General features: G+C 37.0%; 1 protein-coding gene across 2 annotated transcripts; it reads right to left on the bottom strand.

Annotated features, from left to right (window-relative positions):
- Window positions 1-34,698: 34,698 nt before the first annotated feature.
- LOC137757101 (putative P2Y purinoceptor 10) lies at window positions 34,699-59,034 on the bottom strand. 2 transcript variants are annotated; one of them, XM_068533709.1, is made up of 2 exons: window positions 59,014-59,034; window positions 34,699-35,734 (listed from the first exon to the last, which is right to left on the bottom strand). In XM_068533709.1, exon 2 carries the CDS (start codon window positions 35,683-35,685, stop codon window positions 34,699-34,701), a length of 987 nt encoding a protein of 328 aa, XP_068389810.1. In that variant the 5' UTR covers window positions 35,686-35,734; window positions 59,014-59,034. The 2 variants fall into 2 exon arrangements, with proteins under 2 accessions (XP_068389810.1, XP_068389809.1); XM_068533708.1 differs by lacking the exon at window positions 59,014-59,034 and adding an exon at window positions 48,945-48,964.
- Window positions 59,035-72,089: the final 13,055 nt, after the last annotated feature.

Raw genomic sequence — 72,089 nt, 5'->3', positions numbered from 1 at the left:
AGGAACCAGAACCTGTGTCATCAACGTCAGGCATGAGTGAAATTGCAGCTTGCACTCCATCTCCTACTGCTGATGACCCTTCAGCTCTACCATCTCCCACCTCCTCTCCCTCCTCCAGTCAGTAACCCTTCTTGCCTGTTCACTTGATGCCAGCCCCTGTATGCCAGCTGTTGTACTGTACTACTGTACTATCAAGGTACTGTACTGTAAGATTAAAAGTGTTTTTATGTGTGTTTATTTGTTTTTTATGTATTATTTGTGGGAAAAGTATTACAGTACAGTACTATATAGCCAACTGTGTTTGTTGGGTACCCAGGCTAAGTTTGTTGGACTTACGAACAAATTGTACTTACAAGCACGCTCTCGGAACAGAACTCGTTCATATGTAGGGGACTTATTGTACTACCCAAGGCAATCTACAGATTCAATGCAAACCTGATCAAATTACCAATGACATTTTTCACAGAATTAGAACAAAAAATCTTACAAGCTGTTTTGGAACACAAAAGACCATGAATAACCAAAGCAATCTTGAGAAAGAAAAACGGAGCTGGAGGAATCAGGCTCCCTGACTTCGGACTATAATACAAAGTGACAGTCATCAAAATAGTATGGTACTGGCACAAAAACAGAAATATAGATCAATGGAACAGAATAGAAACTCCAGAGATAAACCCATGCACCTGTGGTCACCTAATCTATGACAAAAGAGGCAAGAATACACAATGGAAAAAAGAAAGTCTCTTCAATAAGTGGTGCTTGGAAAACAGGACAGCTACATGTAAACAAATGAAAGTAGAACACCCCCAACACCATGCACAAAAATAAACTCCAAATGGATTAAAGACCTAAATGTAAGGCCAGATACTATAAAAACAGTAGAGGAAAACATAGGCTGAGCATTCTTTGACATAAATTGCAGCAAGATATTTTTTGATGCAACTCTTAGAGTAATAAAAATAAAAATAAATAAATGGGACCTAATTAAACTTAAAAGCTTTTGCACAGCAAATAAAACCATAAAGAAAACAAAATGACAATCCTCAGAATGGGAGAAAGTATTTGCAAAAGAAGCAACCAACAAGGGATTAGTCTCCAAAATATATAGACAGCTCATGCAGCTCAATATCAAAAAAACCCAAACAACCCAATCGAAAAAATGACAGACAGATGGCCTAAAAGCACATGAAAATATACTCAACCTCACTAATTATTAGAGAAATGCAAATCAAAACTACAATGAGTTATCACCTCACCAGTCAGAATGGTCATCATCAAAAAGTCTACAAACAATAAATGCTGGAGAGGGTGTGGAGAGAAGGGGACCCTCCTACACTGTTTGTGGGAATGTAATTGGTACAGCCACTACGGAGAACAGTATGGAGGTTCCTTAAAAATCTAAAAATAGAGCTACCATATGATGCAGCAATCCCACTCCTGGGCATATATCCAGAGAAAGCCATAATTCAAAAGAGTACATGCACCCCAATGTTCATTGCAGCACTATCTACAATAGCCAGGACATGGAAGCAACCTAAATGTCCTTCAACAGATGAATGGATAAAGGAGATGTTCTACACATATGCAATGGAATATTACTCAGACATAGAAGAGAACAAAATAATGCCATTTGCAGCAACATGGATGGACCTAGAGATTGTCATACTGAGTAAACTAAGTCAGACAGAGAAAGACAAATATCATATGATAACGCTTATATGTGGAATTTAAAGAAAGTGTAAAAATGAAATTATCTGCGAAATAGAAATAGAGTTATAGATGTAGAAAACAAACTTATGTTTACCGGGGTAATGGGGGGAGGGATAAACTGGAAGATTGGGATTGACATATACACACTACTATATACAAAAAAGATAACTAATAAGCACCTACTGTATAGCACAGGGAACTCTACTCAGTACTCTGTAATGGCCTATATGGGTAAAGAATCTTAAAAACAGTTGATATATGTATGTACATAACTGATTCACTTTAGCACAACATTGTAAATCAACTACACTCCAATAAAATTTATTTTTAGAAAAGAGTACTAGTATTAGCAAGAGGTGAATTCAAAGTAAAAGAATAATATTATTGACCATCTCATACATAAAGCAGTATCAATTCCAAGATTTCATGGACTCAGAGAATAGATAGTAAGCTTAATAAGAAACAAAGTAGATCTGAAATTCTGTTATGGTAATAGGAAAGAAAAGATGGTTTTTGGCAATTTTTAGACAAAAAATAAATAAAAGGAAGGTTTTAGCAACATAACAAATGAAATCAAGTAAATAATTGCTGTAGTTCAACATAGTTTAGCACAGTTAATCTTGCATATTTATAATATAGTTTATGTAAATCTAAAAAGCTATATAAATTGTGGAAGGAAACAGCAAGTTGGTTTTATTCTCATCTATATTTAGTTGCTTTCTTCAGGAAAATAAAGTCATGAGAAAAACATTTTTGAAAACTTAGATGAAATGTACCAATTTCTTAAAAATTACAAATGACCAAACTCAGTCAAGAGAAAATATATAATCTGAATATTACCATAGCTATTAGAGAACTTGACATTATAAAGTTAAAAACTTACAAAAAATAAATTTTCACACCTAGATGTATTCACAGATGAATTCTACCAAACATTAAATGAAGAAATAATAACAATTCTATAAATCTGTTCCAGAAACAGAGGAAGAGAGAATATATTCCAACTCATTTGATAAGGTGAACATTTCCCTGATAATAAAACCAGACAAAGATACTACAAAAACCATAAAATACAGGTCAATATCCCTGATGAACATAGATGAAAAAAATCCTCAAAAAATATTAGCAAGCCAAATTCAGATATACATTGAAAGGATTATATACAATGATCAACTGGGATTTATCCCAAGGATGCAAGGATGGTTCAATACCCACAAATCAATCAACATGATACACCACATTAATAAAATGAAGGACAAAAGTAATATGATTACATCAAAAGATGCAGAAAAAGCTTTTTTCAAAATTTAACATGTATTTATGATAAAAAAAATCTCAACAAAGTGAGTACAGAGAAAAGATACCTCAGCACAATAAAGGTCATGTATGAGAAACTCACAGCTAGCATCATACTCAGTGGTGAAAAGCTGAAAGCTTTTCCTCTAAAATCAGGAAGAAGACAGGATGCCCACTCTTGCAACTTTTATTGAACATAATATTTGAATTTCTAGCCATAGCAATCAGACAAGAAAAATAAATAAGACCATCCAAATTGGAAAGAAAGAAATAAAACTTCACTCTTTGCAGATGACAAAACCTATAAACCCCAACAAAACATTTATTAGTACTAATAACGTAATTCAGTAGAGTTGCAGGATACAAAGTTATATACAGATCTATAGAACTTGTATGCACTAATAACAGTCTATCAGAAAGAGAAAAGAAGAAAACAATCACATTTACAATTGCATAAAAATAATAGAGGGAGGGGGGCAAGATGGCGGAAGAGTAAGACGCTGAGATCACCTTCCTTCCCACAGATACATTAGAAATACATCTACACGTGGAACTGCTCCTACAGAACACCCACTGAACGCTGGCAGAAGACGTCAGACCTCCCAAAAGGCAAGAAACTCCCCACGTACTTGGGCAGGGCCAAAGAAAAAAGAAATAACAGAGACAAAAGAATAGGGACGGGACCTGCACCAGTGGGAGGGAGCTGTGAAGGAGGAAAGGTTTCCACACACTAGGAAGCCCCTTCGCAGGCGGACACTGCGGGTGGCGGAGGAGGGAAGCTCCAGTGCCATGGAGGAGAGCGCAGCAACAAGGGTGCAGAGGGCAAAGCGGAGAGATTCCCGCACAGAGGATCAGTGCCGACCAGCACTCACCAGCCCGAGAGGCTTGTCTGCTCCCCCGCAGGGGCGGGCAGGGGCTGGGAGCTGAGGCTCGGGCTTCGGTCGGATCCCAGGAAGAGGACTGGGGTTGGCGACGTGAACACAGCCTGAAGGGGTTAGCACACCACAGCTAGTCGGGAGGGAGTCTGGGAAAAAGTCTGCAGTTGCCGAAGGGGCAAGAGACTTTTTCTTGCCTCTTTGTTTCGTGGCGTGCAAGGAGAGGGGATTCAGAGCGCCGCCTAAACGAGCTCCAGAGACGGGCACGAGCCGCGGCTATCAGCGCAGACCCCAGAGACGAGCATGAGACGCTAAGGCTGCTGCTGCCGCCACCAAGAAGCCTGTGTGCGATCACAGGTCACTATCCACACCTCCTCTCCTGGGAGCCGGTGCAGCCCACCACTGCCAGGCTCCCGTGATCCAGGGACAGCTTCCCCGGGAGAACGCACGGCGCGCCTCAGGCTGCTGCAACGTCACGCCGGCCTCTGCCGTCACAGGCTCGCCCCGCATCTGTACACTTCACTCGCCCCCGCCTGAGTGAACCAGAGCCCCCGAAGCACCTGCTGCTTTAACCCCGTTCTGTCTGGGAGGGGAACAGATGCCCTCAGGCGACCTACATGCAGAGGCGTGTCCAAATCCAAGGCTGAAACCCGGGAGCTGTGCGAACAAAGAAGAGAAAAGGAAATGTCTCCCAGCAGCCTCAGAAGCAGCGGATTAAAGCTCCACAATCAATTGGATGTACCCTGCATCTGTTGAATACCTGAAAAGACAACGAGTAATCCCAAATTCAGGAGGTGGACATTGGGAGCAGGATATATTATTTTTTCCCCTTTTTTTTTTTTGTGAGCGTATATGTATATGATTCTGGGTGAGAATTTGTCTGTATAACTTTGCTTCCACCATTTGTCCTAGGGTTCGGTCCGTCCATTATTTTGTTGTTTTTTTTTTTTTTTACTTAAAAAATTTTTTTCTTAATAAATTTTTTTTAATAATTTTTACCTTATTTTTTATTTACAAAATTTTTTTTATTTTAAAAAATCAAAATTTTTTTTCTTAAATTTTTTCTTAATAATTGTTTTCTTATTTTTATTATAAAAAATTAATAAATTTATTTTAAAAAATTAAAACAAAAATTCTTTCTTAATAAATGTTTTCTTAATAATTTTTTTCTTATTTTTTATTATAATAGCTTTATTTAATTTTATTTTATCCTCTTGCTTTCTTTCTTTCTATTTTTTCTCCCTTTTATTCTGAGCTGAGTGGATGAAAGGCTCTTGGTGCACCAGCCAGGCATCACGGCTGTGCTTCTGAGGTGGGAGAGCCAACTTCAGGACACTGGTCCACAAGAGACCTCCCAGCTCCACGTAATACCAAATGGCAAAAATCTCTCAGAGATCTCCATCTCAACATCAAGACCCAGCTTCACTCAACGAACAGCAAGCTACAGTGCCAGACACCCTATGCCAAACAACTAGCAAGACAGGAACACAGCCACATCCATTAGCAGAGAGGCTGCCTAAAATCATAATAAGGACACAGACACCCCAAAACACACCACCAGACGTGGGCGTGCCCACCAGAAAGACAAGATCCAAACTCATCCACCAGAACACAGGCACTAGTCCCCTCCACCAGGAAGCCTACACAACCCACTGAACCAACCTTAGCCACTGGGGACAGATACCAAAAACAACGGGAACTACGAACCTGCAGCCTGTGAAAAGGAGACCCCAAACACAGTAAGATAAGCAAAATGAGAAGACAAAAAACCACACAGCACGTGAAGGAGCAGGGTCAAAACACACCAGACCTAACAAATGAAGAGGTAATAGGCAGTCTACCTGAAAAAGAATTAAGAAAAATGATAGTAAAGATGATCCAAAACCTTGGAAGTAGAATAGACAAAATGCAAGAAACATTTAACAGGGACGTAGAAGAACTAAAGAGGAACCAAGCAATGATGAAAAACACAATAAATGAAATTAAAAATACTCTAGACGGGATCAATAGCTGAATAACTGAGTCAGAAGAAAAGATAAGTGACCTGGAAGATAAAATAGTGGAAATAACTACTGCAGAGCAGAATAAAGAAAAAGAATGAAAAGAACTGAGGACAGTCTCAGAGACCTCTGGGACAGCATTAAACGCACCAACATTCGAATTATAGGGGTCCCAGAAGAAGAAGAGAAAAAGAAAGGGACTGAGAAAATATTTGAAGAGATTATAGTTGAAAACTTCCCTAATATGGGAAAGGAAATACTTAATCAAGTCCTGGAAGCACAGAGAGTCCCATACAGGATAAATCCAAGGAGAAACACGCCAAGACACATATTAATCAAACTATCAAAAATTAACTATAAAGAAAACATATTAAAAGCAGCAAGGGAAAAACAACAAATAACACACAAGTGAATCCCCATAAGGTTAACAGCTGATCTTTCAGCAGAAACTCTGCAAGCCAGAAGGGAATGGAAGGACATATGTAAAATGATGAAGGACAGAAACCTACAACCAAGATTACTCTACCCAGCCAGGATCTCACTAAGATTTGATGGAGAAATTAAAACCTTTACAGACAAGCAAAAGCTGAGAGAGTTCAGCACCACCAAACCAGCTTTACAACAAATGCTAAAGGAACTTCTCTAGGCAAGAAAAACAAGAGAAGGGAAACTCCTACAATAACAAACTCAAAACATTTAACAAAATGGGAATAGGAAAATACATATCGATAATTACCTTAAATGTAAATGGATTAAATGCTTGCACCAAAAGACACAGACTGGCTGAATGGATACAAAAAGAAGACCCATATATATGCTGTCTACAAGAGACCCACTTCAGACCTAGGGACACATACAGACTGAAAGTGAGGGGATGGGAAAAGATATTCCATGCAAATGGAAATCAAAAGAAAGCAGGAGTAGGAATTCTCATATCAGACAAAATAGACTTTAAAATAAAGACTATTACAAGAGACAAAGAAGGACACTACATAATGATCAATGGATCGATCCAAGAAGAAGGTATAACAATTGTAAATATTTATGCACCCAACATAGGAGCAGCTCAATACATATGGCAAATACTAACAGCCATAAAAGGGGAAATAAACAGTAACACAATCATAGTAGGGGACTTTAACACCCCACTTTCACCAATGGACAGATCATCCAAAATGAAAATAAATAAGGAAACACAAGCTTTAAATGATACATTAAACAAAATGGACTTAATTGATATTTATAGGACATTCCATCCAAAAACAACAGAATATACTTTCTTCTCAAGTGCTCATGGAACATTCTCCAGGATAGATCATATCTTGCGTCACAAATCAAGCCTTGGTAAATTTAAGAAAATTGAAATCGTATCAATTATCTTTTCTGCCCACAACGCTATCAGACTAGATATCAATTACAGGAAAAGATCTGTAAAAAATACAAACACATGGAGGCTACACAATACACTACTTAATAACGAAGTGATCACTGAAGAAATCAAAGGGGAAATCAAAAAATACCTAGAAACAAATGACAATGGAGACACGACGGCCCAAAACCTATGGGATGCAGCAAAAGCAGTTTTAAGAGGGAAGTTTATAGCAATACAAGCCTACCTCAAGAAACAGGAAACATCTCAAATAAACAACCTAATCTTGCACCTAAAGCAATTAGAGAAAGAAGAACAAAAATACCCCAAAGCTAGCAGAAGGAAAGAAATCATAAAGATCAGATCAGAAATAAATGAAAAAGAAATGAAGGAGACAAAACAAAGATCAATAAAACTAAAAGTTTGTTCTTTGAGAAGATAAACAAAATTGATAAACCATTAGCCAGACTCATCAAGAGAAAAAGGGAGAAGACTCAAACTAATAGAATTACAAATGAAAAAGGAGAAGGAATAACTGACACTGCAGAAATAAAAAGGATCATGAGAGATTACTACAAGCAACACTATGCCAATAAAATGGACAACCTGGAAGAAATGGACAGATTCTTAGAAATGCACAAACTGCCGAGACTGAACCAGGAAGAAATAGAAAATATGAACAGACCAAACACAAGCACTGAAATTGAAACTGTGATTAAAAATCTTCCAACAAACAAAATCCCAGGACCAGATGGCTTCACAGGCGAATTCTATCAAACATTTAGAGAAGAGCTAACACCTATCTTTCTCAAACTCTTCCAAAATATTGCAGAGGGAGGAACAGTCCCCAACTCATTCTATGAGGCCACCATCACCCTGATACCAAAACCTGACAAAGATGTCACAAAGAAAGAAAACTACAGGCCAATATCACTGATGAACATAGATGCAAAAATCCTCAACAAAATACTAGCAAATAGAATCCAACAGCACATTAAAAGGATCATACACCATGATCAAGTGGGGTTTATTCCAGGAATGCAAGGATTCTTCAATATACGCAAATCAACCAACGTGATACATCATATTAACAAATTGAAGAAGAAAAACCAAATGATCATCTCAATAGATGCAGAAAAATTTTTCGATAAATTCAACACCCATTTATGATCAAAGCCCTGCAGAAAGTAAGCATAGAGGGAACTTTCCTCAACATAATAAAGGCCATATATGACAAACCCACAGCCAACATTGTCCTCAATTGTGAAAAACTGAAACCATTTCCACTAAGATCAGGAACAAGACAAGGTTGCCCACTCTCACCACTATTATTCAACATAGTTTTGGAAGTGTTAGCCACAGCAATCAGAGAAGAAAAGGAAATAACAGGAATCCATATTGGAAAAGAAGAAGTAAAGCTGTCACTCTTTGCAGATGACATGATACTATACATAGAGAATCCTAAGGATGCTACTAGAAAACTACTAGAGCTAATCAATGAATTTGGTAAAGTAGCAGGATACAAAATTAATGCACAGAAATCTCTTGCATTCCTATACACTAATGATGAAAAATCTGAAAGTGAAATTAAGAAAACACTCCCGTTTACCATTGCAACAAAAAGAATAAAATATCTAGGAATAAACCTACCTAAGGAGACAAAAGACCTGTATGCAGAAAATTATAGGACACTGATGAAAGAAATTAAAGATGATACAAATAGATCGAGAGATATACCATGTTCTTGGATTGGAAGAATCAACATTGTGAAAATGACTATACTACCGAAAGCAATCTACAGATTCAATGCAATCCCTATCAGACTACCAATGGCATTTTTCACAGAACTAGAACAAAAAAATTCACAATTTCTATGGAAACACAAAAGACCTCGAATAGCCAAAGCAATCTTGAGAACGAAAAATGGAGCTGGAGGAATCCGGCTCCCTGACTTCAGACTATATTACAAAGCTACAGTAATCAAGACAGTTTGGTACTGACACAAAAACAGAAACATAGATCAATGGAACAGGATAGAAAGCCCCGAGATAAACCCACGAACATATGGTCACCTTATCTTTGATAAAGGATGCAAGCATATACAGTGGAGAAAAGACAGCCTCTTCAATAACTGATCCTGGGAAAACTGCACAGTTACATGTAAAAGTATGAAATTAGAACACTCCCGGACACCATACACAAAAATAAACTCAAAATGGATTAAAGACCTAAATGTAAGGCCAGACACTATCAAACTCTTAGAGGAAAACATAGGCAGAACACTCTATGACATAAATCACAGCAAGATCCTTTTTGACCCAACTCCTAGAGAAATGGAAATAAAACCAAAAACAAACAAATGGGACCTAATGAAACTTAAAAGCTTTTGCACAGCAAAGGAAACCATAAACAAGACCAAAAGACAACCCTCAGAATGGGAGAAAATATTTGCAAATGAAGCAACTGACAAAGGATTAATCTCCAAGATTTACAAACAGCTCATGCAGCTCAATAACAAAAAAACAAACAACCCAATCCAAAAATGGGCAGAAGACCTAAATAGACATTTCTCCAAAGAAGATATACAGAGTGCCAACAGACACATGAAAGAATGCTCAACATCATTAATCATTAGAGAAATGCAAATCAAAACTACAATGAGATATCATCTCACACCGGTCAGAATGGCCATCATCAAAAAATCTAGAAACAATAAATGTTGGAGAGGGTGTGGAGAAAAGGGAACACTCTTGCACTGTTGGTGGGAATATAAATTGATACAGCCACTATGGAGAACTGTATGGAGGTTCCTTAAAAAACTACAAATAGAACTACCATACGACCCAGCAATCCCACTACTGGGCATATACCCTGAGAAAACCATAATTCAAGAAGAGTCATGTACCACAATGTTCATTGCAACAATGTTTACAATATCCAGGACATGGAAGCAACCTAAGTGTCCATCAACAGATGAATGGATAAAGAAGATGTGGCACATATATAAACGGAATATTACTCAGCCATAAAAAGAAACGAAATGGAGGTATTTGTAGTGAGGTGGATGGAGTTAGAGTCTGTCATACAGAGTGAAGTAAGTCAGAAAGAGAAAAACAAATACAGTATGCTAATACATATATATGGAATCTAAGGGTAAAAAAAAGGTCATGAAGAACCTAGTGGTAAGAAGGGAATAAAGACACAGACTTACTAGAGAATGGACTTGAGGATATGGGGAGGGGGAGGGGTAAGACGTGACATGGTAAGAGAGTGGCATGGACATGTATATACTACCAAATGTAAAATAGATAGCTAGAGGGAAGCAGCCGCATAGCACAGGGAGATCAGCTCGGTGCTTTGTGACCATCTAGATGGGTGGGATAGGGAGGGTAGGACGGAGGGAGACGCAAGAGGGAAGAGATATGAGAACATATATATATGTATAAATGATTCACTTTGTTATAAAGCAGAAACTAACACACCATTGTTAACCAGTTATACTCCAATAAAGATGTTAAAAAAAAATATTAGAATACCTAGGATAAAATTTAACCAAGGAAGTGGAAGACCTGTACTCTGAGAACTATAAGTCATTAATGAAGGAAACTGAGGACACAAATAAATGGAATGATATCACATGCTCATTGATTAGGAGAATTACTTTTGTTAAATTATCCATACTACCCAAGGCAATCTACAGATTCAATGCAATCCCTATCAAAACACCAATGGCATTTTTCAAATAACTAGAACAAATTATCTTAAAATTTGTATGGAACCACAGAAGACCCTGAATAGGCAAAGAAATCTTGAGAAAGAAGAACAGAAGCGGAGGTTTCATGTTCCTGTTTTCAAACTATACTACAAAGCTATAGTAATCAAAACAGTATCATACTGGCAGAAAATCAGAAAGATAGATCAATGGAACAGAATAAAAAGCCACAAAGTAAGCCCATTCTTATGTGCTCAATTAATTTTCAATAAAGGAGGTAAGAATATTCAATGGGAAAAACAGCCTCTTTAATAAATGGTGCTGGGAAACTAGACAGCTACATGTAAAAGAATGTAACTGGACCATTTTCTTACACCATATACAAAAATAAACTCAAAATGAATTAAAGACTTAAATGTAAGACCAGAAGCCATAAAACCCCTAGAAGAAAACATGGGAAGTATGATATTTTTTATTAGTCTTAATAATATTTCTTTGGATCTGTCTTCTTAGGCAAGGGCAACAAAACTAAATTATTTTTTTTTAACTGGAACTGTACCAAACTAAAAAAAACTTTTGCACAGCAAAGGAAACCATCAACAAAATAAAAAAGCAACCTATTAAATGGGGGAATATATTTGCAAATTATATATCTCATGGGGGGTTAATATCCAAAATATATAAAGAAATCATATAACACAACATCAAAAAATGCAATCTAATTAAAAAATGAGCAGAGGACCTGAATAGATATTTTTCTAAAGAAGGCATACCAATGGCCAACAGACACTTGAAAAGATGCTCAACATCACTAACCATCAGGGAAATGCAAATCAAAACCGCAATGAGATACGACCTAACACCTGTCAGAATGGCTATCATCAAAAAGACAACAATTAAGAAGTGTTGGTGAGGATGTGGAGAAAAGAGAACCCTAGTGCAGTATTGGTGGGAATATAAGTTGGTGCAGTCACTATGGAAAAAAGTATAGGATCCTCAAAATATTAAAAATAGACCTACCAAACAATCCAGCAATTCCCCTTCTGGGTACTTACCTTAAGAAAACAAGAACACTTGTTCAAAAAGATATATATGCACCCCTGGACTTCCCTGGTATTGTGGTGGTTACTAATCCTCCTGCTAATGCAGGGGACACGGGTTCGAGCCCTGGTCCGGGAAGATCCCACATGCCACGGAGCAGCTAATACCGTGTGCCACAACTACTGAGCCTGCACTCTAGAGCCCAAGAGCCACAGCTACTGAGCCTGCATGCTGCAACCACTGAAGCCCACATGCCTAGAGGCCATGCTCCGCAACAAGAGATGCCACTGCAATGAGAAGCCTGCCCACCACAACAGAGTAGCCCCCACGCACTGCAACTATAGAAAGCCCACATGCAGCAACGAAGACCCAGTGCACCCAAAAATAAATAAATGAATAACTTTTTAAAAAGATATAGGTACCCCTATGTTCACTGCAGCATTATTTACAATTGCCAAGATATGGAAGCATCCTAAATGTCCATCAAGATATGAATAAATTGTGGAGATTTAAGAGAAATACAAATATCGTATGCTAACACATACATATGGAATCTAAAATAAAAATGGTTCTGAATAACCTAGGGGCAGGACAGGAATAAAGACGCAGATGTAGAGAATGGACTTGAGGACACGGGGAAGGGGAAGGGGAAGCTGGGACGAAGTGAGAGAGTGGCATGGACATATATACACTACCAAATGTAAAATAGATAGCTAGTGGGAAACAGCCACATAGCACAGGGAGATCAGCTCGGTGCTTTGTGTCCACCTAGAGGGGTGGTATAGGGAGGGTGGGAAGGAGATGCAAGAGGGAGGAGATATGGGGATATAGGTTTACGTATAGCTGATTCACTTTGTTATAGAGCAGAAACTAACAAACCATTGTAAAGCAATTATACTCCAATAAAGATGTTAAAATAAAAAATATATGAATAGGTAAGTAAGATTTGATATATATATATCACATATTACTCAGCCATAAAAAAGAATGAAATCTTCCATATGTGACGCCTGGATCATCCTAGAGCATATTATGCTAAATGAAATAAGTCAGACAGAGAAAAACAAGTGCTATATGATATCACCTATATATGGATTCTAAAAAACAAAACAAATGAACAAACACAACAAAACAGAAACAGACATATAGATACAGAGAAAAATTGGTGGTTGCCAGAAAGGAGGGGATGTGGGGTTGGGCAAAATAGGCATTAAGGGGTACAAACTTCCTGTTATAAAATAAGTCACAGGGATATAATATATAGCATAATAAATATAGTCAATAATACTTTAATAATTCTGTATGGTTATAGATGGTTACTAGTTATTGTGGTGATCATTTTGTAATGTATTTGATTACCAAATCACTATGTTGTATACATGAAACTAACATAATATTGTATGTCAATTATACTTCAATTTAAAAACAAGAAAAATTGACAAAGGACATGAATAGCCAATATCCTGAAAAGCACATGAAAAGATATTCAACATCACTAGTCATTAGAAAAATGTGATTTAGAACCCCAATGAGATATCATGATAGACCTATTAGAATGTATAAAATAAAAAGTGCTGACAATAGCAAGTACTGACTAGGATTAAGAACTGGATCTCAAATGTGCTGCTGTTAGAAATGGTAAATGGTACAACTAACTGGAAAACATTTTGACAGTTTTTTGCAAAACTAAGCATGCACTTACTAGATAACCTAGAAATTCCACTCTGGTATTTAAGTAAATATTGAAGAGAAATCAAGACATGTCCACAAGAAAAGGAAACTCTCCTACACTGTTGGTGGGGATATAAATTGATACAGCCACTATGGAGAACAGTATGGAGGTTCCTTAAAAAACTAAAAATAGAACTACCATATGACCCAGCAATCCCACTACTGGGTATATACCCTGAGAAAACCATAATTCAAAAAGATGCATGTACCACAATGTTCATTGCAGCATTATTTACAATATCCAGGACATGGAAGCAACCTAAATGTCCATCAACAGATGAATGGATAAAGAAGATGTGCCACATATATATACAATGGAATATTACTCAGCCATAAAAAGGAATGAAACTGAGTTATTTGTAATGAGGTAGATGGACCTTGAGTCTGTCATACAGAGTGAAGTAAGTCAGAAAGAGAAAAACAAATACCAAATGCTATCGCACATACATGGAATCTAAAAATACAGTACTGGTGAACCTAGTAGCAGCACAGGAATAAAGGTGCAGACATAGAGAATGGACTTGAAGACACAGGGGGGAAAGGGGAAGCTGGGATGAAGTGACAGAGTAGCACTGACATATATACACTACCAAATGTAAAATGTATGGCTAGTGGGAAGCTGCTGTGTAGCACAGGGAGATCAGCTCGATGCTTTGTGCTGACCTAGAGAGGTGGAATAGGGAAGGTGGGAGATAGGCTCAAGAGGGAGGGGATATGGGGATATATGTATACATATAGCTGTTTCACATTGTTGTACAGCAGAAACTAGCACGACATTGTAAAGCAATTATACTCCAATAAAGATATTTTTAAAAAGACATGTCCACACAAAAACTTGTATATGAATTTTCATAGAAGCTTTATTTGTAATATTCTAAAGATGGAAACAACCCAAATACCCTTCAGTGGATGAATGGATAAGCTTCCTGTGGTAGTATTCATTCTAATAGTAGTATACATTCTAATAGTATTTAGCAATAAAAATGAAGCAACTAATGATACATACAATAACTTGCATAGGTCTCAAGGACTGTTTCCTAAGTGAAAAAAGCCAGTCTGAAATGGTTACATTTGTATAACATCCTCAAAATGATAGAATTATAGAGATGGAGAAATATCAGTAGTTGCCAGAGTGTTAGGGATGGGAGGAATTTGTGTTGTAAAGTTGTAGCACAAATGTATTTTTTGTTGTTGTGGATGATGGAACACTTATGAATCTTGACTGTGGTTGTGGTTACACAAATATACACATATGATAAAATTTTATAGAATTATACATACAAACACATACAAATGAGTACATGTAAAAACTGACAGAATCTAAATAAGGTCTACAGTCTAGTTAATAGTATTATATCAATATCAGTTTCCTGGTTTTGATAATGTACTACAGTTTTTTAAAGATTTTATCATTGTGGAAATCCGGGTGAAGGGTATATGGGGATGCTCTATACTATTTTTTATAACTTCTTGTGGGTCTAAAAATATTTCAAAAAAAAAGTGAGAAAAAAAGCCTTCCTCCTGATATGCATTGAAGCCTAATTGGCTGGCTCCATGAAGAAACCAATCAGAAAGGACTTATCTCAGGTTTTTCATGTATAACACATTTTGGAGGAATCGTGTTATGATCTACCAAATCGTGGCTTCCCATTCTATTATTTGTCATAAATGTTGATCCACAATTATAAAATATGTTTCTGCTTGGTTTTGTTTGACATACAAATCACTATCTGGTTTTGGCAAGTATAATTACAAATCCTTCAGAAGCCTCTCTGGAAAAAAACAAAAACAAAAAACAAAAACAAAATGTGCTCATTCTGAAGCCATTGAATTGAATCTCTCATCAGAGCCAGCTCTCAGGCAAGACAGTCAGGAAATCTTATTGTAAGTTCCTAGCTAGGTATGGAACATGTGCCTTAAACACTTCTGCTTAATAAGTAAGCAGGGTACGTGAAGTCAGTTTCCTTTCCGTTACCCTGCATTACCTCCCTTTTTGCTCCCATTGCCCTCTTTTCAATTACCTAGTACCTTCTGAAGTGCCAACTTTTCTTGTTTCAGAAAATCTAGCAGCTGACTGATAAATCTAGCTCATAAACTCATTCACTTAGACTTCTTACCACTCCCAGGAACATTTATCTTCAAGAAATAAGAATTTAGAGAGACAGTAAGTAACCTCTGAAAATAGATTACTGATAAGGGCATTTCTGGTTGGAGGCAGACACACGGGTAGGGCTAAGAGACACATCAGGTTGGGGGTGCCTTCTCCCAATCTCAAAATAATACTTTTAATTTGTTGCCAATTTGTAAGTCTAATTCTAGTAATATGTCATCATTTAATACCCCCAGAAATTAGGGGCAAGTATTATTTTCCAATCTTAAGCAATAATTTTGACCAAGTGGAAAACTGTCTCTAGTCCTAGTGAATAATTTCTAGTCTTCTAGGACACCCACATTCACAGCTGCAGAAAGCAAGACCTCAGCAGTCAGCCAACAGCAAACCCTCCCTCCCCGTAAGGTTCTACTAAGCACCAGATTTAGGCTAAACTTTGCTATTAAGGATAGAGAGATGATTAATTTCTTCCCCCCACCCCCAGCACCCAGTCTTAGAAGCTGGTTAAACAGCCAGCCTCCTTCTCAGTCAACTTGCTTGATAGGTGGAGGAAAGGAAGAAGATTGGGAAGAAAAAACTCAACCCAGAGCTTTCAAGTCTGCTGAGGAGATATTTTCTTCATAGTCCCACCAAAGCACAATTCCTGGGGAAGATCATTCCAAGGAGCACTGCTGACCTCAGCTCTTTTGGAGGTTCCCAAAGCCCTGCAGCCGCCTAGCCTGCCTGGATTTCATACATTATCCCATGTCTCAGCCACTTTGGAACTGCTTTCATGGAGGAAAACCCCACCTATACTTGTGGTCAGAGAGATTAGGCAGAGCTGTTTTCAATATCCTACTTTATGGTGCCACTTGGCAACCATAATATGCATATGGTGCCATCCTGTGAGTCATGTTTATGTAGCCTACAGCTGTTAGTTACATTTCATTTCTGGAAAATAAAGCTAATAGTACAATAAAGTCTTTATCCTGATATTTCACTGTAAAATCTCCATTAAGCATCTTTTACTAAAAGGGAGTTTAGTATCTCCAACTCTGACCTGGGAGAATTCAGTGTATAAAAAATACACTGATTTGCTCATATCAGAAGGTATCAGTATTACCAGATCTCACGGAGATCTTAGGTGACTTGCACTAACTTCTCTAGGACCTATATAATTTTTACTTATTCTGAATAATCTTGCATACTTAAGAATCAAACTCCATGTGTGAAATTTGCAGACTTTTTAAAGGGCAATGGCTGTTTTATTATTTCAAATAAGGAAAATGGAAGGAATTCCTTCTAACAAAGACAGCACAGCACTTGGAGCCCCTTCCTGAAATATTTCCCATGTTCTCAAATTAAAAATACATCCAAGGAAATGTTCATTGTAAATTGAGAATCAGCCCCTCTGAGATTTGACAGCTGTGATAGCTTCTATGGCTGGATGAAAATCTTTTTGTGCTATTTGAAGTTCTCATTTCAGACCCCAGAAGGCATGCATGAAAAATGTCCTAATCAAAGGAAACTGTCAAATCTCATCTTATGAAAAGATTTAGGCATTTAAATGTATTTACCATTTGAATGCAGCTTAATTTGGTTGACAAAACCCTGGATTTAAAATTTCAAGTTTTTTCCCCCACTGCTCACACTAACAGAAATACATTTAATCAATGACTATTATAATTTTAACACAGATTTGTTAGAAACAGTGTTTAACTCTGGTCTCCTGGTTTATATATCAATGGCATATTGCAGAGAAAGGAGCTTTCTATCTAGACAGCCACATTTCTTTACACAAAGCATGCAGCAGTTTCAGTGAACATGTTAACCACTTAAACTTATAAATAGATATTACCTCACTGGAGTCTCCATTCTTCATAACAATATATCCTTCAGAACTTCAGAAGATATTAGCAGATTCAGGATTACATTTTCAATGGAAGCAGCAGAAATTCACATTTTCGATTTCAATTCACAGAGATATTTAAGTTAGATGTTTTAATGTATGAAAAGAAATCCAAGAATCTCACCCTTTTACCCAGATATCCTGTAGAGAACTGCAGGCTTGTACAGCTACAAAAGGAAGTAACATAGTTTATTCAGTAAAACAGGAAAAAAAACAAAATCGTTTACCTCTAATGGGAGGTAGAACTGTTAGTCATCATCACTCAGTTTAGGAAAACATTCCCCTTAGAGGATACTGTGGGCAAAGAAAATTGAAATTTTGGCTTTGATAAATTCAGAGTTTCCATGATTTGTACACTTCAATCAGGAACAGAGTATCTGACTTTAATTTGCCACGTATTACCATAGTTTTCTCAGTTTATTCTGAAAGTTTAAAGTGCAAAAATCCAGCTTAACTGTTAGAATTTTACTTTGCTGTTAAAAAATAAAGTAAAAATAACTTGTAATATCTTTAAAAAGCTGATCATTTTTTAACAGAGAACATTAAACATTGTTTTTTTACAATAATTCCCCATTGTCTATTCATGTGTTTTGCTCCTTACCAATGACTTCTTCCTGCTTCACAGTCTTGCAAGAAGTCTACTTCTTGGGAGAATTCATTTGTAATACTCTGAATACTATCAGCAGGTTATTCCATAACTTGCTAAACTTACAGAAGATATTATACTTCCAAACATCACTAGATCCCATAGATGCAATGGCTGCTGTGTTTAACTAATGACATAAAGCTCATGTGTCTTTGTTATTGTGCTTGAAAAGAGAATGTGTCAAAAATGCACTGAACTTCTTGATATGCACACACTCATCTTACTCTGTTATCATCTCTTTCTTTCTTTCTTTCTTTCTTTCTTTCTTTCTTTCTTTCTTTCTTTCTTTCTTTCTTTCTTTCTTTCTTTCTTTCTTTCTTCTTTCTCTGTGTATGTATGAGTGCATGTGAGTCAAATACGATTTTTAGACAGGTTATACGAGCTAAATGTTTCTAAGCCATATTGAAGTATTTAGAACATTTGCTGTGCTGTTCCATATTGTCTGTTTCAAGTGTTAATGGGTAGTAATAATAAGAATTTCCTTGGGAATCTTGAAAAACCTTATTGGGTTAACAAAATGGAATATTTGGAGGTCACCAGAAAGAATATGCTTAACGATGTCTCTCATAAAGCTTTCTGAGGCATTTGTGGGGGGTTAAGCATTGCCCTCTTCATACATTTGTCTTTGAAAATGCTAATTTTAACATATTATATCTTTAACACCATATTGGGAATGTGTTGTTTGTGTAACTTTAGGCATGGGTGGAAGAGAAATAAAACGCCTAAAAACTGGAAGAAGTTGCGCAGAAAGGTGTGGTAAGGATTCTAAAGACAAACTTTCAGGATTTCATAAACTTGACATTGACTGGTCCCATTAGGATTCGTTAATAACCATTCAACTGACTTTTGTCTGATAACGTATTAAACGCAGAGAGAGCAAAGCTTTGAAACCAAAAAAGTGGGTAAGCTATTTGGAGTAGGTCTCATTAATTCCTTTCCAAAATGTCAGTTCTACTATTGATGCAGTTATAGTTTGCAGGCATAAGATTTTAAGTGCCTCTTGGGGACCTTCTTTTGCTTTTGGATCTTTTCCTTTCCATATTATTTTGGACCTGTTTATATGGAAGAAAAATCAAGTGATCATGACATTGTTATAAGCCATGGGCCTTCAATAAAAGTTTGGCATAGAGAAGTAATGTAAACAAAGTCAGGGCTGCTGGACAGGGTTATGCAGTATGAAAGAGTGACTATCCAAGATGTTCATGGGAACTGAAATCTAAAGCAGCACTTAAGCACGGTGCTGCTTCACCTAGAAGAAGATGTGTAACTTTTTTAATTTACAAAAGGTACACCTTTTAACCAGAGGACTATGATAGGCTGAGAGGGACACTTGATTCTTAATTTTATAAGGAAACCAGATGAAGTAAAAATTACATTGATCAAATATATTATTTCTAAAAATCTCCTGAAGATAGTTTACAAATATATTGGTGATGCAGTGAGTCTGAAGGCAAGGAAACCAGTCAGGAGTATTGTAATAGTGTAAGCATGAATTGATAAGGATTTGAAGTTGCAAACTGTCATGAACAATCCATGAGCAATTGAAAATTGGAGTTGAGAAAGAAAGACTCAATACCAAGAAGTGAGCTAGGCTATTAGAAAGTAGTAGATTCGATTGTTATCCCATCAAAAGGAGGTAGTCAGTAGATTAGCTGCTTTAAAGAGTGATGTGATGATTACATAGTAGTACTGCCAGACAATGAGATTGAGTAGCTCACCAGGTTTACCTTTTCCTTGTTCTACTTTCTAGGACACTCAGAGCTGAGTTTAGTGTTTTGAATTCCTTGTTCCGTGTCCTTACCACAATCCTCTTCTCTTCTTCCTCTAAATCAGGACATCTCACTCTTGATTTCATGGATGGATCTCCATAGTCTCATAAAACTCTTGAAATTATGGGCAAACTGCTAACGGGCTTTTATTGTAAATTTAATATTATTTTAGCTATCATGTTTAGAATTGTTTTTATTGTAAACTACCTTCAAATTTACATTTGGGAAAATGAGTAGGAGACATAAAGAGATGAAAAATGATAGATAGGTGATAGATGATAGATAGATAGATAGATAGATAGATAGATAGATAGATAGATAGATGATAGATAGATAATCATTACTGTTACAGCATCTGGAAGTGAGTAAATAGACTTGGGGGTCATTTCAAGATTCAAATAAGAAGAAAAGTTCAACTAGAAGCAGACTCAGTACTCAGAAATTTAAACAGGAGGAAATGGGAATGATAAAAATTCAAAAAAAAAAAGTCTCATAGCCTATTATAGAGAATTAATTACACATCAGCAACACAGGAAAATTGTGACCAGTGTTCTGAGAACAAATAATTCCTGAACAAGTATCATGTACTGGGTGTGAGTAAACAAGATTGTACAAGGTGTGGCTGTATACCAAAGGGCCAAAGAAGAACAAGAAGCAAGACCATTTTACTGTGTCCCTGCACACTGTGGCAGGTCATATTGGTGGCTACAATAGAAAATAATGGATTTGAGAGAGGTTACAAAGGAAGAAACAATTGATTTTTGCATTTCACTGATTTGAGGGACTGAAAGAAATTGGATAATCAACCATTACTATGTTTTGAGCCTAGGTCACTGGCTGAATGATGGTGTCAACTACAAATTGACACTTGCCATGGCACTTGCCATCTACCTCTACAAGGATTAAATCAGGTGCTGCTGCAGCTGTTGACTTTCAACATCCCCTGAAAGGAGTTCAGTGTGGAGAGCAGAAATGAGGCACTCTGTGCTCTGGGAAAAACCGGCAGAACAGATCTTCAGATAGTTATACATTTTCAGGAGCTGATTTTATGAGCCCAATTCTTGTATCTCCTCATATCTAGAAAAGCTCTAAAATCCTTCATGGTAACGTCTGGTCCTTGTGACTGGCAGTAACCCTCATGAGACTAGCAGAAACCTTCTGCAAAAAAAAAAAAAAATATGCCTGATTGCATGTACTTCCCCTTCACCAAATTCACATATATAATGACCTTCCCCCTACCTCTTTGGAGTAGTTTCTGAGCTATCTGAAATGTTGTCTCCAGGTTATAGTCCTCATTTTGCCCCAAATAAAACTTAACTCACAGCTCTCACATTGTGAATTTTTTTAAGTCAGCAATGGTATCAAAAATCTATTCAACAAGTATTTATTAAGCAACTAGTACTTGGAAGGCACTGTGCTCAGTGGTACAGTGATGAATAGGTCATGACTCCTGTTCTCAAGATTTTTTTTTACATATTGGGATTTGTTTTCCTACTAGAAGGAACATCATTAGAGAGAAACACCCTCACTCTTTTGAAGAATAGACAGAAAGAAAAAAAAAAAGCTCATGGATAGTTTATCTAATAATCAAAAGCTAATTTTTCCATATAAATACACTGGGCATATATAAATTGACTTGTTAAGATGATCATCTTTCCTCTAATTTGTATGAGCCTATCCCCTAATACATCTTTATCTGAGCCCACCGTGCCCTTGCTTTCAGAAATTTATCCCACCGAAAAACAGTTTAACAAATTTCAGTATGGTTCACCTATTTGGGTGGCGAGATAGCTATCTAGAGATAGCTTTCTAGACCCCTTTAAACAACATTGATTTTTTTCTTGGCACCATTAAATAATGAGAATTTCTGTGCAGAGAAATTTGTAACATTGCAATATTACATTCATTGAAATTGTTGATTAGAAGTAATTGACCTAATTTTACTGGTATTTTAACCTGACCAGAACAAGCAAATCTGCTTCAAGCCCTGTCACATATTTCTGTGAAATTAAACTGTAGGGATCCTGTTTTCACATTTCTTATATTATAGTTTGTGATGAGCTTTCAAGAAAGTTGTAGTTGTTTTTCAAATTTGTAGCATTGTCTCAGAGACATTTTTTTTCTTTTATGTTTAAGAAACATCGAAGTCATTTTAAAAACTAAGCTATAGTTTCTCATGGGATGCTGAAGTTTTCACATTTGTGTATGCAGCAATAAATTTAGGCTTTTAGGAGTTTATTTTAGAATGAGGGTTTATTTAATTTTTGCCTATGTGGTAGGTCCTATTAAAATGCAAAAGTTGTTAATTTGCTTTCTCTTTGTTCCTTAAAAAACTGGTTAAGAGGAATTTGCTTCTGTACAAATGTACTTAACAGGTTAATTCCACAAACACTTACTTAAAATCTAAAATATACCAGAAACTTCTGGGTGCAAGATGAATACATGAGTGAAAATCACGGGGTCTTCTGAGGAATCTCAAAGTGTCACTTTACAATGAAAATTTAAATTACATATGTTATCTTGTAATCCTTAGAGAAACCTTATACGAATATTATTACCTCCATTTTACTGATGAAGAATCTGAGGCTTAAAATCTTCCTCAAACAACTTGTCCAAGGTTACACAACTATAAGTAGCTTGGCCAGGATTTCAAACCATGCCCATCCAGGGCCTCTGTTCTTTTCAGTAAATTATGTTGCTTCTTTCATGAGAAGGATACTTTGCCTTCTTTTTCACACCTTATATAATATTCAACATAAAATTTTTCATGGATTAATCAATCATATGTTGACTAATTTATTAATATCCATCAGCTACATGAAAAAGGTCACTCTGGAAAGTGAGCCAAAAAGAACCATTTTTCGTTACACACTGGCTGTTCAGCCTCATTTAGCTTCTTGATGAAAGACTATCACTTTTCAGGTGGGGAAGCATATAATGTGAGATGTAACCACAACAAAAAAGAAAGAGACCTTCTCACAGGGCTTTTCAGGTGTCTGAGTGCATTCTCATGTACATTTATGTGAGGGAAATATAGGGCATAGTCTGACCTGTAGTTTTTCCATCCTCTCCTATTGATTTACTTCTAGAGCCAACGTTTCTTAAACTTAAGCACTCTGGTAGGTGCTGGGTATTCAGCAATGATTAAAAACATAGTCCCTGACTTCCATGGATTTACAATTTAATCAGATTTTTAACAATCTACTTCACTTTGTATATCTATTATAACTCAATAAAGCTTTAAAAATAGTCTACTTTATAAAAGTTGTGTGACTTCCCTTATATGAAGGACCCATTGACACAACCTGGACCTATTTTTAGAAGCAGCTGAGCCTTCTGGGAGTGATTTTAGTGTTCACCAAATGCTTCCCAGTAGTGCATAAAATGCCAAATGTTGGCAGTCCAGCTCTCCCACTGCAGACTTTGATTTCAATTAAAATGCCTACCACATCGCCTGGGTTAATATTTTAATCTGCGATCTATGAGATCCTTAATGGTAGATATTCTATCTAATTCACCCCTAACACTAGCCCAGTGCCTTGTACATAGTAAGCACTGTAAATTGAGAATGAATGAACAAGTCACTCCTGCTTCAACATAAATAAAGGAAAAAATTTGAATATGAGGAAAAATGGCATATAAATACCTTTAAGGCAGAAATTGGGGGGCAACTAAGAAGAAGAGGAAACTGAAACAAAATTACTCTCCTTTACTTTTTGACAAAAGTTCAATTCTGGTTTACTAAAATATTGCAAAACTTCTTTGAGCTCTACTAACACTCCCTGACACTAAAACATTCCTCTGTGGCCAAGTCAGTGTCCATGTTCTATACCCCAGTGACCCTGGGCTGCCCAACAGATTACTTCTTTTGTTCTTTCCTATGAAATATATATTCTGAAAAGCCACCAATGGACCACAGTAAACCATATCATCTATTGAAAATCAATGAATATCATTTCCATGCCCATATTTATACCTGGTCCTTGCTTCAGGAATCTAAAGGGGTCATTGAGTATTCAAAATAAATGAGAAAAAGGAAATAAGTTCCTGAAATATATTGCTTATAACCTTGGGACGACAATTTAGAAGGGTCCTAAAACAGAGTCTATTCACAAGACAGGAAAGAGTGATATAGGTTTGTTCTGTTTGTCTTTCAGAGAAATCTACTTAATATTTCCCCAGAGGTAAATCCAGGGGGAAATAATACTTTGGGGTTCTTATGAAGCAAATTAACTTGGTTTGATCTGTTTCCTCATATTTAATATCCAAACAGATGTCAGCACTATTTCTGGACCTAAGACCCCACTTTTTCTTTTGCAATCTGTATGACACTGATACTTAATGTCTTAGACAGGATCTTTGTTTTGGTAGGAACATTTCTAGGTTAAGGGCCAAACCCTAATTCTTAATAAGAATGTTGGTTTGTGTAGGGCCTGGAAATCATCTGAGCCACTTATAATAAGCTGGTGAAGGTCCTGCTGGTTATTAAAGACCAGGTGTTAACATTAATATGTTTTGAGAAATCACAAAATTAATATACATAAATCTGTTGCATTTCTATGCACTAATAATGAGCTATCAGGAAAAGAAATTAAGAAAACAATCCCATCAAAAAGAAGAAAATACCTAAAAATAAATCTAAATAAGAAGGTTAAAGATTGTTTTTTAGATTCCATATATATTTGTTTTAGCATATGGTATTTGTTTTTCTCTTTCTGACTTACTTCACTCTGTATGACAGACGCTAGGTCCATCCACCTCCCTACAGATAACTCAATTTCGTTTCTTTTTACGGCTGAGTAATATTCCATTGTATATATGTGCCACATCTTCTTTCTCCATTCATCTGCTGATGGACACTTAGGTTGCTTCCATGTCCTGGCTATTGTAAATAGAGCTGCAATGAACATTGTGGTACATAACTCTTTTTGAATTATGGTTTTCTCAGGGTATATGCCCAGTAGTGGGATTGCTGGGTCATATGGTAGTTCTATTTTTAGTTTTTTTAAGGAACCTCCATACTGTTCTCCATAGTGGCTGTATCAATTTACCTTCCCACCAACAGTGCAAGAGGGTTCCCTTTTCTCCACGACCTCTCCAGCATTTATTGTTTGTAGATTTTTTTGATGATGGCCATTCTGTCTGGTGTGAGATGATATCTCATTGTAGTTTTGATTTTCATTTCTCTAATGATTAATGATGTTGAGCATTCTTTCATGTGTCTGTTGGCAATCTGTATATCTTCTTTGGAGAAATGTCTATTTAGGTCTTCTGCCCATTCTAAAACTATACACTTTTATACTCTCCCCCATGTTTTATGTTTTTTATGTCACATTTTCCATATTTTTATTTTGTGTATTCTTTAACTAATTATTATAGTTACAAACATTTTTGCTAATTTTTCTTTTTTAACTTTCATTCTAGCATTATAAGTGGTTAATCTACTAGTTTGTATGTATATATGTGTGTGTGTCTTTTACAATGAGATTTATATTTTCATATATTTTGTTATTAATTAGTGCCTTTTCTTTTTAGCTTAAAGAAGTCCCTTTAACATATATTGTAAGGCCAGTTTAGTAGTAATGAACTCCCGTAGCTAGAAAACTTTATCTCTCCTTCAATTCTGACTGATAACTTTGCCAGATAAGGTATTCTTGGTTGGACATATTTTTTTTTAATTTCAGTACTTTGAATATATCATGCCACATCCTCTGGTTAGCAAAGTTTCTTCTGAAAAATCTACTGCTAGTCTTATGGGATTTCCCTTGTATGTGACCAGTTGTTTTCTCTTGCTGCTTTTAATTTTCTCCATGTCTTTACCTTTTGACACTTTAATTTTAATGTGTCTTGGTGTGGTTTTGTTTGTATTTATCTTATTTGGAACTCTCTGGGCTTCCTGGATCTGTACATCTGTTTCTTTCCTCAGGTTAGGGAAGTCTTCAGACATTCTTTCTTCAAATAATTTTTCTGCCCTTTTCTCTCTCTCTTCTCTTTCTGGTATTCCTGTAATGCAAATGTTAGTTTGCTTGATGTTGTCTCATAAGTCCCTTAAACTATCTTCATGTTTTTCATTTTTTTTTTTTTTGCTGCTCTGATTGGGTGAGTTCCTGTGCCCTTTGTTTGAGTTCATTGATCTTTTCTTCTTTATCTACTCTGTCGAATCCCTCTAGCATATTTTTTTAGTTCAGCTATTGTATTTTTCAGCTCTGTGATTTTTGCTTAGTACTTTCTCATATTTTCTATCTCTTTGTTGAAGTTCTTACTGGGTTCATCCATTCATCTCCTGATTTTGGTAAGCATCTTCATGATTATCACTTTTAACTCTTTAACATGTAAATTACTTATTTATATTAATTAAGGTTTCTTTTCCCCCTGAGTTATCTTGCTCTTTCACTTGGAACATATTCCTTTGTTTCTTCATTATCCTTGACTTTCTGTTTTGTTTTCTATGTATTGGATTAAACAGCCACCTCTTCCAGTCTTCTAGGGTTGGAATTGTGTAGGACATAAAACTTATCATTCAACCCTACTCTAGTTGTTGGTTGTCTCCCAAACCTTTTTGATTGTTTAAGCAGCCCATTTTATTTTTAATAGCTCCCAGTAGTTGAAGGTGTGCCATGACCTTTGGGACAGGCAGTGTCCCTAAGTGGAGGATCTCAGTCAGTACCAAATTCATACTGATTCGAAGCCAGACCCTCAGGCAGCAGCTTCTAGAGTTTAAATATACATAGTCTTGTGAAACTGCAAACATAAGCCCTATTGGCCACCAGAACCAGGTGATCTGGAGGTGTCCCTTGGGAGGCAGTCACAAGAATCGAGGCTCTTATAAGCTCCTTTCTAGAAGATACTAGTGAGTTGTAGTGAGGTACCAGGAGGGCACAAACATGGCCCCTAGCCTACATTTTCTAAGAGCATCTCAATAACTCTTAGATGTGTACAAAACCTGAATCCTGCCCCTAAAACAGAATCTCCAAGACAAGCAAGTAGGCTTTTTTCATAGAAAGGCTGAGGGTGTGTTTCAGTCTGTTATCTGTGAAGTTCTCTGGGGGTGGTATTCTGCCAAGCACTCTTTCTCTGATTGTCACAGTCTCTTAGGCCCCAGGAATACAAGCCCCCTTGACCACCAGAGCTAGGCAATCAAGGGAGTATCTCTGGGCAGCAGCTGCAAAAATAAGGGGTCAGACATAAAACCTGGGGCACAAGACACATATAAGTGCTCTGCTATGAGAAATGCTGGCACTCTGGACCATGGCATGGGGAGAGCACAAAGTGCCTACTCTCTGAGGTCCCAGGAAAAGTTTACAGTCAGCCCTTAAATGTGTGTTTAATTAGAATCCTCTCACTCAGGCTGCAGCTATGATGATAAACTAATAAAGCCTCTTTCACAGAAAAACTGAGCTCTTTGATCTGTTGCCTTTTTCTGTGCCCTGGAGAGTGGTATCTATTTAAGGACTCTTTCTCCATTGGTTACAATCTTGTGGGACCTGTGAGTGTAAGCCCCACTGACCACCTGAGCGAGGTGATATAGATGTGTCTTCTGGCAGCAGCTATAAAAATCAGCTATAAAACCAAGGAAGGTATAAGCTCTTTTCTGAAAGATATCTGTGAGCTGGAGTGAGCCAGAGGGAAAGTGTAAATATTGAATCCACTAAGATCTATTCCCTGAGAATACCACCATAGGCCCCTATGTATGTGCCAAAACAGAAGCCTACCCCTCAGGCCAAAACTCCTGGACAAGCAAATAGACCTCTTTCTCAGATAGACTGGGTGTCTGAAATCTGTGAACTGACCTGGGAGTGGTAGTCTACCAAGAAATCTTTCTTTGGTTGTCACAGTCCCATGGCATCTGGGATGACAAGACTCCTGATCTCCAGTTAGGTGATTAAAGGACTTCCCCTTGGTGGCAATTGCAAAATTCAGTTAGATATAAAAACTACGTCACCAGATGTGTGTAGAAACACTGCTCTGGAAGATACTAGCACTCTAGAACATGCCAGAAGGTGAGTGCAAAGACAGTGCCCACTGTCTGCAGAGGGTCAGAAGAGAAATGTAAAGATGGCACCTGCCGAGTAGTGGGATTGCTGGGTCGTATGGTAGTTCTATTTTTAGTTTTTTTAAGGAACCTCCATACTGTTCTCCATAGTGGCTGTATCAATTTACATTCCCACCAACAGTGCAAGAGGGTTCCCTTTTCTCCACACCCTCTCCAGCATTTATTATTTGTAGATGTTTTGATGATGGCCAATCTGGCCGGTGTGAGATGATATCTCATTGTAGTTTTGATTTGAAATTCTCTAATGATAAATGATGTTGAGCATTCTTTCATGTGTTTGTTGGCAATCTGTATATCTTCTTTGGAGAAATGTCTGTTTAAGCCTTCTGCCCATTTTTGCATCAGGTTGTTTTTTTGTTTCATACTGAGCTGCATGTGGTGTTTGTAAATTTTGGCTATTAATCCTTTGTCACTTGCTTCATTTGCAAATATGTTCTCCCATTCTGAGGGCTGTCTTTTCATCTTGTCTAAGGTTTCATTTGCTGTGCAAAAGCTTTTAAGTTTCATTAGGTCCCATTTGCTTATTTTTGTTTTTATTTCCATTCCTCTAGGAGGTGGGTCAAAAAGGATCTTGCTGTGATTTATGTCATAGAGTGTTCTGCCTATGTTTTCCTCTAAGAGTTTGACAGTGTCTGGCCTTACGTTTAGGTCTTTAATCCATTTTGAGTTTATTTTTGTGTATGGTGCTAGGGAGTATTCTAATTTCATTCTTTTACATGTAGCTGTCCAGTTTTCTCAGCACCACTTATTGAAGAGGCTGTCTTTTCTCCATTGTCTTTTCTCCATATTCTTGTGTCCTTTATCAAAGATAAGATGACCATATGTGCGTGGGTTTATCTCTGGGCTTTCTATCCTGTTCCATTGATTTATATTTCTGTTTTTGTGCCAGTACCGTAGTGTCTTGATTATTGTAGTTTTGTAGTATAGTCTGAAGTCAGGGAGTCTGATTCTTCCCGTTCCATTTTTTTCCCTCAAGAGTGCTTTGGCTATTTGGGTTTTTTTGTATTTCCATATAAATTGTGAAATTTTTTGTTCCTGGTCTGTGAAAAATGCCACTGGTTGTTTGATATGGATTGCATTGAATCTGTAGATTGCTTTGGGTAGTAGAGTCATTTTCACAATGTTGATTCTTCCAATCCAGGAACATGGTATATTTCTCCATCTATTTGTATCATCTTTAATTTCTTTCATCAGTGTCTTATAATTTTCTGCATACAGGTCTTTTGTCTCCTTAGGTAGGTTTATTCCTAAGTATTTTATTCTTTTTGTTGCAATGGTAAATGAGAGTGTTTTTGTAATTTCTCTTTCAGATTTTTCATCATTAGTGTATAGGAATGCAAGAGATTTCTGTGCATTAATTTTGTATCCTGCTACTTTACCAAATTCATTGATTAGCTCTACTAGTTTTCTGGTAGCATCTTTAGGATTCTCTACATATAGTGTCATGTCATCTCCAAACAGTGACAGCTTTACTTCTTCTTTTCCAAATTGGGTTCCTTTTATTTCTTTTTCTTCTCTTATTGCTGTGGCTAAAACTTCCAAAACTATGTTGAATAATAGTGGTGAGAGTGGGCAACCTTGTCTTATTCCTGATCTTAGTGGAAATGGTTTCAGTTTTTCACCATTGAGGATGATGTTGTCTGTCAGTTTGTCATGTATGTCCTGTGTTATGTTGAGGTAAGTTCCCTCTATGCCTACTTTCTGGAGGGTTTTTATCATAAATGGGTGTTATTCCCTGATAAAACCATAATTCAAAAAGAGTCATGTATCAAAATGTTCATTGCAGCTCTATTTACAATAGCCAGGACATGGAAGTAATCTAAGTGTCCATCAACCAATGAATGGATAAAGAAGATGTGACACATACATAGTGGAATATTAGCCATAAAAGGAAACAAAATTGAGTTATTTGTAGTGAGGTGGTTGGACCTAGAGTCTGTCATACAGAATGAAATAAGTCAGAAAGAGAAAAACAAATACTGTATGCTAACACATATATATGGAATCTAAACAAAAAGAAAAAAAAAATAGGTCATGAAGAACCTAGGGGCAAGACGGGAATAAAGACACAGACCTACTAGAAAATGGACTTGAGGATATGCGAAGGGGGAAGGATAAGCTGGGACAAAGTAAGAGAGTGGCATGGACATATATACACTACCAAATGTAAAATAGATAGCTAGTGGGAAGCAGCCACACAGCACGGGGTGATCAGCTTGGTGCTTTGTGACCAGCTAGAAGGGTGGGATAAGGAGGGTGGCAGGGAGGGAGATGCAAGAGGGAAGAGATATGGGGATATATGTATATGTATAACTGATTCACTTCGTTATAAATAAGAAACTAACACACCATTGTAAAGCAATTATACTCCAATAAAAACGTTAAAAAAAATAAAATAAAAATATATGTTAAAAAAAAAAGATTCCACCTGCCAGAAAACACAAAGAAAAGAAAAGAAGGAGAAGAAAAGAAAACAGAAGAAAGGAAAATGTAAGCCAAAAAGAAAAAAATATATAAAGAAAAGCAAAGTTAAAAAAAAGAAGAAATTTTTTTAAAGGAAAAAGAAAAAGAAAAAATCACATGGCTCCTGCTTTAGCAAGGCAGAGGAAGAGCATGGAAGATGATATCCACCAGCCTCCATCCCCAGAGAGTATCCCAGCAGGACCCTCAGACTGATGCTTTAGAATTTGCAACTGAGTCCCTTTCACAGAAAGTCTAAGCACTTTTCAAAGGGCTGCTTCTGTGCTGGGCCCTGAAGCAGGTGAGATCTATGTGAGGCCTTTAAGAGCCATTGTTAAGTTCACCATATCCCCACTGATGTTGTGGGCTCGAGTCCTGTTGGTCTTGAAAGCCTGATGTTTGGGAGGGGCTCATCTCTCAGATGTGGGCATTAAAAGTTGGGATGCCCAACGTCAGATACAGACCCTTTGCTCCTCAAGTTGAAGATCTGTGTTTTGAATTCCCTCCTGATTGTGGGTCACCATAGTGGGGGTGGGGTTTGTGAGGAGGTTGTGTCTTAGCCTTTCCTACCTTCTTCAATGTGGTTTCTGTCTCACTTTTCAGTGTGAAGTGGTTCCTCCACTGGGTTTTTTGGATTTTTTCAAAGGAAACTCTTCAGTATATATTTGTAGATTTGGTGTGTCCCTAGGATGAGGTGAGTTCAGGGACTTGAACCAGAACTAGGCCTCTACATAGCCTCATTATAGCCTCATTACTTATTGCTCCCTCATATAGTTCTAGCCAAACTATAGTATTCAGTATTAGTCACCTTCCAGTTTTTTTCTCTTTCCTTCCTTAGCTCAGGAGGATTTCCAATAAGAATGCTTACTCTTCTTTGGTATTTAAAAACAATTTTCAAACTTTTCTATCATGTAAGACCAAGTTCAAATGCAATTTCTCAGATCAAGGAAATCTGCCCCCCCTCAACTCCAGAAGATCAGGAAATCTGCTAGTCTATGATACCAGCTCCTGAAATTTTGCTACTCTCCATCTTTCTCCTTAGTATCCAGTTTGAAATTCAGCTTCTGTAAACCAACTGTTCCCTCCCTACTTTACAAATTCTGCACAGTTTACTTGGACAAAGTAATACCTATATTAAAAAAAAGAAACCTATTTCCTGTTCCAAAAACAAAACTGTGGTTAATTATTAAAACGTCAGAAAGTGAAAATAACTAAATTATTAATTGATGGTAAATTTGGAACTTTGGGAGATTAATTAACTCTTTCAAAGCCTTAGAGAATAATAGCATACTTTTACTTGTAATTACATATTGTGTTTGTAATGTACTTAAAGGCACAGTATTACCTCTAAAGAGTTAATATGACACCCAAACTACTTACTAGTTAAAAGAGGAATGTGGTTTAAAATTTCTATTTAAGCAGTACCTTACTTTTATGGTGGGTTACATTCCTGGAATACATGCAAAAGCATGTGAGGAGAAACTGATTTTCTTATAGAAGCAGTTTTATAATAAGTGAGTTCAATTTTCAAATAAGAGAATGATGCTTAATTTTTTTTATAAAAATGACCTCATGTTCCATAAAGATTATCTATCAATTTAATCTATGATAAATGCTATATCTATAGTCTGTGCTAGTAATTAAAGCTTTCTAAAAGTAAACAGCATAACCAATCATGCATAAACTGCATTTAAGATCATATAGATTATTGTACAACTTTACTGTATTCCTCAAAATCCCTTCCTTTTTTTAAACCAAAACTATCACAAAACTAAAGAGTATTTCATTAAGGTTATGAGATTCTGAATGGTTTATAATTGGATTGTGATAGGCGTCTTACAGAGATTTTTGGGAAATGTACAGATTTTTTGGGTGACTTCTTGAAAAGCTGATTCAAGGATATATGTTCTGCTATCCTCTTTGTCTCACAGAATGTCCTTGTTCAAACTGGTCATTGTAATACCTTAAAGTAGCCTCATCTATTTCTTGAGCTGTTATTTCATTATATCAAGCACTGTCACCTTTCCCCCTAACATTATATAAGGCAAACCAGCCTTTAAAATTCAAGAACGAATCATTGCTTGTTTTGAAGTTATCTTTTTCTCTCTCATTACAATGGAGATTCACATGTCAGAAGAGGCCCAAAGATTCCTCTTTAATGGTGGACAGATGAAATTTAATTTGTTCACTAACCCACAAATCTGGTGCTTGAAGCACAGCCTCTTGTCAACAACGTGAAAGGAGGGAATATGAAGTGTGACTATTTAGAACTGAGGTTCCTTTTGTTCACAAAGATAACAGGATGTGTAGTTCCAAGTGGGTTTCTTTCAAAATAATCTCCTTAGAGTAGGGTTGCCTATGCATATCTGGAAACCCTCTTTAGGCTATGCCTTTAGATGCTGGTTAATAAAGCACAAAAAAAAAAAACAGTTTCATTACTTTACAATTACAGAACTCTCTTCTTCCCTAGAAAACATGTTTTTTTCCCTTTTAATTCCTCCTTTTTCAGTTGTCCCTACTTCCTTTTCCATAGACATTGTATTCAAGTGGATATCTGAGGACTACCACTTCCCTTCTCCTCCCTGCACACCAAGTGTCTATGCTACTTAAACTGCAGGAATAAAAAAAAAAAAATGAGAGTGATGGATTGAGCTTCATAAATGCCAACCTGAGAATCTGAGGATTGCTTGTATTTAAAACCTCCATAGTAATTCTGAAACAGTAGCCATAACCTTTAAAAAAAAATGAAGATAAGATTGCCAGAAAGAAGACATACACTTTTCTCCCATTCATTCATGATGTGATAATATTATGCTTCCAATACAATTCTGTAAGCTCTGCTCACAGAGAAGTTTCTTAATAAACACAAATCTGTTCAGAGTGATGCATAGTAATGTTTAAGAAGAAAGGTTGGGTGAACTCAAAAAAATCTAAATTTTACAGAATGCTTATCTTCCAGCCTTATAGATTTTTTTCTTTCTTCCATTTATGGGTTTATATTACCAACATTAAGACTTAAAGTATATTTTGTGTTAATAATGAACTATTTGTGTGTCTTATACCCCTGATCATCAGGACTCTGTAGTTTGGAACAGTATTAGAACAATCTATTTATTATTTGATACCTTGCAACCTGAAGCCTGACACACCATCCCCACAAGCCACAGACTTTTCAAATAATCTTCGACAAATTGTATAGAAATGGTCTTGGTCTTGGATGGCTTAACTTTAGTCTGTGTTTTCACCATTCAAACCAAGTTTAGCATTAACCTAGTAATAATAACACAAATAGAGGCAATAACTTAAGCATATGTGGTGTATTCAGGACAAATTTTGACTCACCACTGATTATTTCCAGGGAAGTTGTTTCATCTGTCTGAGGTTCCATTTATTCATTTGTATTGGAATCTTCCACAACTTTATTAGAAGAGCTAGATGAGATGCTATATGTGAAAGTACCCAAGAAAGTGGTAACTCAGAATACAATAGACATCCAATATATTTTCAATGAATGAACAAATTCCTATGCCCTTTATTCAATAAGAGGTTTGTGTCCTAAAATTGATGCACATGTTTCTTCAACATTCACACCCCCTTGCCTGTGATTTATCACTTAGAAAGACTGGAGATATTTTGCTCTCATTCACAAATAATGGTCTTCGTATGAAAGAGATTTGCTTTTAAATTCTGGAAAAGATTCATGCATTTATTGTATCATTAACAACATCACATTTACTAAAGAAAGGTTTAAGATAAAATATCCAATTTCCATTTGTTTAAAACATCTGTAAAGCCTTGATCTAGATCTCTTAAGTAAGAAAGTGCCTTGAATTTCAAAGAGGAAACATACAACTCCCATCTTCCCTTCCTCTCCCACATTTTTCACACTCTCCCTCCACCATCACATCCCTGTGACCACAACTATTTCTGTTGTTCCCAAAGTTCAATTAACGAAATTGTCTGGCTGGTCATTTTCACCTTTGGAAAAAGCCAGGAAACATAGTTAAACAAAGCCATAATCAAAGAGCTATTTTATTTTTAACCAATCATTGATGAACCACTCTCCCTGCTCATTAGGCGGGAACGAGTCACGGAGCTGCCATGGCGGGATAGTTGGTCACGAAACTCTGAGGCCATGAAGTAGTAGAGAATTGGATCCAAAAGGCAGCAGATACTTGCAAGGCATAGACAAAAAGGGTGGAAATACAGTGAGCTTTGGACAATGGGACAACTGCTAATGATGGCTTCCTTTACCATGGTGTAAAAAATAAAGTTAATATGATAGGGAGTGAAGCAGATGAAGAAGACTGCAGCACACATGTAAACCATCCGCAGTGCTTTCTGCCTCTCACTGATTCCCTGGAAAGCCACTGGTGGTTGTCGCAAGGATATAGTGGTTTTCCAGGTACACCATGCAATGATGACTACTGGGATCACAAATCCTGCCAGCTCAGCAGCTGTAATCATCCCAACCAAAGCCATTGCATTCAGTTTCCTGTAACCAAGATCAGCAAAGCAGGACTCAGTGTTGTTGGCTAAGTCTGTGCTTCTCATGATAGGAAATGGCAAACAGGCAGTCCCCACGATGACCCAGACGGCAGCACTGATGCCCACATCATACCTACGCTTCCAGTCTCTGGCCCTGAAAGGCTTGAGAAGAAAGAAGCACCTCTGAAGGCTGATGCATGTCAGAAAACAAATGCTGGCATACATGTTGAGATACTTCAGGTAGAAGCACAGTAGGCAAAGGGCCCTCTGGAAAGGCCAATGGTGGCTGATGTAATAGTAAATCCGGAGGGGTAAGGACAGCACGTGAGCAAGGTCAGCCACAGAGAGGTTGATCATGAAAATGATGGCTTTATTTTTCTTGCTGATGAAGCGGCACAGAACCCACAAGGCTGCACTGTTGGCCAGTAGACCAGGGATGAATATGAGGATGTAGGTGGTGGCGTAGAGGGAGTATTGAAATGTCAAATTAGTGACATTGCAGTGAGTCTCAGCATTGCTGGTACTGTTGCTGCCCATCTTGAATATTTCAGTATATTCATCAAGGTAAGCCGTGAAGTTATGATCCCTGCCCAAAACAAAACAAAAGAAAAAGGGTATAATGGTTAACCAGTTCTTTAGCTGACACCCAGATTTTTTTTAATTGAAATATAGTTGATTTACAAAGTTTCAGGTGTACAGCAAAGTGATTCAGTTATATCAGATTATTTTCCATTACAGGTTATTACAAGATATTGAATATAGTTCCCTGTGCTACACAGTAGGTCTTTGTTTTTTATCTATTTTATATACAGCAGTCTGTACCCCTTAATCTCAAATTCCTAATTTATACCTCTCTCCCTTTCCCCTCTTGTAACTGTAAGTTTGTTTTCTATGTCTGTGAGTTTATTTCTGTTTTGTAAATAAGTTCATTTGTACCATTGTTTTAGATTCCACATGGAAGTGATATCATATCATATTTGGTTTTCTCTGTCTGACTTACTTCACTCAGTATGATAATCTCTAGGTCCATGCATGTTGCTACAAATGGCATTATTTCATTCTTTTTATGACTAAGATTTATATATATATATATATATATATATATATATATATACACACGACCACATCTTTACCCATTCATCTGTAGATGGACACTTAGGTTGCCCCCATGTCTTGGCTTTTGTAAATAGTGCTGCTATGAACATTGGGGTGCATGTACCTTTTTGAAATAGAGTTTTTGGCTTTTCTGGATATATGCCCAGAAGTGGGATTGCTGGATCATATAATAACTCTATTTTTGATTTTCTTAAGGAACCTCCATACTGTTCTCCATAGTGGGTGTACCAATTTACATTCCCACCTACAGTGTAGGAGTGTTCCCTTTTCTCTACGCCCTCTCCAGCATTTATTATTTGTAGACATTTTGATGATAACCATTGTGACTAGTGTGAGGTGATACCTCATGGAAACACAAAAGACTCAGAATAGCCAAACAATCTTGAGAAAGAAAAGTGCTGGAGGAGGAGCTTCAAGATGGTGAAAGAGTAAGACGCGGAGATCACCTTCCTCTCCACAAATACATCAGAAATACATCTACATGTGGAACAGCCTACAGAAAACCTACTGAACGCTGGCAGAAGACCTCAGACCTCCCAAAAGACAAGAAACTCCCCACGTACCTGGGTAGGGCAAAAGAAAAAAGAAAAAAAAGAGACAAAAGAATAGGGACAGGACCTGCACCAGTGGGAGGGAGCTGTGAAGGAGGAAAGATTTCCACACACTGGGAAGGCCCTTCACAGGAGGAGACTGCAGGTGGCGGAGGGGGGGAGTTTCAGAGTAACGGAGGAGAGCGCAGCAACAGGGGTACGGAGGGCAAAGCTGACAGATGCCCGCACAGAGGATCGGTGCCAACCAGCACTCACCAGCCCAAGAGGCTTGTCTGCTCACCCACTGGGGCAGGCGGGGCCTGGAAGCTGAGGCTCGGGCTTCGGTAGGATCACAGGGAGAGGACAGGGGTTGGCTGGGAGAACACAGCCTGAAGGGGCTAGTGCACCACGGCTAGCCAGGAGGGAGTCCGGGAAAAAGTCTGGACCTGCCGAAGAGGCAAGAGACTTTTTCTTCCCTCTTTGTTTCCTGGTGCGTGAGGAGAGGGGATTCAGAGCCCCACCTAAATGAGCTCCAGAGATGGGCGCGAGCCGCGGCTATCAGCACGGACTCCAGAGACGGGCATGAGACGCTAAGGCTGCAGCCACGAAGTAGCCTGTGTGTGAGCACAGGTCACTATCCACACCTCCCCTCCTGGGAGCCCGTGCAGCCCGCCACTGCCAGGGTCCCGTGATCCAGGGACAACTTCCCAGGGAGAACTCATGGTGCACCTCAGGCTGGTGCCATGCCATGTCAGCCTCTGCCGCTGCAGGCTCGACCCGCATCCGTACCCCTTCCTCCCCCTTGTCCTGAGTGAGCCAGAGACGCCAAATCAGCTGCTCCTTTAACCCCAACCTGTCTGAGTGAAGAACAGACACCCTCAGGCGACCTACACACAGAAGCGGGGCCAAATCCAAAGCTGAACCCCGGGAGCTGTGTGAACAAAGAAGAGAAAGGGAAATTTCTCCCAGCAGCCTCAGGAGCAGCGGATTAAATCTCCACAATCAACTTGATGTACCCTGCATCTGTGGAATACCTGAACAGACAACGAATCATCCCAAATTGAGGAGGTGGACTTTGGGAGCAACATATATTATTTTTTCCCCTTTGCCTCTTTTGGTGAGTGTGTATGTGTATGCTTCTGTGTGTGATTTTGTCTTTATAGATTTACTTTTACTATTTGTCCTAGGGTTTTGTCTGTCTGTTATGTTTTTTTCATTATGATTACTTTTAAAAAATTTTTCTTAATAATTACTTTTTTATTTCTTATTTCAATAACATTATTTTATTTTATTTTATTTTATCTTATTTCTTTCTTTGTTCTAATTTTTCTCCCTTTTATTCTGAGACATGTGGATGAAAGGCTACTGTTGCTCTAGACACGCATCAGGGATGTGCCTCTCAGGAGGGAGAGCCAAGATTAGGACACTGGTCCACAAGAGACCTCCCAGCTCCACGTAATATCAGACAGCGAAAATCTCCCAGAGATTTCCATCTCAACACCAAGACCCAGCTGCACTCAACGACCAGCAAGCTACAGTGCTGGACACCCTATGCCAAACATCTAGCAAGACAGGAACACAGCCCCATCCATTAGCAGAGAGGCTGCTAAAATCATAATAAGCCCACAGACACCCCAAAACACACCACCAGACGTGAACCTGCCCACCAGAAAGACAAGATCCAGGCTCATCCACCAGAACACAGGCTCTAGTCCCCTCCACCAGGAAGCCTACACAACCCACTGAACAATCCTTAGCCACTGGGGACAGACACCAAAAACAACGGGAACTACAAACCTGCAGCCTGCAAAAAAGAGACCCCAAACACAGTAAGTTAAGCAAAATGAGAAGACAGAAATACACACAGCAGATGAAGGAGCAAGGCAAAAACCCACCAGACCTAACAAATGAAGAGGAAATAGGCAGTCTACCTGAAAAAGCATTCAGAATAATGTTAGTAAAGATGACCCAAAATCTTGAAAATAGAATACAGAAAACACAAGAAACGTTTAACAAAGACATAGAAGAACTAAAGAGCAAACAAACAGTGATGAACAACACAATAAATGAAATTAAAAATTCTCTAGAAGGGATCAATAGCAGAATAACTGAGGCACAAGAACGGGTAAGTGACCTGGAAGATAAAATAGTGGAAATAACTACTGCAGAGCAGAATAAAGAAAAAAGAATGAAAAGAACTGGGGACAGTCTCAGAGACATCTGGGACAACATTAAATGCACGAACATTCGAATTATAGGGGTCCCAGAAGAAGAAGAGAAAAAGAAAGAGACTGAGAAAATATTTGAAGAGATTATAGTTGAAAACTTCCCTAATATGGGAAAGGAAAGAGTTAATCAAGTCCTGGAAGCACAGAGAGTCCCATACAGGATAAATCCAAGGAGAAATAGGCCAAGACATATATTAATCAAACTATCAAAAATTAAATACAAAGAAAAAAAATTAAAAGCAGTAAGGGAAAAACAACAAACAACACTCGAAGGAATCGCCATAAGGTTAACAGCTGATCTTTCAGCAGAAACTCTGCAAGCCAGAAGGGAGTGGCAGGACATATTTAAAGTGATGAAGGAGAAAACCCTAAAACCAAGATTACTCTACCCAGCAAGGATCTCATTCAGATTTGATGGAGAAATTAAAACCTTTACAGACAAGCAAACAGGAAGAGAATTCAGCACCACCAAACTAGCTTTACAACAAATGCTAAAGTAAGTTCTCTAGGCAGGAAACACGAGAAGGAAAAGATCTACAATAACAAACCCAAAACAATTAAGAAAATGATAATAGGAACATACATATTGATAACTAACTTAAATGTAAATGGATTAAATGCTCCAACCAAAAGACATAGATTGGCTGAATGGATACAAAGAAAAGACCCATATATATGCTGTCTACAAGAGACCCACTGCAGACCTAGGAACACATACAGACTGAAAGTGAGGGGATGGAAAAAGATATTCCATGCAAATGGAAGTCAAAAGAAAGCTGGAGTAGCAATTCTCATATCAGACAAAATAGACTTTAAAATAAAGACTATTACAACAGACAAAGAAGCACACTACATAATGATCAAGGGATCAATCCAAGAAGAAGATATAACAATTATAAATATTTGTGCACCCAACATAGGAGCACCTCAATTCATAAGGCAAACACGAACAGCCATAAAAGGGAAAATCTATAATAACACAATCATAGTAGGGTACTTTAACATCCCACTTTCTCCAATGGACAGACCATCCAAAATGAAAATAAATAAGGAAACACAAGCTTTAAATGATACATTAAACATGATGGACTTAATTGATATTTATAGGACATTCCATCCAAAAACAACAGAATACACATTCTTCTCAAGTGCTCATGGAACATTCACCAAGATAGATCATATCTTGGGTCACAAATCAAGCCTTGGTAAATTTAAGAAAATTGAAATCATATCAAGTATCTTTTCCGACCACAATGCTATGAGACTAGATATCAAATACAGGAAAAAAACTGTACAAAATACAAGCACAGGGAGGCTAAACAATACACTACTTAATAACCCAGAGATCACTAAAGAAATCAAAGAGAAAATTAAAAAATACCTAGAAACAAATGACAATGAAAACACGACAACCCAAAACCTTTGGGATGCAGCAAAAGCAGTTCTAAGAGGGAAGTTTATAGCAATACAATCCTACCTTAAGAAACAAGAAACATCTCAATTAAACAACCTAACCTTACACCTAAAGCAATTAGAGAAAGAGAAACAAAAAAGCCCCTAAGTTAGCAGAAGGAAAAAAATCATGAAGATCAGATCAAAAATAAATGAAAAAGAAATGAAGCAAAATGATAGCAAAGATCAATAAAACTAAAAGCTGGTTCTTTGAGAAGATACAAAAAATTGATAAACCATTAGCCACACTCATCAAGAAAAAAAGGGAGAAGACTCAAATCAATAGAATTAGAAATGAAAAAGGAGAAGTAACAACTGACACTGCAGAAGTACAAAGGATCATCAGAGATTACTACAAGCAACTATAAGCCAATAAAATGGACAACCTGGAAGAAATGGACAAATTCTTAGAAATGCACAACCTTCCGAGACTGAATCCAGAAGAAATAGAAAATGTGAAGAATCCAATCACAAGCACTGAAATTGAAACTGTGATTAAAATCTTCCAACAAACAAAAGCCAAGGACCAGATGGCTTCACAGGCGAATTCTATCAAACATTTAGAGAAGAGCTAACACCTATCCTTTTCAAACTCTCCCAAAATATAGCAGAGGGAGGAACACTCCCAAACTCATTCTACGAGGCCACCATCACCCTGATACCAAAACCAAACAAAGAAGTCACAAAGAAAGAAAACTACAGGCAAATATCACTGATGAACCTAGATGCAAAAATCCTCAACAGAATGCTAGCAAACAGAATCCAACAGCACAGTAAAAGGATCATACACCATGATCAAGTGGGGTTTATCCCAGGAATGCAAGGATACTTTAATATATACAAATCAATCAATTGATACACCATATTAACAAATTGAGGGAGAAAAATAATATGATCATCTCAATAGATGCAGAAAAAGCTTTTGACAAAATTCAACACCCATTTAGGATAAAAACCCTCCAGAAAGCAGGCATAGAGGGAACTTTCCTCAACATAATAAAGGCCATATATGACAATCCCACAGCCAACATCGTCCTCAATGGTGAAAAACTGAAACCATTTCCACTAAGATCAGGAACAAGACAATGTTGCCCACTCTCACCACTATTATTCAACATAGTTTTGGAAGTTTTAGCCACAGCAATAAGAGAAGAAAAAGAAATAAAAGGAATCCAAATCAGAAAAGAAGAGGTAAAGCTGTCAGTGTTTGCAGATGACATGATACTATACATAGAGATTCCTAAAGATGCTACCAGAAAACTACTAGAGCTAATCAATGAATTTGGTAAAGTAGCAGGATTCAAAATTAATGCACAGAAATATCTGGCATTCCTATACACTAACGATGAAATATCTGAAAGAGAATTTAAGGAAACAGTCCCATTTACCATTGCAATAAAAATAATAAAATACTTAGGAATAAAACTACCTAAAGAGACAAAAGACCTGTATGCAGAAAATTATAAGACAATGATTAAAGAAATTGAAGATGATACAAATAGATGGAGAGATATACCATGTTCTTGGATTGGAAGAATCAACATTGTGAAAATGACTCTACTACACAAAGCAATCTACAGATTCAATGCAATCCCTATCAAACTGCCACTAGCATTTTTCACAGAACTAGAACAAAAAATTTCACAATTTGTATGGAAACACCAAAGGCCCCATATAGCCAAAACAATCTTGAGAAAGAAAAACGGAGCTGGAGGAATCAGGCTCCCTGACTTCAGACTATACTACAAAGCTACAGTAATCAAGATAGTATGGTACTGGCACAAAAACAGAAATACAGATCAATGGAACAGGATAGAAAGCCCAGAGATAAACCCACACACATATAGTCACCTTATCTTTGATAAAGGAGGCAAGAATATACAGTGGAGAAATGACAGCCTCTTCAATAAGTGGTGCTGGGAAAACTGGACAGGTACATGTAAAAATATGAAATTAGAACACTCTCTAACACCATACACAAAAATAAACTCAAAATGGATTAAAGACCTAAACGTAAGGCCAGACACTTTCAAACTCTTAGAGGAAAACATAGGCCGAACACTCTATGACATAAATCACAGCAAGATCCTTTTTGACCCACCTCCTAGAGGAATGGAAATAAAACCAAAAATAAACAAATGGGACCTAATGAAACTTAAAAGCTTTTGCACAGCAAAGGAAACCATAAACAAGACCAAAAGACAACCCTCAGAATGGGAGAAAATATTTGCAAATGAAGCAACTGACAAAGGATTAATCTCCAAAATTTACAAGCAGCTCATGAAGCTCAATATCAAAAAAACAAACAACCAGATACAAAAATGGGCAGAAGACCTAAATAGACATTTCTCCAAAGAAGATATACAGATTGCCAACAGACACATGAAAGAATGCTCAACATCATTAATCATTAGAGAAATGCAAATCAAAATTACAATGTGATATCATCTCACACTGGTCAGAATGGCCATCATCAAAAAATCTAGAAACAATAAATGCTGGAGAGGTCGTGGAGAAAAGCAAACCCTCTTGCACTGTTGGTGGGAATGTAAATTGATACAGCCACTTTGGAGAACAGTATGGAGGTCCCTTAAAAACTAAAAATAGAACTACCATACGACCCAGCAATCCCACTACTGGACATATACCCTGAGAAAGCCATAATTCAAAAAGAGTCATGTACCACAATGTTCATTGCAGCGCTATTTACCATAGCCAGGACATGGAAGCAACCTAAGTGTCCATCAACAGATGAATGGATAAAGAAGATGTGGCACATATATACAATTGAATATTACTCAGCCATAAAAAGAAACGAAATTCGATTATTTGTAGTGAGGTGGATAAACCTAGAGTCTGTCATACAGAGTGAAGTAAGTCAGAAAGAGAAAAATAAATACAGTACGCTAACACATATATATGGAATATAAGAAGAAAAAAAGGTCACAAAGAACCTAGGGGCAAGATCGGAATAAAGACTCAGACCTACTAGAGAATGGACTTGAGGATATGGGGAGGGGGAAGGGTAAGCTGTGACAAAGTGAGAGAGTGGCATGAACATATATACACTACCAAACGTAAAATAGATAGCTAGTGGGAAACAGCCACATAGCACAGGGAGATCAGCTCTGTGTTTTGTGACCACCTAGAGGGGTGGGATAGGGAGGGTGGGAGGGAGGGAGACGCAAGAGGGTAGAGATATGGGAACATATGTATATGTATAACTGATTCACTTTGTTATAAAGCAGAAACTAACACACCATTGTAAAGCTATTATACTCCAATAAAGATTTTTTTAAAAAAACAAGAAAAAGAAAGGTGCTGGAGGAATCATACTCCTTGACTTTAGACTATGCTACAAAGTTACAGTAATGAAACAGTATGATACTGGCACGAAGTAAACATATAAATCAATGCAACAGTATAGAAAGCCCGGAAATGAACCCACGCACTTATGGTCAATTAACCTAATGACAAAGGAGACAAGAATATACAATGGAGAAAAGACAATCCCTTTAATAATTGGTTCTGGGGAAACTGGACAGCTACAGGTAAAAGAATGAAATTAGAACCTTCTCTAACACCATACACAAAAATAAACTCAAAATGGATTAAAGATATAAATGTAAGGCCGGATACTATAAAACTCCTAAAGGAAATCATAGGCAGAACACTCTTCGACATAAATCGTAACAATAGTTTTTTTCAAATCCATGTACTAGAGTAATGGAAACAAAAGCAAACAAGGTGGACTTTATTAGATTTAAAAGCTTTTGCACAGCAAAGGAAACCATCAACAAGACACAAAGAAAACCTATGGAATGAAAGAAATTATTTCCAAATGATGCAATTGACAAGGGCTTAATTTCCAAAATACACAAACAGCTTATACAGCTCAACTAAAAAAATAAATCCAATCATAAAATGGGCAGAAGACCGAAACAGACATTTCTCCAAGAAGACATACAGATGGCCAACAAGCATATGAAAAGATGCTCAACATCATTAATTATTAGAGAAAAGCAAATCAAAACTACGATGAGGTATCACCAGATTTGTTTTTATACCTACAGAGTCATAGGATATTAAAATTAGAAGGGATTTGTTTACAGATGAAGAAGAGGATGCTCAAGGAAGATATACTATTGATCCAAGGTCACCCAGTGAATCAGTTAGAGAACCATGGAATTGTCATCCAACTGCCTTGCCCTACCAGATTGTCAGAGCTGTGTCTTGCAGGTAAGGAAGTCCTGAAATATTCTGTCTGTTTTTCTAACCACAGAAAAAGAATGTGATATTTGAGTCTGTTTCTTTTGTATCAAGACTTCTCTTGCCTCAAGCTCTGTTTGGGATGACCACTGTTCACTACTTCCCAATTGCAATGGTAGAAATCCAGTCTTGTTGTTCAGGTCTTCTTGCCTCTCCTTTGTCTGCCACCTTGCTCACTGGGTCCTGACTTCCTAACTTGGCACCACAGCACCTTGAAAACAGATCTGCCTCCTTTAGCCTGCATTACCAGTATCCTGGTTGATTTTCATGGCTTGGGAATATTACCTCCTTATTATTCTATCACAATAGCTGGTGGTTTTCATGCATTTTCTCTCTTTCTCTTAGCTTAGGTTTCATTCCAAATTTACATGAAATTTTTCAGTAATATATGGATTTAGAAGCTGAACCAGGATATTTTCCCTTATGTGATTGGGAAGGGAAGAGACCTATTCTCTATCTAAGGGGAATTCTGTACTGGTGTGACATCATGTCTTGGCAGATTATCCAACAGCCACAGTGAACATTGATTAAGGTACCAGCAAAATAGGCCACCAAAATCATTTTTTTGAAACAATTTAAGATTTAATATTTTTTTCATTATTCATCATAATGAGAAAGTTTTTCGGACTTCCTTAATTTATTTTATGCTTTAGTATAGTTTTTATTGTGTATTATATGTAAGACATGGGGAATATACAATAATTTTTAGGGCTTCTCAAGGTCTGGCCATGGATTTTTGCAGGCTGTTTGCAAATAAGAATGGCAGGACAGCAGCAACCTTGTTATTTTATTTGTAGAATATTAGACTGAAGAGGACCTTTAAAAAACATTTAATTCAGCCACCATATGATACAGGTAGAAGAAGCAAGGCCCAGAGAGGGATTTATTAAGGCCACAAATCTACTAAATGAAAGATCTGGGACTTCAAATAGGAGGAAAATGTGGTTAATCTTTACGCACACCCTTCTGTCCATCATTTGTTTTCCTCTCAAAGACAAATTTTACAAACATAGCTTCTGTCCATACTGCAGGAATGTTTATTGCCTTTAGAGCTAGAATTGGAAAAAAACAAAGTACTGAGGTTTTCCTCAGGTGGAGTTTTGTTGTTGGTATTGTTTTTGTTTTGTTTTGTTTTAAGTATGTTTACAAAAACAAAGGAGTGGCCTTTTAGATTCTCTTCATAAGTAGCAGAATGACTTCCTATATCATTCTAAGTCCTACTCCAGGGAATAGAAATGTGATAAAAGAACAGAACCCCAAAGGATTAATTCACAGATAAAAGAGAGTCAACTTTATAAGCTACCATTACTCTAAAGAGTACTTTCATTTTCCCTCCTCTTATACTCCCTATTTGACCTATCTGTGATATATCCTAAATAGTCATGCAGTCATCTTACTTGTGTATGTATGACTTAGAACAAAGGTAGAGGGGTACTCACAGGTGAAAAGAAAGGAAATAATTATAATGGTCTATCAATGATGTACCCCAGAATCTGCAATGGAATTTTTCACATGCATTACATAATTCAATTCTCACAACCATCGTTAAGTTACTATTATTATTCTTATAGTGCAGAAGAGAAACTGAGGTTCAGAGAGATTCAGTAAATTGTCTTAGGAACAAAGTTAAAAAATGGAATTTACTACCATGCTTGACTTGCTCCAAAGTCTGTGCTATTTCCACTATACCACTTGCCTCTCCCTGCTCAGGAGGGACTTTTTAATAGAATGAGGATCATTGTGATATCTGGAGGGCACATTATGGCAGAACCTTTCTAACCCCATAGTAGGACCTTATCATCTTGTAACATTAGAATTACTCTAGCTATGCCATCAGGATATAACTAAACATCTGTCCCCAAACATGTCACTCACCCCTCCTTACCACTCACTTTTATCTCACATATTATCTCACATTTTATCGAACATATTATCTCATTAATCCTCATAGCAGCCCAGTGATTATTTCCATTTTACTTCAGTATTGATCCTGTTTCTACTATTATCTATTATCTGTGCATAGTCTTGTGAGAGAGCAAGGGAGGCTACATCAAGTGCATTACAGTTCTAAGAACTAAAAACAGCTCACACCCACCAAATTCACACTTCCACTTCTGCACTTTACAAACATGGATATTTGTTTCTGCTTCACTGGTACAGAAAATTTCACTTACTAATGGGACAGGTTGTTTTCATACCTCTGTGCTAAATAACAGAGTCCTATTAGGCCAGAACAGCAAGATAGAGTTCATGTTCACAATTTAATTTGTTTCTGTGGTTTCTTATGCTTCTGCAATTCAGTTTATTTCAAGTTTAGAGATTTGCATGACCTGCTTTCCAAAATCTTTTTTCTTCTCCAGACTGAAGAGGAGGTAGGAAGGGTTTTTCCCCAAATATGTCTGGTGACAATTAAATGTAAAACCCCCATGGTAATGGGAGACTGGGGGAATTTTTGGGGGTAGGGTGAAAATATAAATTCTCTCAGGGAACATTTAGCTTCCTGTTAACAATCTGTGACACTACTGGAATTTTAGAAAGGAGAACAACCAAAGAAGCCACTAACAGGAGAAGGCTGAATGGAAGGGCCAAAGTCAGAACATGTTCCTTCTCTCAGTCTCTGCCCCTGCTTCTGTCTCTGTGTCTCTCTCTTTGGCTCTGGCTCTATTATTGACTATTTCTGGTTGGCTCGTGCCCCCTGTGATACTAGCCTCTCTTCCCTTCAATCTAGACATATTTTTGGTTCCTCTCTCAGGAAAGGGTACAAGAATGGTGATTCACTCTTGAGTCTAAGCTCCCCTTCTCTGTCTGTGCCATGACTCTCTTCCCCGACACTACAGATGGAAACTGGGAATTCATCCAACTCCTATCACTATATTTCACCCATATCTAATCAGAAACCAGGTGATTCTGTCTCCTTTAAAGCTCTCAAATCTATCTCCAATCCATCTCCCCTTACACCGTTGCCATTCTAACCCAGGCCACTGTCATCATTCCTCTTGATTATTGTAGAAGATGCCTTACTGGACTCCCTGCACCCCAGTCTTGTCTCCTGCAGTTCATCCCCATACTGTGTCTACCATTAACATTAATTATGGCTACTGCTTATTGAGAGCTACCATTTATTTACAGGCTAAGCACATATTATCTCATTAATCCTTATAGCAACTCAATGATTATTTCCATATTACAAATGAGAAAACTGAGACCCAGAGAGGTTAAGTAAGTTGTGCCAAAGTCACAAAACTTGCATAGTGTAGAGGTGGTATATAAGAATTGGAACCCATGCTTGTCTCCATACTCCCTTACCTCTGTCATGGCACTTACTACACACACATTGAAATTCTGTTAACATGTCTTTCTGTTTAACTAGATTTTGTACTCCTTGATGGCAGGGACTATGTCATCTCTTAACCCTTTCTAACCTCTTCCCCACTGTGGCCTAAGTGGTTTTTCTTTGAAATATCTTGTCATTCTCCTGTCTAAAATCCTTTGCTGGTTCTCTATTGTATTAAGGCCAAACTTCTCACCATGGCTTGAAGGCCATTCCCGTGTCATTTAACATCACCTCATGCCATTCTTTTCCTCATTCACTACTGTTTCAATTACACTGAGATGCTTTCAGTTTCTAGAATAAGCCAAGCTTTTTTCCTGACAAAAACCTCTGCACACGTTGTTTCCTCTGTCTGGAACTATCTTCCTTCTTTTTCACATGTCTGGCTCCTTTAACCTCAATTTGCAGGTCAGAGACATCTTCACTGCCACTATTATTTAGGTCATCCTACATAGCATTACATACTCTCACACTCCGTGCAATTTCTCTTCATAGCATCAACACTTGTAATTTAGATGTTTGCTCACTTTTTATTGACTATTTCGTTCACTGTGCTGTTAGCTCTATTAGTGCCATAAAAAGATCTTTTCTGTTCATGACCATATAGCCAAGACTTAGCCTGTGACTTAGTAAGCACCCAAAGAAAAGTGATATAATTGGATTCAATTGCATACAAAATAGTTTAAAGTCCTTATTTGGAATCGTTAAGTACAAATGCAAACCCTGATATGTCAACTAATATATTGGGTAAGAGCTTATGGAAAAACCCAAACGAAATTTTTGGCCAGCCCAATATCTCTGCTGCTTGCTATTTCCCTCAAAAGTTGTCTTCTGATTTGGGCTATTATCATCAATATTTGCTGAACTTACCCTTTACAACTCAGAAAAGACATGCCTTCAGAAGCCTGAGAAAAGAGCAAAATATTCAATTTAGAATCAGAGGTGGTCAGACATATCCTGTAGGTAGAAACCAGCACAGCCCAACATCTCAGAGTACCATCAACACTATTATCTAGACCTCAGGGAGAGGGTAGTCCTTGTAATCTGCTTCCAAAAGCTTCTCAACCCTTTATTTTTGTTGATTGTCATTCTGCAAATGAAAGATATACCTGCCTCATCTCATCAGCAAATGGCTTCCTACCCACCTACATGCGGGACTTGGAACAAGAGTGAGAGGCAACATCTGTAGTCCCCAGAGCTTAATTTTCCACATGGAAATTAAGCATAAAAGGAAAATAACTTGTGTATTTACTTTTTTCTTTGGCCTTTTGAGGGCTCTGGCTGCCTTGGAGGCCAACACTCAATCAACATATATTTAATAAGCATCATACTGTGAATTCTGTGCTAGGTTCTATGGAGAATATAGAATCATCTGCTATAATCTCTGTCCCTGAGAAGCTTCTGGTCTGGTGGAGAAAATAGTTTTTAAATTTCCAACATCACAACCAATGCATGACAAGAACTGAGGTGAATGGCATAGGTGATAAGAAATCCTCATGTTGGCACAGCATCATCTCTGTGAGGTAAGCAGGACAGATATCAGTAATACCCCTACCATATTGTTTAGCTGACAAAAAGATGTATTCAAGAACAACTCAGTACCCTGTCCAAAGTCACAGGGTTAAAATATGGTGAAACTAGGACCAGAAGTCAGGTTTGTACGCCTCTTACTTAATGTTCTTTCAACCATGTCAGGCTGCTTCTATTAAATTATGAGAGATAGAGCACCTCGACCCAGAGAAGATGGCACTTGTGTCAAGCTATCTGCATTCTTTTATTTGTCACTACAGGGACAGCGTTAGAGCGAAAAATGCTGATGGCGGCTGGGGAGGAGATAAAAGTTAACCTTACTTTGCCTGAATTATACACTATTGTATTTAAATCTAAATTGCCCTTTAAAGCTGTGGTCAAGTCCCATCTCTTCAAGAAAGGCTGAACTTGGTATTATCAATACCATTCATCTGGGATTTAGCAATTCATAATTTTATCCAGCAAAGGGACATTCTGCTATATGTGTATTTGATATGTTAATTGATGAAGATAGTGTAGTGGGGTGGGAAATTTCAAGGAAGAATAATACATGATTGTCATCCTCAAGAAGTTTATAGTCATTTAAGGAGAAAAAGACATAAGAATAACTAACCATAATGGATTTTTAAATGTGCCATGAAAGGGATAACAAAGAAATTTCTGTGAAAGTAGAAATGAATCCTGCACAGAAGAGGAGTATTAGAGCTCATCCTGAAGGATAAATTCACTTTTAATAAGCAGCTGGAGTGGGAAGGCTGTAGGAAAAAAGGATGAAAAAAGAGTTTCAGAGGTGAATGAATAGCATTCAAAGTTCTCAAAGTATAAAAATGAATGACCCATAGAAAGGAAGAATAGGTGTTCTATACCAGCTGGAAAACAGGATGAGATGGTGGGGAAGGTGGAATAGGAGGTTAGAGTGGGAGAAGGTAGTGGAAGGGAAAAGCAACTTAAAAGGTAGAAGCAACTAGATCATGGAGGGTTTTATGGGGAATTATTGAAGGATTCTGGGAAGAGATGTGATATTACTATACTTGTGTTTTAGAAAGATCACTCTGGCAACAGTGTGGAAGATGGATTGGGAGACCAGAGACAGGAAGTCCAAATTAATTGTGAGTGTGTAGGGTGACCAACAGTCCAGATTTGCCTAGGACTGAGGGTTTCCCAGCACGTAAGATTTTCGGTGACAGTCCAGGACAAACAGAATAATTGATCATCCTACTATTCCAACAGTCAAGGAAGTAAAAAAAAAGCTCTGACCTGGTATGGCATGAATATTAGAATTTCAAGTAAAAGTCAGATATGGAATTGACCAGTTTGGGAGACTGCTTGAGGAGTCAAAGATAACTTCATTTATAAAACATGTGAAATGTTATACAAGGATATCACAGTTTTGTACTTTTCCAAAGCCCTTTCAGATTAGCAGCTCACAGCATTCACTATTCCTGACACTCTGAGTCAAAAGTAAACTCTTCCTTATTCGAGAACTTTTCAAATTTGTACTCTCTGCCAAGCTTCATAAATTCCTGACTTTTCAGATGGTTTGCTTTCTCTAACATTAAAATCATTGAACTTCACTGCAAGTTGCACTATGCTAGCTTGCACCAGACACTCCCAGAGACCTTAAATTTCTAAATCTCACCATTTCTCCTGGCCCAATCTGGCACCTGCCCTCATCTTACTTCCTCTCTTACGCAGACTACATTAAATGGTCAAATTAACTATTCTCACACAAGAACCCTCAACTTCTTTGCTCATCATTCTTCTGCTGTACCAGCCTGGCAAGGTCTTAATCCCAGATCAAGTCCACAATCCATTTTCTTTTTACTATCCAAACTGCTGAATGATCCTATTAAAAATACCAGTATCTATTTGAAATGCTAAAACTAGAAGTGTATGATCTCCAGCCTAAGATATTTTGCTCCAGCCTCTTTTTGCACATGCCTGATTAGTTTCTTCTCCTATTGCCTATGCAGCACCTTCACAACTCTTCTAAAATTTCTTCTCTCCTGTTCTCCCATCCCCCACCTTTCTCAGCAGAGAAACTTACCTCTTAAATCACAAGAAAATTGAGGTTATTGGGTGAGAAACAACTCAGTTTCATCCATTGTCCCCTCCCAACCCACACAATCTTATCTACAACTGCATCCTTCCCAACACAGCTGTCTTTCCTATTGCACAAGATGAATTCCCATGCTCTTAATCCCTTTTATCTTTCTCAGGATCTTCTTTCACTAGCTGTTCCCTTTCACTCCTAGATCATCATGTTGTCCTTCACTCTCAGCTAGATATTTGTCATCAAGTCTCTCCAACACCCAAAATAATACTTCTCTTGTCAATGCATCTTATTCTAGCTCTTTGTCATTTTCCTTCTCTTCTTAAATAAACGTCTCACAATAGTTTTTGACACTGACTGTTTTCTTTTCCTCATTTTATATCCATTCTTTAATGCTCTCCAAGGTGACATGCATATCTTTACAACCTCACTGAAACTACTTTAATAAAGGTGACAAGTGCCATCACATTGCTAAATCAGGCAGGGCTTCTCTGCCGGCTTGGACACAGTCTGATCATTTCCATGTTTTTTAAATGCTCTCTTCTGTTGGCTTCTAAGCCACAACTCTTACTTGAGTCTCCTCTTAACTATCTATCCATTCATACCGAGTCTCCTTTATGGTTTCTTTTATCTCTGCACATCCTTTAAATGTTTGTTTTCCTTAGGTCTGCATATTCTTTTCTTATTCAGTGCCCTCATGCTAAGTAACATCACCCAGCTTCATGGCTTGTTACCACCCATATCCAGATGACTCTTATGTCTCAATGTCCAGGGTTGGCCTCCTCTCAGATATTAAACCTATATGTCTAACTTTCAGTGGAGATTTCCCATTTCAGTGTCTCCCAGGCATCTCAAAATAAAAATATTCAAAACTAAACTCATCATACTCCCTGACCTTTTACTTATCCACACCATCTATCCAATTACAAGAGCCAGAAGCCTTAAAATAATCCTAGATCCCTTCACTCTCATTCAATCAACCAAGTTTTCTCCCTCTCCCACTCTCTCTCCCTCCTCTCTCTCTGGATTATTAAAACACTCTTTAACTGATCTACCTGCTTTGAGGATTGCCCTCTTAAAATCTATTCTATACTCTGCTGCCAAAATGATATATCAAAAAGGCAAATCTGGGCTACCATGTCATCATAGGGATTGCTTTAACGATACACTCACTGCTATAGAATGTTTCCATTTATATCTCTTTATTTCTAACTAAACTATGAGCATTTTTGAAGCCAAAGAGCATGCCTTACTCATCTTTAAATCTCTAGAACCTAGCAGAATAATTAGCACATAATCGTTTAGTAAATATTTTAATTGGGCAAATATTCTGCCCTATGACAACTCTTTTATTGTTTATCTGTTTATGAATCTCTCTACACTGGGCTATGAGCTTTGTGAAGTCAGGGCTTATGCCCTAAATTTTGTTCTCTCTCTCTTACCCTAGAACAAGACTAAATATATAGCACTATTAAAAAAATTGATGTTAACTGGCTCATGTGGGGATTAATCCTAAAGACTTAACCTCACTGGTGTTGCATAACCAACTCAGCTAAGCAGGACCACACAGAAAATACAACCCAGGCAAAATTATAACCTGTGAAAATACCATATCTTTAGTATATACTTGAGGTCCTAGTTCTATGACTGTGAACCACCCAGATAGAGATGAGGGCTAAATTCCCAGTGCCTCCAATACCATCCTTAAAGAAGTAAATGCCTCTTGGTTTATCCAATGTTCAGTGCTCTATCCAGGGTACACACTGCCTACATCAAAGGCCGGTACCTTCATAGAGATGCCTCTTTTCTTGAAAGAGGGGTCTGTAATGGGAGCTAAACCCTAAAGGGAATGACCAGCACAGACTTCTAATCTAATAATCAAAGCAGGAAAATCAGCTACCATGATTGAGCTAACAAGATTCACTTTCAATGTGTAGCTTTAAGGATGTTCCTGATAATGAAGATTGGTATAAAATTATGACTAAAACTTCATCAAACTCCTTTCTCCTGGATCCCATCTCAGAAGTAAATATTTTACTCTTCTCTTCAGATCCCATCTCAACTCTCATCTTTTCCTTGCATGGGGCAACCTATTCTGACTTCTTCCTTCTTTGTATTTGTACTGGACTTATAGGCTACACTATAAGAATGTAGTCTCAATGAGGGAAGACTGTATCTTACACTTTTATATCCCTCATTTTGTTTAGCAGAGGGTTAGGCATGTAGTAGGATCTCAGTTCATACACATTGGTTTATAAAGGTAAGAGTATGGAGAATAGGCACATATTAGCAGAGCCTTAGGCAGTTTTATTTCTAATGTCTCTCCCATAAGCTACTCTCCTGAACAACAGCAATAGTTTTTCACCCTTTGTTACTGAGGAAAATATGGTCAAGGCAAGGATAATAAGGTTGGAGTCTAACAAATCTAAAAGCTCCAAAGCCTGTAATCCCAACCTTTTATTTTAAAGCCAGCAGGAATCCCATAAAGTTAAGTGAGAATTTTGTCATTAAACCCTTGACTTTATGGAAATAACTAAATTTTGTCTCAGAACACAAAGGTATGTCATGTCACTAAATATGACTCATACTATGTCTGAGTCCAAGAACATCATAGGTACCAATAATGTCTACCCAAAAGCAGCTTCACTTCCCAACGAACTAGCTCAATGCTGTGCTTTCACAAAGTTGCAGCCAAAATGAACTTATTTTATGGTGGCATCAGAATTCGTACCAGACTCCTAAGTTTCAGTGAAATACTAAGTCCAAAAAGTTTACACATGCATCCTGTCAGTTTTTAGCTAAGCGCTGTTAATATATTATCTTTGATCTTTGAGAGAACTCTGAGTTAATTATTATTATACCCCTTTATGGATCAGAAAATGAAGGCTCAGCAGGATAAAGTTTCTTTCTCAAAGTCACAGCTATTACAATTTCAGTCATAATGAGGCTCTTCATGTGCAGAGACAGCTAAACTTCTTCTCTGCAAACAATTTGTTGCACAGAAATACCTTAAGGTAACATTTCTGTGGATAAGACCATTCTTCAAAGATGAAGAAGCTAATAATCTTGGTTCTATTTCTAGCATTTTTATAACTATACATATATGGCAAATGATTGCCCACCAGGTGTCAGTGTAGGGTAGTATCAAAACCAGGGATCTTTAACCAGTTTTGCCTATGAACCCAAACCATAATAGATCTATGGATAGAGTATTGGAACAATGTATTTATAAGAGTAGTGAGCTGAATATAACAAGACAGATAGGATGGGGAATCTCAAGCAGTAGAATTTATTAAAAAGAACACTGGATTTGGAGCTAAAACACTTGGATTCTAGTAACTATTCAAATTCTGTCTCTTTGTGTTGTCCTGCTAATCTCTTTCCCTTATGTGGGTTTCATTTCCCTCATTATTAAAATAAGACAATATGAACTGGATCATCTTAACTACCTTCTGCTCTAACTTGCCATGACGTTACGGGCCTGGCTCCTCTAAACCCCCATCCTTAACTAATACCATCAGCACTGCCACTGCCATCATTGATACAGCTGCCACCATCTCAACCTACCTGCTGATTTACACTTTACACATCATTATTACATCTATAATTGCTGTTAATCATTATTAAATGTATATATATATATATATATAACAAATTAGGTCAGAGGATGTCATCCCCATTTTACAGATCAGGAAACTGAGACTCCAAGAAGTGATCACATTTACCTGAATGCTATGCAAGTGGCAGAGTGAAGAGTGTAGAACATAGGCTTCTGGCATCAAAGTAACTGCTCTTGCCCTAGTACAGCTCTATAAAGTTTTACCCTCTCGGTCCTCTCCCTCTTTTCACCCCTCATCATTAAGTCACTAATACCAATAAATGAACATGTCTGCCAAATTTGTGTCTTCTATTTTCTTTGATAATAGGGCCAGTATGTGGGCTTGTCATCTTGGGAGGAGAAGTGAAAATTAAATAGAGAAATGTTGCTGATGGAGGCCCTTCCCACTCTCCAGGGGAAAATATCTACAGGCCATTTGGGAATGTAACTTGTCTTTTTCCCCCCTTTTTCTTCTTATTTAAACCACAGAAGTCTCACATGAATTACCCAAGCCAGTCCTATACCCATGACCATGGTGTCCTTCATTCAATCACTCATAACCACAGCCAAAGAAGAGCAACTGGAATCTGGAACTCTGCCATTTCCTGAATTAATTCAAATCAACTGTAAATAACCTGGCTTGATGTCAGAAACACAAAAGTTTGTATCTATTCTGCAAGTCTAGACATGTTTCCCATAAATTAGAAGTGAAAATTATTTTGCCCTTAAAATGAATTAAAGCAATTAGGCTATTCACAAACTAATATCTTAAAGTTGGAATTGAACTTCCCTGCATGCATCTTTACTAGATTTTTAATCAGGTAAGAAGGAGGCCTAATTATTCATCATTTTTGTACTTGGGGCAGCATTTTGGAGGTGGAAAGAATCGTGTTCTTTGGGCAGACCTGGATTCATATCTTGACACAATTATCAGCTGTCTAGCCTGAAAAGACTCACTTCATATCTCTTGGCTTCAGTTTCCTCATTTATAAAATTAGGATCATAGTGCTTGCAACATATATCATTGTAAAGATTAAATAGAAAATGTACATCTTTAAGTAGAAAATGTATTTATTTTAATGTCTGGTACACCGTATACGTTAAATAAATCTCAGTTCATTTCCACTTTACTTGTACAGAGAGTAATCTACATGAGCCTTTGGTTGGATGCTGTACTTTTCTGAGTTTAGAAAATCTCCCCAAAAGCATAGGTGTGAGAAATATTTAGTAAGACTAATGTAATAATTCTTAAAGTAGAAAAGTGGAAAACATGTGTTACTTGAAAAGAAAATTCCTTATTACAGTAAATATATTTGGAAATCAAAATTATTGTCCATATAATACAAACTGCTGAAAGTGCAGATCTAAAAAATCTTTTTGGCTGTTGGGCCCACAGTATTTGGAAAATGTCAATGTGATGGGATAGGTTTTTCTAGGAGTCCAAGGTCTGGTTCCTAGTTAAGCAAGTCCACAATAACATTTTAGTGAGATTTTTGTTTTTCAAATGGAACTTTGTACTTAAAAGATTGAGAAATATTGATTGAGTGACACTGTCATTGTGGAAATCAGATTTCAGAACTCGCTCCCTTGTATGTTTGCATCTTATCATTTGAAAAAAAAGGAAATTATTTACAAAACACTTGCCTGTGCTCTAAAAGTTGAAGCTCTCATGATGACGTTACTCTGAAAGAAGTATAATGGCCCTTAGCAAAGATTACTGAGTTCCCTTTGAGATCTAAACTGTATTTCCAGAAGGTTCACTGTAGTTAGATTTCCCTACTATGGTCCCATTATTTACCACTTCATGATATGCAGCTCTTCTCAGGCACAAGGAGCCTAGAGTCAAACATTTGTATTACTAGGAAGGAAATTGAAGACCATCTATTTCAAACCCCTCCCCCCCTTATTATAGGTGAGGCTACTGAGACCCAGAAAAATAAAGCAACTTGCCCAAGGTCAAAACTGAATCATTGGCAGAACTTGAGCTAGAACCAAAACTTTTTGTCTCTCTGTGTGTTGGTTCATATACTTCATCACTCTACCTGTGATGCATGTGAATCAATACTAGATGAACACTTAAATATAAAATATCCCGACCTGAAATATAAGAGACTTTTTAAGCAAAAGTTTTAAAATAAAGCATAGACTTCCTGCCAGTCATTGCTCTGATTGTTGGAACAGTTAGAAAAGATGGTTTCACAAAGACAGTTCTGTCCTCTTTATTAGGTCCATAGACTGTCCTGCCTCTTAGGACATCAACTGACTTACCTCAAACACAACTAGCTGTGAAAAGCTACCCAAAACCATCCAGAAGTATGCTTACTCATTTGAAGCCCTGTGCTCCACCACTGCCAGGATTTGAGCAGTCTGCACAACTTGAACACAAAAACTTTTCCAGTTGAGCCCAAAAAGGAACTGTTTTGTTCAAAGAAGGCCCTCTGTTCAAAAGGAACCATTCCAAAGATAATTACCCCAAATGCATGACTTGATTCTCAGTATAGTTCAGGCTATTTTCAGCCTCAATATATCAACCTATCACATATTTTCAACAGTGAATAATCTTACTGTGTCACAGCTAAGGGATAAACTCCTCAATTAATAGAAATGGTAAGGACTCCCGCGTCCATTTGAAAAACCAAAATAAAAATGTTCCCACTTGCAGGATCCTTGGGACTGAGACTACTCCACCCAAAAAGCACAATAAAGCTTGTTATCATTCTATCCAAATGATCCTGGTACCAACTGTTGTGGCACAGTCCACCTTGAAGGATTACCCAACTGGAAGTCTCCTTTTGACTCAGTCATCTTGTCTCAGAACCAGAGAGATTGCTAGCACTCAACGTAATAAGAACAATAATTACTGAAAAGATAGGTGCCTCTTTTTTGGGCTCTGCTATCCAGTAGGTCTGAACTTGGGCCAAAAAGCAGCTTTCAAAGGATCGAGAAATGCCTCTGAACAGACTTTGAAATCATTTCAACAGATTTTGTCATCTGGGATATTTTCTCCTTTCCTAACCTAAAATCCAACACAGTTATAAATATATTTACAGTATTCTCTGGGGGATACCGGCTTCTGTAGGAAAAAGGGACCATAATTTAGAAGACACATGTTCTAGTTCCAGCTCTGCGACTAACTAGCTGGGTGATCTTAAATGTCTTCACTTCACTGTCTCTCAGTTTTCCCATCTGTATGGTGAGGGATTTGGATCTCTAAGAGCTCCTTCAGCTCCAAAATCTATGATCTGACTTTCTTTCTTTCTCTCCTGAGAATTTACTATCTGTTGCTGTATCTGTGAAAGTTAAGCTTACCAAAGCAAGGAGCTTATATATAAAAATGTTCCTTCACTAAGCAACTAGATAATTTATACAGAGCAGAAATCCAAATCCTCTTTTTCTGACTGAATAGGTCAAGCTGTCCCAATGAATCTCACTGACCATACTCTTTTCTTACCATTTTGTGCCATCTTCCCTTGTTGATGAAGAAACAAAGAACCCTCAGCAAAGACTGAGCTGCATCACAGACTCCATGCTCCTGGAATAATGGTGGGGACTGATGGCATTAACCCTAACTTTGTACTCTAGTCAGACTCATGGGAAATCACGATTGCTCCTGCTGTAATAAGTCTGAAATAAGAAACCAGGGGCCATTTTCAATTTGGACACTGGTCTCACATCTGTCTCTGTCCCGGATCTTCATGTCCGCACCAATCTTCCCACATGGAATTATACCAATTCCCACATATTAAGCTATAACTTACCCTGGAGCCTTGCTGGGCTTGTTTCTTTGCAGGGAGCTGGGGGCGAAAAAGCCTAAGTCTGGGTGGCACGGAGCTTACTGATAACTGACAAATTTGTTGTTGAAAGAGGAAGTTGAGTGCATTTGGTGTCTCACCACAGAAACCATATTTACACAGACCAAAGGTAAGTCCCTTGAGCAGAAGACATTACTCAAGTTTCATTTAGTTTTTACTTCATTCGTGCAAGAAATTCAAAGAGCAGAGAGCTAAAGGGTGTTCAACACCAAATAATGACTGTATACCGGCCTTCCTCATGGTTTCACTGTTTCTTACCCTATCTCTTTCAACAACAACCCACATGCCTATCCATCTCACTAGATTCCAGTAGGGTCTATGGTAGGATTGGATTCTGAGGCAAAATCTGAAGAGAGTTTACCTAAGAACAAGAATACTGCAACTCCTTCAATCCTGAGAGAGAAAGAGTGAGAAAACCACAAGAATACCTACCAGAGAATATTCTCCAACTCCCATTACATTTTCTTAAATTGAGTTTGTTCAACTTGTGATTTATTATTTTATTGAACTTTGGGAGTTTTAATGATGATGTAGATTTAGGAAGGTACTATTTATAATTTTGACTTATGTTTAAATTGTGAGGGTTTAAAAATGTTTAATGATAAAGCTATAGAAAAATAACCTTTCCCTTCAATAAACTTATGAAGTAGTGCCAAAAAAAAATACATGTCAGAACTAACAGTAGTAAGACTACCTTTGCTTAAGCTATTCCCTGCATTTGGAGTACCTTTCCACAACCTCTCATCTCAAGGCTTATAATTTAATGTGTAGTTTGTTTATTTTTATACATTTCTTATCCTCTTAGTGTATTGCAAACTGCTTCAGGGCAAAGATCATGTCTGACTCATCCCTGCATTTCCAACCAGTCCAGCATGATGTACTTTCATGAATGCTTGTTGAATGAATGTGAAGGAATTAATGAAAAAAATAAATATTCAAATAATGAATGAATAAATAAATGAACCATATATATTTCAGTCTCCCTCCAGTGAACTAAGGTTTAGTCTTTGTCTGTGGAGCCTTTATAAGGTTGCAAGTAAAGAAAGATCATACACTTGGGGACTATAGCATCAGCCAAGTCTGAGAGTAGTTCTGAGAAACAAGGCTTGCAAACCAGCACAAACCTCTCTGTGCATGTGTGGAAACTACATTCAGAACCCAGGGCCTAGAGCAGCAAAGAGTCTTCTGGGTAACAACCATAACAAAGGAGAAAAGAAAGTACTGTGGGTTAGATCAAACAGTAGCATCTGGATTTATGGACAAGACTGATTAAAGTGGATGACAACATTTCTGTAGAAGGGCAACCTGCATCTGCAACATGCTCTTCTTGTAAAACTAGATTCATTCAAGAACTAGATAGAGCCACACCCAACTTATCCAGCTTATCCAACTTATCCAACTTATCCAGCTCCAATCTGTTGTTAATTTAGTTTTCTGACTTGGCATCCTTACTGAAAGAATACACTGATAGGCCAACACACATTTCAGTTCATTTGGCAGTTCTGGTCTTCAATATAAATTATTAAATTGGCTTTCTGTTACAAATCCATCCCTTCTGAGTTTGGGCAGTGTAAGCCAGTTTTCCTAGGCTATGATCCTTCTCTGGCCAAAGAAAGTTCCAGACCTGTTGATCTTTAAAGCCAAACCCTGGGACAAAAGGACAAAAGGAACCCTTTCTTGACAATTAGCTACTGTCACGGCTGCCCACTTTCATTTCCCAGACAACATCTTAACATTGCTAGGAAAATAGCTTGCCAGCTTACCTCATTGCTCTCTTGCATGCAAGTGTCTTCTCCTTTCATTGGTTCTAAAAAGGGAAGCAAAAGTAGCTCAGAAGACAGTGACCCAGTTTAGGCAAAGAACATTTCAACTCAGGTAAAGTTTTTAGTGTTAATTAAAGGAGTAAATCTGTGGACAAACCAAAAAAGCCGATAATTTAACAATCGTCTCCAATTAACTTTTAGAAGAGAGACTTTAGTTTTTGAGTATGACTGATAGTCTAGGAATCATTATCATCTCAAGCCAAGTAATAAATATCCAGTCATAGAAGTCTAAAAAACAGTACAGCTGCCCCACTTTGCCTATACTTCTGAACTCTTCCCTTCTCTCTTATGTATCCTTTCAAAGTTTAACTGGTACATCATATCTTCCCTAGGCCTAAGAAAGTTTATGAGTCTGTGCTTCAAAGGCTTTGAGGTCTTCTCTAACAGTAACAGTAAATTAGGTGTGATAGCTGTTGTTGAGGGCATTATTTATTGCAATATACTGTGTTTTCTAGGAGGACCCAAGAATACTACCTGATCTTAGTACTGGGAAGAGCTAGATTTTTCCTAAGCAATTGGTTTGATTCGATTCTTAACAGATACTGATAATTGTGTCATGTGTCTTTTTTTATATAATCTGCTGAAAACCCTGGAACTAATTTATAGTCTGTTGGTTGCAAGTTTGGAGATACTTTTATGGTGTGCTTTTCTTTCATGGCTCTAATTTTACATCCTTGTCCATTTTTCTTTATTATTTTCCACCTATTTTTTATTTATATTATCTTGCTATAGTATGCATCCTTTTAAGCCATCTTCAATTCTTTCTGGAACAATAGAATAACAAAAAGTGGAAAAAAAAAGAGGAAAGAGTGAGTTGTGATCTCAATTCCTTTTGCATTAGAACTAGTGAGTATTAATTGCTTTAGATAAACTGTCTTCAAGAGTTTCCCATATCTGATTCTGTAAACACAGATTATTCCTGCACTTTTAAAAACTAATCTTACAATAAGTACTTAAGAAGCTATAACAACAATCAATTTGGGGATGCTGAGTGGGAAGAGTGGAATTCAGAAGCATAAAATATGTCTTCTATCTTCCAAGAGTATACAGTTTAAGTGACAGGTTAATCACTCCATAAAATAATTAGAAAACATAACATAGAGAGCATAAATAGTATGATTTACTATTAAATTGTGTGGAAGTTAAGATGAGTTCAGTATGGGTTAAACCTGTTGGGGAAGGTTGGCTGGTCTTTGCTCAATAGACAAATTTGGTTTCGGTAGTATTCCCAGTGGGTGAAACATGTCCCAATGGAGGCATGTAAGGTTATTTTTGGTGGTACAAGGAATTGCTGTTTAAACATTTTCAAGTTATACATTTGTTTTTAGGCTTTAAATGTAATAAAATTAGCACTTCACATATATGATTTCATTCATAATACTACTTAGGATGAGGCTAAAGTAGGTAGCTAAGTTTTAAAAAGTGTGATTAAACAACACACATACAAATAATAGTATAGAGGGTAAGTAGACATAGCAAAAACAATGAAGAGACATATGCATATCTGAAATTTGGCAAATACCAGCTTAAAGAGAAAGGGGAAGTCAAGGGACTCCAGGAGAGAGAAGAAATATTGCCAAGCATGTAAATGAAGAGTAAACATACTATTTGTGTGATAGTGAGGACAAAATTTTGACTAAAGCATAGGGCATGCTAGGGAACAGCAGGAAAGAAACTCAGAGGGTGAAACCATACAAAGAAGAACTTAAGAGTATAGAAGCCATAGGATACAGGAAATCATTGACGGGTTTTAAACAGAGCTGAGAGAGGGAGATTAAAAACTCTTATTTATTGTGTACTTTCTATGTACTAGTCACCATTCTAGGCAATTTACACACATCCTCTCACTTAATCCTCAGAAAAATCCTAAGGAGTAGGGACTAATATTATGTCCTATCCTACCTACAAGCAAAATGAAACACAGAGAGGGTAATTAAATTCCCTAATATCATACAACAAATAAGTGAGAGAGGCAAGATTCAGACCCAAGTATGTCTGGCTCCAGAGCCCAACCTCTTTTCTTCCACTCCATGAAGGATTGCTGAGACAAAGGTGCACAGAATGCATTGGAGAAGAGATGAAACAGGAGGTGGAGCGCCCTATTGAAGGAAATGCCAATAATTTAAATTTAAGGTAATAAGAGCATGGATTAGGGCAGTGACAGTAAGAATGAAGATAAAGAGTAATTTCAAAAGAATTAGTTTTCTTAAAAGAGCACTTAAAACTGTAATCAGTAAAATGAAAGAGGAAACGAACCTTCACAAATAGGAATAAATCAGTCTTTGAAGGGGTTTAATTTTTGCATATTTTTCACTAAAACGTTTTTGAGTCATACACTAAAGTATCTTTCTTCAATGAGAAAACCTTACTTTGTAACTGGAAGAGGAGTTAATTTCCCTGAACCCTAGAGGTTTGTTTTGGAGACAGATATTAGCACAGAGCAACTTCTTGAGACCCCGTGTGAGGAAACTACAGTCCTGAAAAGGGAAATGGTTAGTCTCACAGGATGTGAATTTCTAAAGAAATGTATTTCAGAAAATTTCCATAAGAAGAGGGTTCCTTCAGCTAACTGGCTGGTTGTATATACATGTTGTGAATTAACATGAATGATAAGCTTTCCCAAAATTCTTGGTCATCTGTTTGGTTTCTATATAGTCAAAGCCATGAACAACGGGCAAGAGGACAAGGGATGAGGAAAGATATTTCTTCTCTAGGTTTCTTATTTTGGGTTCCTTGCTAGGAGGTTTACTAACTTTATAAATATCACTAGGACTGACCATTGAGAAATGATGGAATAGGTGAAGGCTATATTTGTGCCCTACCTTCCTTTTCTGGCCTTTTTGTTCAGCTTTCTCTCCAAGGATAGGGTGCTTTTCCAGACCCTCTGGGTTTCTGTTGTCACAAAAGAATTTGATGTGATTATATCTTTAATACTAAAACAGGAAGGGTTTTTAGGCTTTGGGCACTGCAAACACATGAGAATGGATTCCAAGTGTCTGGAATTTCAGGCATTGACAAGCAGAAAAGATTCCTCAAATCAGCAATTAAATCAAATTCCTCAAATAAGCAATTCTCAAGCTTTTTGTCTCAGATCTCTTTACACTCTTAAAACTTATTTAGGATCCCAAAAAGCTTTTGCTTATATGGGTTGTATCTATTGTAAATAATTAATAAACAAAAACTTCAATTAAATAGAGTTCGGAGTCCAGAAGGTGGAGCTCTCATGCTCTGCAACTGCAACTGAGCCCAGCAAGAAGAAGAAAGACTCCTCTTCTTTCCTGGCAAGTACTCAGTGAATGAAAAGCCATGGACTCACTGTTTACTGTCACCCTCCAAACTTTCTTTTCCTCTCTGTAAAACACTCTCCTTCCCTTTCTGTGTGGGGACTTGCACTTGGCTCTTCATGCTTACAGACCCCGAATTGCAATTCTCTGTTGATCCTGATAAACCCATTTTGTTGGAGAAATATCTGGCAGTCTATTTGTTTCAAGTCAATGCTATCAATATTTCCCATATTAGGCATTTAAAATTGATGGCATAGAAAACAAACTTACGGTTACCAAAGGGAAGAGAGTGTGGGGGAGGCACAAATCAGGAGTATGGGACTATCAGATACAAACTACTATACATAAAATAAATAAACAACAAGGATTTTCTGTATAACACAGGAAACTATATTCAATGTCTTTTAAAAACCTATAATGGAATATAATCTGAAAATTATAACTGAATCACTTTGCTGTACACTTGAAACTAACACAATATTGTAAATCAACTATACTTCGATAAAAGTTCTAATTTATTAATCCACTTAAAATAATAAATACATTGTATGTTAACATAAATAGCATATATTTTATGAGATATAACTAATTTACTAAAAAATAGTGAGAAGGGTGACATTGTTTTACATTTCTGCAAACCTCTTTAACAGAACAAAACTGGAGTCTCATATATTTATTTTTTCATTCAATCTGTTGTGATATATTGTTTCAGTTGTAATGTAGGAGAAAAAATATGGTCTCATGTGGATGAGATGAAAAAAGGTGAGCATTTTAATAATCCTTTCATTTGAGTGTACATATTCTTTGTTACAACACGAAAACTAAACTAGTAGTAGCCTTTTACAGGATAATTGCAATGTGGATTCTGAAAGCACATTAAGGAACTTTTCCTACTCTATTTTATTAAAATTCATTGATATATCTTGTATTTTGAATTGGTCTTTTAGTCGTGCATTATTTGTAACAACTTGAATTGGTCTCTTGGAACATATTGGTTCATGGAGTTATGCTACTCCTGATACAGTTCACTATACAGAATCAAAAACGCACCACATCTGCTACAATCACCACTTATTTCATCAGAAAAGTCTGTAAGTAATAGGAAGCTGTCAAGTACATGATGATGGGTGCAAGTTGTCCAATTTCTAATTTACTTGAAAACTCAAGTTTTAATATTGGCAACAAATACTTGTCAGTTGTTTTTCCTTGAAGCGACAGGTTTCCTTTGATCATTTCTAAGAAATGTCTGCCAGATACCCAAATCTGAACAACTATAATTTCTTTCAGTCCTTCTTTCAAGTAAAAATTGTGTCCCATGAAAAAGTGTCTAGTTCAGCACAAACCTTAAATAATTTACAAGTGCTTTTCTTTGAGACAACCATTACACTTTGATGTGCAGCAGAAGTACTTTATATATACTTCCTATTTTTTACACAAAACATTAAAAGACTTGTACTCAAGGGTCAAGTTTTAATAAAATTAATAATTTTTTGTTGCTGCATCAAGGACATTCTTAAGTGAAACTGCTTTTTCTACCCATAAATGTATGGCAGTGAAGAATACTAGAATACTTTGATACAACTGCTTTGATTTATATTAAGGCATCAGAAGTTTTACCCTCCATATGTTTTGTACCATCAGTGCAAATGTCAATACAGTGAAAAAGTAAAAATGTCTTAGTATTGTTACAAAAATAGTTTTGACCTTGAGGGCCCACTGAAAGAGTCTCAGCACCTCCAGGGATCTGTAGACCACACCTTGAGAATCTTTGTCTCAAATCATGTTTCATAGGGATTCATAAGTGATTGTTTAAAAATTCAGTCAAAATGTTATGACTAAATAACTATAGACATAGTTAAACATTCATGCTGGGAATCAACTGATAACATCTATATCATATTATTCTAACATTAACATGAAGGTTACATGTTCTCTGTAGAGCCTTTTTGGCTGTCTTCAAATGTACCTTTGGCTTTCTCTTTGCTATCTCCTCTGTCTTTACTATCCTTTATTCATTTGAATTCAGAGTACTTTCCTTTATTCATTTGAATTCAGAGTAGCTATGTTAATTGAGCATTCACTAATTGCAAGACCCTGTGCTAGGTTGTGTTTGGGTGGACTCAGTGATGAATAAGACAAGTCCTTGCTCTTAAGGAATTTAAAATCTAATTTAGAAAGTTAAGGATGTATATACTTAGTGATAGAATAAAATGCAGGCTGAGATAAGATTTACTCAGCTTCCCTCCTTCAGAGGCAACGACCATATTTAGGTTCTTATTTACGCTTTCACAGATACTCTATGCACATACAAGCACATACATATATATGTTTTCTCTCATTTTTAATACAAGAAAGTAGTAAACTATATACATTCATCTGCACCTTGATTTTCCACTTAGTAAATTATCTTAGACATAATTGCCTATCTGTAAAAATAAGGAGGTACCAATAATTTTTGACAATTATGATTGTCTAATAATTAATTTAATTCTTCTCTACTGGTGGTTTAGGTGGTTTATAATTTTTTGCTGTTGAAAATTGTTCTGCAAATAATGTCATTTTACATGTGGCATTTTCAACATATGAATTTATAAAGCAACAGTAGAGTGGTTTGGGTTTGAATCCTAACCATCCTACTTACAAGCTGTGTGACCTTAGGCAAGTTTCTTAACCTCTCTGAGCCTATTTCTTCATCTTAAAATGAACACAAGTTAATGTATATGAAGAACTTATAGTAGTATCTGACATATAGTAAACATTCAATACATGTAAATTATTATTTTTTAACCTTCATTGGATGAGTGAAGCCACAGAAATTATCTTTAACATGTGTGTATATGAAATTTTCTAGAAGAGAATTCAAAGCTTCCATCAAATTCTGAAAGAAGTATGGGATCTCCCCAAAAACATAAGGACCACTACTGGAAATAATAATAATAATAATAGCTACTGGGTAAAATACTTTACACTACCTCCTCTTACAACACTAGCCCCTTTTGCATCATAAATCCTATCTCAATTCCTTCAATGAATAAATGCCTAATATATAAAGTATTTTACATCCATTATCTGTAATCCTCACAACAAAACTGCAAGATAGGAATTTCTGTTTTACACATGAGGAAACTGACATTCAAAGAGGTTAGTTAATGAGCCCAAGATTAAATGACTGGGAAAGACAGTATTTGAACTCAGTATAGCCTGGCTCCAAAGTTATTTCAATCACATACTGCTAACCTTTTTTCTTCCTCACTTGAATAATTCAATTTTCCTTATGCCAACAACATTCTCTATGCTCATTCTACAAATCAAATCCCTAAATCTGGTTTCTACTCCCTCTTCTGTACTACAATTGGTCTATTAAAAGTTGTCAAATGCATCATAATCACCCATTCTGATGGATCGTTCTTCAATACCTTCTTGAACTCTCTGACATTTGACATGGTTAACCAGTATGAAGACACCATGGACAAGAAATTAGGTCTAGGTTCAGATAGACCTAGGTTCAAATCCTTTGTTGCCACATATTAGCTGGGTTATCATAGATAAGTTATATTACTAATCTGAGCTTCAGTGACTTCATCTATAAAACAGAGATAATTCATTTACTTCTTAGGCCGATTCTGAGAATTTAATGTAATTGCTCAATTGCTCATTTAAAGTGCCTTAACACAATAAACTTGCAGCAAATGTTAGTTATCATTCTCCACATTTCATGAAATGCTCTCTGTGGTTTGATAACTGCATTATCGAAGCTGCCTTACCTCTCCCATTGCTCTTTGAAAAAAAAAAAATCTATTGCTGGTTCCTTTTCCTCCTTCAAGCCTTAAATTTCAGTGTCCAAAAAACATACCATCATTAAACCTCTCTTCTTTTCTCTTTACTGCTCCTTGGTAATATCATCAAAATTAAAATCTGTACTCTTATGATAAACACATAACTCCAGAATAGATTTATCAAAATTGTCTACAATATAGCTTCCTTTAAGAGTCAATGCATCCCAAACTGCAGTGAATATGATGCCCTCTGCGAGTCTACTCCTTGATTAATGTGATATCCTCCAAATTTTCTAGGCTAAAAATCTAAAGTGGTCCTACTGGTAAGGAAGACAATATGTATGCCTAAAGCTGTGTCTTCTGAAGAAAAATTTCTGCTTCACACTGCAATAAAAATAGACTTCACTGAACTAATTTAGCCAAGTCACTAAAAAAATTAAGCAATCAAACAAACAAACAACAAGGACGAAGGAGGAGGCCATTTCAGCATCTGGAATTGCTGCAACATATTATTTAAAATTGTTCAGTTTAAAAAAATTATGATACATGCAAAGAAATAAGAAAATGTGTCCCATAAATAGTAAAAAGAACAAGCAATGGAAATTTCCTTTGAGGGAAGCAAGATGTTGCACTCAGCAGATAAATATTTCAAAACAGCTATCATAAATATATTCAAACAACTAAAGGAAAATATTTTGAGAGAATTGAAGGAAAGTGTGACGACTTTCCTTCTATCATAAGATAGAGAATATCAGTAAACTGTTGAAATTATATTAAAAATGAAAATTCTGGAGATAAGATGTGCGAAAACAAAAAGAAAAAAATCACTACAGGAGCTCAAAAATATATCTGAACTGGCAGAAAAAAGAATAAGTAAAACTGAAGATAGATTGATAGAGATTATGCAATCTGAAGAACAGAGAGAAAAAAGGAGGATAAATGAATGGAGCCTCAGAGAAATATGGGATATTATTAAGTGCATGACACATAATTAAATACAAGAAACAAAGAAGAAAGATAAAGGGGCAAAAACTTATTCAAAGAAACAATGAATGAAAATGTCCTAAACTTGATGAAAAATATCAATCTACACATTTAAGAAGATTGATTCATTCTAAGTACAATAGATTCAAAATGGCAGAATAAGGACCTCTTAAAGTGCTCTCCTGGATAAAAGCAATAAGAACATTGGAAAAAGTGTCAAAACCAACTTTTTCAGTACTCTGGAAATTGACTAAAGACTTGCAACAATCCATGGAATATTTCTTAGAGAAAAATGGCTAACTCTTGTGAAGAATAGTGAGCTTTCTGATGTTTTAATTTGCTCTGTTTCTGTAACTCTTTCCTGAGATCTACAGCACCCTTGAAAACCTGGAATAACCTGGAACCACAGAGGAAACCAGCAGCCTGGCCACTACTAGAAAGGTCAGGCTAAGGTTTGGGGCCTTCCAAAGCCACATTCCCAGAGAATTATTACTATTGGATCTGTCTGGACATTCCCTGGAAAATGCCACCTGCAGGGCTTGTTTAAACTGACCCAGAGATCTCCCAGTGTGAACAGCATTTTCCCTGGAACATTTTTTCAGAAATATTAGCAGTAATTATTTAAGAATACATGTGCCTCAAGTGGTAAATATCAACTGGGACAGACAATAACCTAATCAAAATGTTTAGAAGGAAAAGTTATGGAATAGTAAGTCCAAAAGGGACTTTGAAAATTTCTAGAAATCTAGAACTATATTTCTCAAAATCTAGAAGTATACACATGTGTAGGTCTATGTGCATGCCCAGAGCTGTGCACAAGCTCAAGAAAGACCTGAGAAGACAATGAGCTCTCACCTCTGATCAAACTTAAAACTCTGATAGGAAAGAAGTGAAGTCTAAGGCAGATTTGAAGCTATCGGGCTAGTGTTGCCACAACATGCACCCAGATGCTCTCAGCAAAAACTGGGAGACCTTTTTGGTTCCAGGCAATTTCTGTTCAATCATTCAATGATCATGAGGCTAACATGACAGAGATTTCAGTAGCCAGACACAGCAAAGAATGTACAGAATTTGCCTTAAAAATGTACAGAATTAGGGACTTCCCTGGTGGCACAGTGGTTAAGAATCCGCCTGCCAATGCAGGGGACATGGGTTCAATCCCTCTTCTGGGACGATCCCACATGCTGCTGAGCAACTAAGCCCGTGCACCACAACTACTGAGCCCATGCGCCACAACAACTGAAACCTGTGCACTCTAGGGCCCATGTGCCACAACTACTGAACCCGTATGCTGCAACTACTGAAGCCCGCGCACCTAGAGTCCGTGCTCTGCAAAAAGAGAAGCCACCACAGTGAGAAGCCCATGCACCACAACGAAGAGTAGTGCCAGCTCTTTGCAACTAGAGAAAGCCTGCATGCAGAAACGAAGACACAATGCAGCAAATAAATAAATAAATAAATAAAAATTATTTTTTTTAAATGTACAGAATTAGTTTAAAAAAGTCAGTAAACAAACAAACAGCAACAACAACAACCAGTAATAACAATAAACTGAAAGGAGGAGAAAATCTAATTTCTAGGATAGCCATATATTATTTTAAATATCCAGTTTGCAACACAAAATATTAGAAATATAAATAACCAAGAAAGTATGCCACCTGCAAGGAAAAAATAAAGCAATCAAAAGAAGTTTTCCCTGAGGAATTCTAGAGAGTAGACATATTAGACAAAAGCTTAACTCAGCTATTATAAATATGTTCAAAAAACTAAAAGGAACCATATCTTTAGAAAGAACTAAAGAAGAGTGTGAAAATGATGTCTCAACAAAGATAAAATAGGCCAAATAGAAACTCTGGAGTTGAAAAGTACAAAAACTGAAGTAAAATTCAGTAAAAATACAAAGCAACAGGATAGTGCAGGCAGAAGAATAAAAGCATTAAACTTGAAGATTGAACAATTGAGATTTTTCCACTCTGAGAAACAGACAGAAGAAAAGAATGAAGAAAAATTAACAAGATTTTGAGACTTGTGGGACACCATCAAGAATGCAAATGAAAACATAATGAGAGATAGGAGAGGAGACTACAAGGCAGAAAAGATATTCAAAGAAATAATTGCTGAAAACATTAATCTGGTGAAAACATTAGGATGGTGAAAAACATTAGTCCACATATCCAAAAAGCTCAATAAATTCCAAATATGATAAATTCAAAGAGATCCATACTAGACACATCATAATCAAACTGCAAAAGCCAAAAACAAAGAATGTCTTGAAAGCAGCAAGAGAGAAGCAGAACCTCATGTATAAAGGACCCTTGATAAGATTAGAAGCTGACAACTCATCAGAAACTACAGAGGCCAAAAGTCAGTGAAGTGACATATTCAAACTGGTTAAGAGAAACATGTCAGCCAAAAATTACATATAAAGAAAGGCTATCTTTAAGAAATGAAGATAAAGTGGAAGAATACATTACTAGTAAACCCACCATATAAGAAATACTAAAGTTCTTCAGACAGAGCACCAGTGATACCAGACAATTATTTAAATCCATATATTTAAAAAAAAAAATTACCAGTAAATGTAGGTAAACATGAAAGACATAACATAATTGCATATTTCTTCACCTTTTAATCTCTTAATTGATTTTTTTTAAATTAATGCAAAGGACAATATTAAGATAATTGTATTGTTGGGCTATAACATACAGAAAAGATCTATGTCATAATAACAGCACAAAGGAGATAGATGGGAACTCAGATACATAGAGTGAGAAAAATGACATCAGATGGTAACTCTAATCCACAAGAAGAAACAAAAATAACCAGACATTGCAAATAAGAAGGATAATATAAAAATTCTATAGATATATACTTGCTCTCCTCTTTCAGCTCTTTTAAAAGACAAAAAATAGATAATAATAACAAAGTGGTGTTGAATTTTTAACATATATAGACTTAATATAAATAATAAATGAATGAATAAATAAATAAATATATAAATGTTTCCATAAAGAAAAGCCCAGACACAGACGACTTCACTGGTGACTTCTACCAATCATTTTTTAAAAATTAGCACAAATTCTTCACAAACATTTCAAAAAAATAGAAGATGAGAGGACATTTCTCAACTAATTTTACAAGGAGGCCAGTATTAT

This window comes from Eschrichtius robustus, chromosome X, assembly GCF_028021215.1.
Source record: "Eschrichtius robustus isolate mEscRob2 chromosome X, mEscRob2.pri, whole genome shotgun sequence".
Taxonomy (NCBI): domain Eukaryota; kingdom Metazoa; phylum Chordata; class Mammalia; order Artiodactyla; family Eschrichtiidae; genus Eschrichtius; species Eschrichtius robustus.
Note: the sequence above shows the minus strand (reverse complement) of the source record. Positions and strands in the feature narration are given on the sequence as shown.

Excerpts from the sequence above, each read along its gene's own strand:
- LOC137757101 (XM_068533709.1), bottom strand. The coding sequence starts at position 35,685 with ATGGGCAGCAACAGTACCAGCAATGCTGAGACTCACTGCAATGTCACT.